Genomic DNA, 60,948 nt, shown 5'->3' with positions numbered 1-60,948 from the left:
TGTCTAAAACCAGATTACTTGAGAAGGCACTGGTAGGGCTAGTTTCTCGTTAGTATTCATGAATTGACTTACAAGTTTTGCATTGCAGACCTGAATTCCCACGTACTGTACTTGTAAGGTATCACAGAGAGCTTTGTTCAGTGGTGCCTTACAAAAATAAGATGTGATTTGACATTAAAGATTAGCTGCGGAAATGCACTGCAGCAGGTGCATTTAAAGGCCTGTAGCCAACACGTTTTCCAGCCATGAATCAATTGCAAGGAGTCCATTCATAGCTTCAATGTATGGAGCACTACATATTCAATATTAACTAATTTTTTGTCAGTGCAAGTATTTTTCTAGTATTGAAGCATTGTGTCAAGTCTTCAAAATGAACTGCTTCCAGTTATTGGAAACAGATTTAAAATATCTGATAATTCTAATCTGCCTGAATTACTTTAAATAAATGAAGGAGAAAGAGGCCAGGTCACCATCAGTAATTTGCTCCCAAATTATTTGAGCATATCAATGCATCAGTAAGCAGACCTAAAATTTCAACTTCTCCTTTGTTCTTTTCCTCTTATTATTAGGATAAGCAATATATTTAATTTAGTGAAGACCATTAAAGCATGCTTAGAACAGAGCACCAAAAAGTGTAAGTTGTTAAATGTTTTATTATTCATATTTACAAAAAACTGAAGCAGTCATTTGCTCCAATACAAAGCTCACCACAATTACATCTTTAGAAAAATCTTTATACACAGCAACACAGTACAGTACTACAAGAATCTTCCATGCTACACTCAAGTATTTATCTGCAGGAAGGAGGAGTTTGTTATCCCTCAATTTGTGTCTTAGTCATATCCTTAAAATAATACCTCCCCCCCACAGACCAGATCTACTGGTCTGCAAGAGGGCCATCCAACTGAAGTATGCAAGTTTACTCTGCAGGTTGCATTTTGCTGCTGCTTTCCAAAAATATTTAAGAGTGGCTTGTAATGAGTTTAGTACCAATTTCTACACTAGTGATTTGTAGGCCTCCAAATCGGTCCTCTTTTTACCCTGCCTGAACCTACACTGAATATGCCTCAGTAGTTCACCCAAAAGCCACAGATTCACATTTTAGGGTAGCAATATATAACTTTTCATCTAGGTCTTTTCTTTTTTTTAATTCATCCACCTCCACGTACAGAAATCACTGCTTCATCTCAGACTCTACAGACAAAAGGGCTAATATTCTCTTAACACAGCATTGTATCTTTCTATTGGCCATGGAATGTAATAAAAATCACAGTGCACATGCACCCTGTCCCAGATACTAAGTCACCTCTGGACACACCCAGGCAAGCAGCAGGTTAGACACAGAGCTGGCTTCAGTTCATGACTGTACAATATTGCTTCCAGGCAATATTGCTTACCAAAGAAACAAACAAAAAACAGTTCTTAAAAGTTAATTCCCTCCCCCCCCCCCCAAATCATCAGTGTACATTCAGGAATACTGTATTTATATTCAATGGTTTCAGTCTGAAGATTACTCCAATGAGATAAAGTGAAAGTAAAGGCATTGTTCTAACTCCAGTGGGTTAAAGGGAAAGAAAAGACATTATTCTAACTAGAATTAAGCAATTATATTTCAGTACTTTCGTTATCAAACATGAAAGATGACTTTTCTACTTCTACTTTACTCATTTTAAAAACAAAGTTCAAAGAAGCTTGGCTGACTTATGAGACATTTACAACAATAAGGCTGCCACATGCTTACAGTTTCAGCAATATAACATATGCTATACCATGAAAAAAGTTAGCTGTGTATCATCCTTGTACACAAAAGCCTTATCTTAACCTTTAATGCCAGCTTCGCTTCACATTTTGTAACCTCCATTAAATCCTCACTGGAACAGAATCTTTGGGGAGGAAAAATATAGCACCAAATAATAATTTAGTATAAAGGAGAATTTATGGAAATGATAATACAAAAGGCAGAATTTTGCCCAGAAATCAGACCGCATTGTTTTCTATTAACAATGGCAATATTCAGTCACTCACATTACACACACAAAAGAGAAGTGAGTTGGTCTTCTGGTATATGCCCCCCAAAGTCTGGTTCTCTTATACTTTTACTAATACATACCTCTGCGTTTGGGTGAGGAACAAGGTGGTGTGAATTGGGCATTCAATGCAACCTTCTAGTGTTCATTCCTCATCTTTAGGAACTGCAGATGTGACTTCTGCAGCTCCCATTGAAAGGCCATTTCCACATACACCCTGCCCATATTCAGAGATCAGCGTGTTGAACAAATCTTTGTCAAAGCTGAACGAATAGCTCAGTTGTACTGATAAAAGCAAACTAAAACCCTAGACAGCACTGCGAGAACATACAAGGTACAGTAACTCGCCACACTGTAAGAATCCTAATGGCTATTCATATACTACAAAGCATCAGATTTCTCAGATGTACACTGTATAACTTATCTTCATCTAAATCTTGTACTACAACCTCACACACAATGCATGTGTCTCGTATACTCCTCCCTCATGTTCAGCTGCCCCCACTTTCCCAAGTTTAGTTAGTGTAAACCCAGAGAACAGTTATTCAGTACAGATTTTCCTGACTACTCAGTGTTGCTACCAGGATTTTGCTTACAGGAAGTCTTCATGTCTACAGACCAGCAGATCATGGATATATAGCAATAATCACCTGCTCTTGGGGGAAAAAAAACCCCGATAAAAGTAGTACCTTCTACTATCCTGCACTACAATCAACATGTACTGACAAACCATCACGCTACTTGTCTTTTCTTTAGCCTTGTCATGAGAACACCCAAAACAATGTTACATCTCTTGTCAAGCTCAGTAATGCAGCAACAAACCATAAGGGAAAGAGACTGCAGAGATGATTTTCAGGCAAAAAGGCAGTATATTTCTGCCATTATTTAATAATATCTTACTTCAGCATTTTGCCAATCTCAATTAGTAGGTTCAGCACAAAGGACACATTGTCTCCTTGAGCAAAAAGCTCTTTTCTTGTAGACAAATTGCTTACACTGCTTTTTCATGTTGCATGGACCAATACATCTTGTAAAACCTAATAATTATATTTCTTCTGTAAAGAAATTAGATTGAAAGCTTGCCTTCCTCTGGTATCCTAATGCTTTAGCATATAATTCTTAGCTGTAACCGCCTTATATGCACCTTTTGTAGTCATTTAACCAGTTCTACTAGTGATCCTCTAGCGATAGCAGTCCAAAAATTTCCACTTCTAAAGGCACCGATGTCATTGCACCTGTGCTTTGTATTCGAAACACCTCAACTCCCAACACCAAGAAGTTGAGTGTATCTGTAAGAAAAGGGATGTTTTTATTTGTGATGACATAGGGGAAAAAAGTCAATTCCTATTACACCGCATTCACCACGCTTTGGGAGTATTTATTTTAAGTAATGTAACAATTCCTCCAGTTGTCTTCCAGCCAGTGTGTTGCATCTTAATATTTGTAGCATGGAAAATTCTTTCATATTAGCAACTAACGATTGTCAACTGACATTCATTTTAAACCAAATGTCTACTTATCTGTATAGATGAGTATCTCCTTTAAATGTCTGTATCAGCAACTAGTGAACAACTGCCCAACTCCTATGACAATATTTCATTTACCAAGTCACAGCTCAAACTTATTTTGAGATGAGTGTAGTAAAATTGCTTTAGTTTAACCTTTATACCATGTTCTTGCAAACTGGTGTTACGTAGCTCCTATGTGATAAGTGGAATATGAAATTCGTTATCAAAAATAAGGGGCCTCCTAGGAGGGGTTGACTCCTTGTCTGCTTTGTGCAGCAGTTTGAAGAGTCCTGTTCCAATGTTCATTGGAATTCCCATGATGATACACTCAGAAACACCTAGGAGAGAAAAAAAACACAGGGTTAAGTGACTAAAAGTTTCCAAAATTACTTGCTTTGCTGATTCCCCTCTGTAGATATCCTCACGGCAAAACTTTGTTAGAACCTTACATATAAAGCCAAACATGTCAAAAGCTCTCTCCTCCAGACACGGTTAAGCAAGATGCTCATCACAACCAATAAACGTTTTTTCTCATTTGCCAACTATCAGCAGTGAAGGAGCTTCAGTTATTACAATGGATTTATAGCTTTGTTTGACACTGGAATTTACAGTGGACAAGGCACTGCCTATTGTTAGGTATGAACCAAACTCTGCTGGGAATTTATCCTGCATGTTGACCTGTCTACTGTTTGTCACAGCGGCAAGGCTTTTGTGCAGTCTGGTAAAGTTCTCTTAGGCGGACATTTTCAAGTGAAATGAAGTCTGGAGTTTCTCACCACTTCAGCTGTTCTGATTAATTTTTTTTGCATTTTGATGACTTAGAAGTGCAGGTGTTGAAAGTTATCAATCTTGCCATGGATTTAGCCTTCAAGTGAGCCCTAGTGCCTTTGATGTGTCAGTTAATATATGGTTTGGAAGTGAAGTCATGAATGCATGCCATACATGGGTACATGCAAAAGGTTATTTCCTAACTTTTCAGCAATGTGCCGCATTACTGTGTTTTAGATATGTACTCCTAGAACACTGCTCTTCAATTACGATATATTCAAAGATTTCAACTTTTACACATGAAAATAAAAAGCAGTGTTTTGTCTCTACTTGGATTGTTGGCTCTTTGGAGCAGGGACTGTATTTTTGTTCCGAGTTTCTACAGCCTAGCACTACGGGATCCTGGCTTATGACTGGGGACCCAACACACTACAATAATTCAAGTAAGTAATAATGAACAGCAATAACGTGTGCCCTTCAAACCAAAATGATATACCTATATTTGCTACTCGTATGAACATGTGATTGTACACGGCTTGCCTGTAAGAAAAACTGCCAATACTACCTCTTTACATTTGGAAATAAGAAAATTGTGTTTTGTCCATCCCATTTCCTTATTTGAACTAAACTGTTACAGGAAGAGGGCAGCATGAAAAGCTCCTTAGTAAAATCTTGATTGAGGAAGAGGGAAACTCAGTCAGAGGGGACTTTAAGCAGACATTTTCTTTTCCATACCATTCAGGATGGAGCAAGTTCACCACAGGACCCTCACTTTAACCACAATCACAGCAAAGAAAACAAACATTAATAAAAGTCAATCACAAGGGAGGCACAGATGGCTAGGAGACACAGCTCTTAAAATATGGACTAGCCATGCCAAGCTTTCCAAACTATCTCCATCTCTTCACAAGCATTTCTAGCCACAAAGTAGTCAGTGGATTCAGCTCTATATTTTCAACATGTCCCAAACGAAGCCTCTGTTATATTAGTATTTTTATATTTCAGTAGCACCCAGAAGCCCTAATGAGGGATAACGGCACCACTATGCTAGACTCTGAACTAACATGTTGTCATTACAGAGTTGTAATGAAATCTGCTTGCCTCCCCAACTCCTTAGCTTAATTGAGTAGATAACCGTCTAAACTGAACTTAAATTGGATGGGGAAACAGATTTCTAATCATGTACAGAGTATGCGTGAAAACTTAAAATTAAGGGATTGAAAGGATATACAATCAAATGACAAAACTCATATATTTAACTATCAAAGTTGATCTAGAAAACTACATCAGCTTTTTTACATTTTAAATTTTAGTCAGTTTGTGCCTTTCATCCGTTCAGTGGAATAAGAGAAAGCTGCAACTGACATTAGTTCATTAATTTATAAGCCTAGAAATATGCATGTACATTTTGAAGGTGAACTAAAAAGCTTTTATCTGTTTGAACAAGAGTTCTCGCTAGGATTTTATACCTTGTTTATCCCCATGGCCTCTGAGTGCCTAAGAGTTCAAGCCCCTTGGCCATCTGGGTTTTCTTGTTGCAGTTGATGAAACCCATCATAAATATTCAATATTCAAAGTATCACAGATATGTACAGCACTTTAAAGTACAAACAAAAAGGGAGCCTAAAAACAAAACAGAACTATTTTCCTTAATTCACTTTAGGTCTTAGTAATGGTCAACAAAACTTGTAGAGTGAACACAAGAACACTGATCTTGCTAGGTAATTAAGAAGAGGGACTAATTTCCAGCTATTTTATTTAGTTAAGGGGGAAAAAATCCCAAGCAATAAATTTAATCCCCAGCAGCACAGGCAGGGCTCGAACTGACTTTAACATCGTTGGATGAGAACAGGATGTGGCCCTAGGGTAGTGTCTGTCAGACTTCTGGGGTCAACATGTTTTATCCAGCCCCATTTCTGAAGCTTCTAGAATGTGATCTAGATTCATTTTAGTGTTTTGGGAGGCACATAGAAAGCTTTGGCAGGTGGGCAGCACACACACACACACGCTTTAAGAGTGTTTTGCAGGTGAGTGAATACTGCATGCTACAGTCCAACCTACAATACCTACCACAAACACAATCCTTCTGCCCAAAGTAGGCAGCATCAAACAGATGGTCTGCAGTCTTTTCAAAAGAAGCCAGCATTAACACACTTTCCTTCATTTTTGCCAGCCCAAACCTAGTAATGCCCAGGACTTCACCCTAGACCAATGCAGAAACAAAAAAAGACAGTCATGGTTCCAAGGGTTTGGTTAAAGTTATTGAAGAATCAAAGTAAGTGGATATGACAAAATATATAGTTTATTTTAACAGTACTGAACAAAAGTCTGCAGTCTGAAGTGTAGCCTCTGTTCTGCTGCTTCATGCTTAAGTCTTTTGAAGGCTAAGGCTTTGGTAGTAAAGCAAGTTTAAATAAAACCAAAACATTTATTCATAGGCTGTAGGATCAACTATAAATTGCTTGCAACTTTATGATGTCAAGGAAATTGGAAAAGGTTCGAATCAAAAAAGGCATATGGATGACAGAAAAATGTTAAACTATTAATCAACCACTTCAAAACAAAACAAACCCCATCTTTGTGGAGGCTGCTAGAAGGCTGCTATAAAGAACTTAGCGGAGACTGTCAATTATTGTTGGCCAATAAATCTGACTCCAAGTGTAAAATGACTGGATAATGCAAATCCTTCATTTTAGTCACCTTAGAAAATCCACTTGAATTTAAACATATTAGATCTAATCCTGTTTCTAACTATGTTGCTACAGAGCACCTTGATCATAATGGAGCTAGTACAGTTCTGATACATGGGACAGAAGCGTAAGGGAAAAGTGGATTCTGGAAACCCGACAAGCTTACCAACACTGTGCTCTGTGCCCCTTCTCCAATGAAATGGAAAGTGGGGCTGGGGGCTTGCTGCAGACAAAATTTTGGAAAGGCGCCACAACCAATACAGAAGCTATTGCAGTCCCAAAAGGTGCAACAGTAACTGCCCTGCAGCTTCGGGAAACAAGGAAAAGCTACAGTTCCTTAGACACTTTCCCTGAGGGAAAAATTCCCCTACGTTAATCTCCTGTACTATAGCTGAACACATGGGAAAGGATTCGCTCCATTATGTACATTACCACAAACACAGCTCGGTTATAGTCAACATACATTATCATGGATGTGAATAGCTATTTTCCTTTCCTGAGGAATACTGACATTGCATCAAAATGGCCAGTGCTATAACCCCAGTCCATACTCCATTATGTAATCTGCTTCCATTTACAAGGACTCTACCCTGCCCTCTGCTATGAAGCGCAACTGTTGTACATGCTTGAGTGCCCACACCAACCCTATGCTCTTTATTGTAATGTGCCAATGAGTTGACCTCCAGGGTGAAATAAGGACACCCACAACCTCTAAATGAAGCTCTTCAAACAGACTGCTGTTCTCAAATTATGGATTAAGTCACCATTTAAGTTTGAGATATCAACTCAGTCACAGGGATTAATTAGTGTGATTGGCAGTTACTTCAGTATATAGCCTATTAATACTCCTCAGCTGAAAGCTCTTCTACTGACTCTCTAAAGATAGTTTGGATAAAGAGACCAAAAAGAACAGCACAAACCTTGTATGTCATCAGATCTGATAGCAGCATAACATGCCTCCTGTCAATGCTCATACCATGGTTTACCATAGTGTACTGAATCTCATTGATAATGGTTGTTCGAGCAGCTTCAATGCCTAGTGTTTTCTCTACCTAGGAGAGAGATCATGTTGAATAAATGAAGACGTGAAGTACTTGGAGAGCTGAAACATTTCTTTGCTTGCACATGGGACTGAAGATTTTCTTAGTGATCTAGCTAGAAAAATCTGAAGTGATTTTCCTGGGATGCACATTCTACCAACCCCACCACTTTTTTTTTTTTTTTTAAAAACACAACCTTAATTAATAAAAACCATTTGCTTATTAAAAGTAATTGAAGTTGGCATCTGAATTAGCCTTTTATGATCATACACACACTGACAGGTTACTTGTGAAAGTAGAAGTGATCAGTTGTAAATTGCATTAACTGTCTATAAATGAGCATAAATAGGAATCAAGATACAGACAGAAGTAGTGATAAGAGACACTTGAGCACTACCTCGTAAGTGTTGTTAGAAGTAGTCTTAGTTCCTTTGACTCCATGGGTGGCCATGACAGCTCGTAGGTTATCACCTTCCACCAGAAGTTTGTATTTCTCCTTGCCACTCTGCTCATCAATGTGAATGACAGCTCGAGACACCTCTGGGATACCTTGCACTACAATCTTTTCAAAATAAGAACTTTTTGAAACAACTTGTCCTGTCCATGCAGCTTTAAATAGTCAATGCGAGAACACTGACCATCTAAGGCTTCAAATCAGTCCTCAAAGCTATCTAAAAACTCCACATTAAATTAAATATTAGTGTAATTTCTATTGTGTTGAATGCTCCAGAGAGACATGTAAGAGGGGCATTCACCACATTACTGTTTTATAACTAGTCTTCTCTGCCCCTACATCTAGGGGGTTCAGAAAAATCAGATGTACCACAGATGTACCTCTTCCTCTGTATGGCACTCAGCATGCACCCTGTGAGTTACAGGTTTTGTTTGCAACTATGTTTAGACCTAAACTAGACATGATCCTCACGCAAGTTTAGCAACGCATTTGACAGATTCTATTATAGGCTCCTTTCAAAACCTGCCCTATTTTTAAGTGGTAGAAAATTTGGTACTCAAATAGCACTTTCCATCTTCAAAACGTCTTATGATCAAACATACTTTGTAATATTTTTCTTACAACATTTTTACAATCTCCATTTCATGTAGCGGGAGAGACAAAGGAAACGTTAAGGCTGAAACGAGAGCCAGCAGCATTGCTGGCATTAGAACTGAGGAGTTCTGGACTCAGACAACTAGACCATATTGACACTCAATACAATCTAGAAACACAAGCGTATCCCACATGCAAATTGAAGCAGTTACCAATTGCAAAAGGAAGAGATTCTGCTTACCTTTGGTAGCTCTTCTTTCAGGGATTGCAAGACATAATACATTGAACTCTTACTATTCTCACGAGGGGTCACGCAGACAACTGCCTCTCCATGAACGGCAACATCCCCAGGCTTCACTCTTAGCTTAGATGTGCAGATAGAATATCGCACAGTCTCTGCATTCACCTGTGGCAAAATGAATCCTTGAACATTAAAATGTGTTCTTTAACCATTTTAAATCTTTCAGCCATGCAGAAATCAGATTTCTGCTCCACTAATCAACCAGAATACTATCGCAGCTGGGATAGCTGAGAGTGAAGTGTGCTCCTCTGCAGATGGTCCACACAGGCCCAGATGCCACTTCAGTCTCACTATAGTGTTGTTTAAGGGTGAACTTTTATTGAATATGACACAGAACTAAACTGTTTGCCGTGTTATTGCAGTTGTGTCAGTCCCAGGATATTAGACACACAAGGTGGGTGAATAATAAAGAGATATTCCTGTGATGCCAGTGAACCAAGTGCCAGAGCTGGCATTAGCCAAAAACTGACAAACTCATAGTTGGAAACCAAACCAGCTCACCTGTATGTTAAGTTTTGCTCAAAACAGGTATTAGTCTTACCAGAATATATTTAGTGTTTAGATTCGATGAAATGCTTGCAAGTCGCTGCATGCATTAGTATCACTTGTAATGCCTGTACCCACCATGCTATAAGGAAATATGCAAGTACACCTCTACCTTGAGATAACGCAGGTTTGCATACAACACAGTAAAGCTATGACACGCTGCTCTGAGCGGCGTGCTAAGGGTGCCGGGCCAGGCAGGGGTTGAGGGTTTTGATAAGGGGCAGAGGGTCACTGGGGCGGTCAGGCCCCCACCCCCGCCCCCGCCCAGGGTCTGGGGGGCAGGAGCTGTGGGAGGGCACTTTTGGGGGCCCCGCAGTCCCAGAGTGGCCTGGGGGATTAGCAGGGGGCCAGGAGCAGCCCGCTCTGCTTCCCTCGCCCCGGCACCAGCCATGTCGCTTGGGGGAGGGGATTTGGGGGGAGGGATCCCCACCCCCACCCCCACACTCACCAGCAGCAGCGGAAGTGGAGCAGTCCAGCCCCAGCCCGTTCCACTCCGCCAGTTCCCAGACACAGCGCTCCGCTTCCCGCCGCCGGTGAGTGCAGGACCTTTCCCCAGCCACGTGGCTGGGGCCGGGGCAAGGAAAGCGGGGCGGGGTGGGGTGGGGTCGTGTCGCTTCGCTTCCCGCCACAGGTGAGTGCGGGGAGAGGAGGGGATCCTTTCCCCAACTTCCCGGCACTCATCAACGGTGGGAAGTGGAATGCCGTGGCTGGGAGGTGGCGGAGTGGAGCAGGCTGGGGCCAGGCTGCTCCACTTCCCGCTGCTGCCAGTGAGTGCCTGTGAGGGCGGGTGGATAGGGGTCGGAGCAGTCAGGGGACAAGGGGGTTGCTGGAGGAGGCGGTCAGGGAACAAGGAACAGGGGGGGGCAAAGTAAGTTTGATGTAACATGGTCTCACCTATAACGCAGTGAGATTTTTTTGGTCTCCCGAGGACCACGTTATATTGGGGTAGAGGTGTATTGCTTTATAACTTTGAAAATGTTTGCTCTGAATTTGTGAGCCCAGTCACAGGAATCACCTCCCACACCCAGTAAGGAGGCCTATCAAGATTAAACAGGCCATTAAGAATCATCATAGTACAAAGGATTGATGAATGGCCCTATCAAGACCTTGGAAATGCTATGTACAAAGGGGTTTGTCTCATGAACTGGAAGGCCAAATGTAAGAGATAAAACAGGGTCCCAGGAAAATGTGTAATCTCTTTGCTGTTTTAACTCACAGGGGCCGAGACATTAAACAGAGGCAGAGATCCCCAGGGGTAACCCCTGGGTCCACCCTGAAAGACATTTTGAATTGACAGATTAACACATCTCTGTCATCTTTAGGAATCATGTTTAGGAACTCATTTGTGTATGTTTGCTTGCTTTAACTTGTAAATAACTTTTATTTCTTTTTCCTAGTTAATAAACCTTTAGATAGTTTGTTACAGGACTGGCTACAGGCGCTGTCTTTTGTGTAAGATCTGGGGTAAGTGACTGGTCTCTTGCTACTGGAAGCAACCCGAACAGTGCAAGATTTTTGGCGTACATGACCATTTATCACTAAGTCCATCTTGTAAAATCTAATTATAGAGCACAGCAGATTGTGTTGTCTGCCCTGTTTTTGATGCTCAGACGTGAGCTACTCCAGACAGCATGACAACTACCTCACCCACCTTGTCTCACAGAATTCAATTTGCCACATAGCACAAGAGCCAGTCACCTCAGAAGATCTGTTCCTAGCAAAAGGCTCAAGAGAAAATAATTTCAGCAATGGTCTACTTACAAGATGACCATAATTCTGTGCAACTTAGTTGTTCTATTGAATAAATCTTGAAGTTAAATACGTCAGGAAACCTGAACACTGCCTGCCTGTGCTATTCCCAGCTCTAGGCAATGCTATGAAATGTCAACTTTGAGTACTAAACGGAATTGTAAACCTTATATGGACATCCCGTGGATGGCACTTTCCATTTGCTCGTTAACTAGCTTGTTTCATTGACATCTCTGAAAAGGGCATCAACTGGTGTGGAGGAAGGTACCACTGCTTGTTCTGGTTTTCCAAGTAATACAGTCAACAAGATCTGGAAAACTCACCTCCAGTCTCAGCAGTCTAATCCGCTCCAGAGAGAGCTTGACCAGTATAAAGCAATCGTCAGGAAGAAACACTTCTTCAATGTACTCTGAAATCTGAGATCCAGATGGAATAGTTAGAATCTCTCCAAGAATAGTTACTGTCCACTGCAAAGAGTCTGCAACAATACAGACTAGAGTTTTTAAATTTAATGTAGTACCAACAATGAAGATTTTCCTACCTCTCCTAATAGGGTTTTCTCAATTCTTCCCTTAACCAGACGGGCAAAATCAGAATCATCATCCTTGTCCAAGTGTGCTGTGATAATAGGTGTGCTACACAGAATAAGACAGCATTAAAATTTACTAGCTAGATTATAGAACAGCAGCTTTCTGTTACATCCTAACTTCTGTGGTCTGTCTCAACTACCATCCACTATAGGGACAAATAGGACAGTCTATAAAAGAGACCGCTGCTTGCTAGGAAATAATAGTACCCAAAATTGACACAATGTCTAAGAAAACTATTCTTTAAATATCTCAAGCTTGAAGGAATAAGACAGTTATTGGAATTCAAACTCCAATGTATACATACTCCAAGAGGTTATAGTAAGTTTTTATGGCTTAGTCTACTGTAGCAGTGCTTAAATATGGCTCCAGGTGCACATCAGAAATATACAAGTGTTTTAACTACTGCTCTAGCTAGACCCATCTGATGTAGACTAATTTCTTGACAGTCTGTAGTCTTTAAGTGAGTGTTTCAAAGGAAATGAACACCTAACTTTGTGTTTTGGCCACTAGAAAAATCATTATTTGGATGGACTGAAATATGAGATTTTCTGCCAATTAAGATACAAATTTGATGAGTAACCTAGTTCATCTTGTTTAGATATTTGACTGTGTAAGCCTCACATATTCTTGCAAGACAGATCCTACTTTGGGCTGCAGGTTAATCACTTTTCACTAAAGCAGAGGAATTAAAAAAAGGTTTCAGTACCTGATTGCTTTGGAGGCATTAATAATTTCTTTGATTCTAGGAACACCCAGAGTGATGTTCATTGAGGCAACACCAGCAAAGTGGAAAGTTTTCAGAGTCATCTGTGTGCCAGGCTCACCAATACTCTGAGCACACAGAGCTCCTACTGCTGAGCCAGGCTCCATCTGTGCCCTGGGAAGAAAGTCAGGGCTTAAAAAACAAACAAACCAACCTCAAATCAAAGACACAGGATAAAACAAATTGCTCATTAAGATACTAAATCTAGGCTGAGCAAAGTTAAGCATTATTCCAGGAGTGCTAATAAGAGTTTTTAAACTATATTTTCTTCACCAGCGCTGGGGCTGGCAGGAAAAGAGACAAACACCAATTTCATGCCATGTGAATGACTGCCAGGGGCATAGAGAAATTCCACTGCCCCAGTGAGAAAACATTCCACAACTGGTCAGGTCAACTAAAAGAAGTTCATCTTCTTCTGAAGTATTAGGTACTGGTCTTTGCTAGATACAGAATTCATCATCAGATGGACCAATACACTGGCAATTCCCATATTCCAAATACAAATTCTCCATTATCGAATTGTTCTTGATGGGTTGACAAAGTTAGAAGATTGGATTTCAATACATTATAGTGGCTTTATTTTGGCTTTTCAAGAGGAAAAAGTTCTGGATCATGGGTCACCTTAGAGAAATCTAATTTTGGAGAGGGAGAGCCTCTAATGAGAATAAAATCAGATCATGTTATTGCTTTATTATAGCATCAATGCATCTGCTATTCAAACATAACAGCAACAGCACGGGAAGTTAAGTATGCCACCATATGCAACATGAAGCTACAAAGGAGAAGAGAGGTTTTGATGAGAAGTTAGATTTTAAACTGTAGTTTTGTCAGGACATTGGAATTAACATTTCTATTTTTGCAAAGAGTGACATGGGATCAGCACTCCAGGAGCACATTTTCCCCCCCAACACCAAAGTAAAGCGAGAATGCCACCTGCTAAATCAGCAGTGCAACCTTCAGCGTCACCCTGGGTTTTCCTTGGAGAATACTCTTCCCAATACAAACCAGGCCTTACAGTGGTTAGCCTGTGAGATTTGATGCAATCAACAAAGAGATTGTATGGCAGCAAACAATAGTTATTTAAATTAGGACTGGTCTACACTCAAAACTTACATCGGTATAGCTATGTCTCTGACAGAGAGAGTACCCTCAGTCCTGGTAGGAGTTCTCTCCTGTTCAACTACAATGTAACTAAGCAAAGAAATGTTTCACAGCAACTAAGTCCCTTCCAAAATTATACCACTGTGATAAATCACAAGGAGAAGATTACTACATCAAAACCTTAATTAAAACCAGAATTTACTAGTGTACCTCGAACACCACCCAAGGCTATACAAACAGGTTAACACCAAAAAGGGAGCTGTGGAACAGGTAACATATGCTTTGCACCGAAGAACATTACCCACGTGAGTATAAGCTAAGTAATCACAGCAAAGAAAACCAACATGTCAGTTAATAACAAGTCTGCTGTAAATTATCTTCTACATAAACCTAGTGCTTCTAGAACAGTGGTTTTCAACCTAGGGGACCGCAGACTACATCTAAGATTTCCAAAGAGGTCTGCACCTCCATTTGAAATTTTTTAGGGGTCAGCAAATGAATTTTTTTTTGAAAACCACTGTTCTAGAAGCATTAAGCCACAGCAGAAATAAGCTTAGCAAATAACCAATGCAGTGAGTGCATGTAGGAGACCAGAGGATAGCTGTGACCCTCATTTATATCCCAATGAACCAATCCCAAGGCATTATGAACCTTCTCTGTACATATGAATCAACTCACGATGAACAACAGAGAGAAGAGCCTCCAGACTATCAGTGTTTTCTTACAGTACAGAAGCTGTCTCCCAGAAATGAGTGTCTAAAGATAATGATTGTCTATAGTCTGTTTATAGATCAAGATTAACAGTCAAGGATGTAATGGCCTTCAAAATGACATAACTTGAACACTATCCTAACACTAAGGCCATATCTATACTACCTCTTTTTGTCGGTATAACTTATGTTGCTCAGGGGTCTGGAAAAAAACCTTACACCTCTAAGCAACATAAATTACACCAACAGAAGCAACAGAAGGCACTATTGTAGCAACAATTACAGTCTCAGATTTAAGTCAATCAGTTACAAGCCCTACCCCTAATTTATATAAAGTAGTGGTGAACAATGAATTGATATAAGCCAATTAGAAGAAAACAAGTCCTGAAACTTGTACCTCATGTATTTGTCCCTACAGGTCTCTAGAAACTTCTCTAGCTGCGTTGGGGTAATTCGATCCAATTGGTACAAGACACGTGGCTGAAGAGACAATGAGACACAAATGTTAGAAATCCGATGGATTATGGAGCTTTACTGTAAGTGCATTTGTTGTTACCCTCTGAAGGCAGTTACCTCTGTTGTGCCATTGTCATTAATACCATATTTGTCCCTGGTTTTCTTTATCTTTTCAGAAACGCTTTTGATGAATTTTTTAATCTCCTGAAATTAAAAAAACAAGTAAGAATTATGCAATAGATGAGTCTCATACTCCAGCCCTACTGTGGTAAATGCTATTTGGGTACAGATCTGAAAGAACTTTTTTACAATACTAAATCAGAAATGCACACTATGAGAGGGAAGACAGCAAAACCTAGGCACACAGTGTGTGGGTACCACAAACCAAATTCACCTTTGACGTAAGTGAAAAAAAAAAAAGCAACTGCAGCACATCAGGAATTTATACCAATACATATAAAGTATTCCTCCTCAGCATTCTCCTAGAAAATGACAAAAATAGTTTTGACTTTGCTGACCTAAGATTTTCCACTTTGGAGGATCTCTCTGCTTCCCACTTACCCCTCTTTTTCCTGCTCCCCAACTGTTGCGTTTTAGTTATGCAATGCCAATATTAGTGTCAGGCTCGCCCAACAATATTTTAAAAGTTAATGATTCCTGCAGAGTTAAGTTCTCTATTTGCATGCAAACAGGATCAGTATAAGCAGTAACAAAGCAACCTTCTCCAAACTCTGCTACCGTGTCAATGTACTTCAATAATGACTTGGAAGAACTATTTCTACAGCAGAGGACAATTCAGTTTTCAGAGTCTATTCAAATCCGTGGCCCCTCTGGTGAGGCAGCCAACTTTGCTGACTGTGTGATGTGGGTGCTTATCCACTAGGTCAGAGGTACGCAACCTATGGCATGTGTGCCAAAGGTGGCACGCAAGCTTATTTTCAGTGTCACTCATACTGCCTGGGTACTGGCCACCGGTCTGGGGGGCTCTGCATTTTAATTGAATTGTAAATGAAGCTTCTTAAACATTTTAAAAACCATATTTACTTTACATACAATAGTTTAGATATATATTATAGACATAGAAAGAGACCTTCTAAAAACGTTAAAATGTATTACTGGCATGCGAAACCTTAAATTAGAGTGAATAAATGAAGACCTGGAACACCACTTCTGAAAGGTTGCCGACCCCTGCACTAAGTACTGCACTAATCCCACCAACTCTGAGGTGTCCAAATAATCTGCAGATCCATCCAGTATCCTCAGTAATTGGGCATTTTAAAAAGTTATTCCATCCACTAAATAAATATCAGGAATAACCTTTCTAGCTATTTCCCAACCACAGCACGCACCATTAATAAAACTGCCAGAGTATATCTGTCACAGCAGACTCTGCAGGTTAACTCCAAGATGTGGCTGTTTTGCTCAACATTCAAGGCATTTTTAGTTTAACAACAGTCCACTACTGTAAATCAGAATTTGCAGACTAGGTCAAAATGGAAGAATTAGATAATAAAAGTATGCCCCAGGAATTGGTGCTTCATTTTATCCCCATTTAGAAGATTACAAATATAAGTTATTTCTGCTGATTTTCACCTTGCAGTACACTTTTCTCCCTTTAATCATGTTCACTGAAAAGTATACTTTTCACTTTTACAGATCCTTCCACCAGACCATCTCAAACCTCAAGCTTTTATTCCCCCTTAACAGCTAAGTATTAAATAACCACATGGTAAGTAAGCATCATCTCCCTACTACAGATGAGCAAATGGAAAGGGAGGTTAAATGATATGGTAAGGTTACACAGGAAGCAGTACCTCCAACTCTAAGATACCAAAAATCATGAGGTGGTTAAAAGCCGTACAACTTTGTGAACTTCTTGAGCCACATTTCAAAGGCTACTCTAACCAGGAGGGCTAGAAATTTATTTTTTTTAAAATGTAAGCCTAGATTTTTACCTAATCACATGCCTTCCAGAGCTGGGCTTTTTGAAAATAAATGAAACATTCTAAGACTTGCAATGAAATGGCAAGAGTTAGCAACAGTGAGAATCTTTGACAGAGATAGGATAGGACCCAGACAAGCAAACTCATTTACTGACAGACAATGTGTTTGCTTTAACTGTTCCTGAATACCTAAACAGCTTTCAAAACAAGCAATCGGAATGCTTCTGTATACAGGCTTCTGAGCTGCAAACCCTAGGTGATCAAACTGGAGAATTGGTCTGAACTCAACAAGATGAAATTCAGTATGAGAAGTGCAAAGTACTTCATTCAGGAAGGGGAAAAAAAATCAAATGGGGAATAACTGATTTGGAGATACTACTACTGTAAAGCATCTGGCTGCTACAGTGGATCACAAATTGAATATAAACCAACAATGTGATGCAGTTGTGAAAAATGCCAATATCATTCTGGGGTGTATTAACAGGAGCATCGTATGTCAGACATGGGAGGTAACTGTTCTACTCTGTTCATCACTGGGGAAGCCTCAGTTGGATACTATGCCCAGTTTTAGGTGCCACACTTTAGGACAGATGTGGACAAACTGGAGAGAGTCTAAAGGAGAGCAAAAAAAATGGTAAAAGGCTTAGAAAACCTGCCCTATGAGGAAAGGTGAAAAGAACTAGGCATATGTAGTTTTGAGAAAAGAAGATGGGGGGGGGGGGGAGAACCTGATGGTCCTTAACATTTTTGAAGACTATTATAAAGAGGACTGTGATGAACTGTCCACTGAAGGTAGGAGAAGGACACCTCTACCCCAATATAACGTGACCCGATATAACACTAATCGGATATAACGCGGTAAAGCATTGGTCTTGGGGGGAGGGGGCTGTGCACGCCAGCAGATCAAAACAAGTTTGATATAACACAGTTTCACCTATAATGCGGTAAGATTTTCTAGCTCCCAAGGACAGCGTTATATTGGGGTAGAGGTGTAGTAATGGGCATAATCAGCAGCAGGAACAATTAGAAAGATTTTCCAAATATCCTAACCTAACTATAAGGGTAATCATGCACTAGAATAGGCTTCCAAGGGAGATTGTAAAAACCCCATCATTGGATGTTTTTAACATGTTGGACAAATCTGTCAGGAATGGTCTAGGTTTACTTGGTCCGGCCTCAGTGCAGGAAGCTGGACTTGATAACCTCTTGGGGTCCCTTCCAGCCCTACATTTCTATGAGTCTCAATTAAATGCTAGTTTTAGCCATCATAACAAAGTAATGATGGTACAGAATGCAAAGTGAAGCACTGGAGAGAGATTTACTATTTTCAAGGGTCTTCCACATGCATGAGAAGCAGGGAAAACCACCAAAGTTCCAAAGACCTTTCCAAGTGTCAACGGGAAATGATGCTAAGTTACCTCCAATTGCCATATATTTCTGAAACAAGCTGGAGTTTCAGCTATTAGACTGAGTTAATAACCTTAGGTGATTAAGATGACTGATATGAGAGAGAAGAGAAAAAAGTGGTGTGCCGAAGTAAAACCTTAAGTGACTAATTCTTGGAATTTAGCTAGCAGCGACCTTCTCATCACATCTGAGCTTTGTTTTCATCCAAAAATTAAAAAAGATGTAGTGGATTAATGCAGGAGAAATCTTAATTATAATTTGCCAGACAGTAACATATACAGTCCCAATAGTTACTACAAGATCTTGCACAAATATCTTAAGTTAAATAGCACTAACAGTGCTCATACAGTGCACACGCATGCTACAATTACCTCATTATATTTTTCATAACCTGTCTCAGTTAATGCCTTCAAGAATGAATGGGGGGGGGGGGGGGAAGAAAAAGGTAAAAGAAGAGAAGAAAAAGTAACAATGTCTGCAATTTACTGGTCAGAAATAAATCATTCAAAAAAGTTAATGCTAAGTGATGTAACTATATCTGTGCATCCTAGTTTGACTTCTGAAAGGAGCATTAAAATCTAGCGCAGTTCTAAAATAAAGAGAATTAACTTTGAACCTTGTAATGCTATCAGATCAGAATTTATTTCTGGGAGCGGTGAAGAAATTGTTTACCAGCCCATGAAGTTGAGATTTGTATACACTTCTATTTGTATCCACAGTAGTCTACTGACTCAGCCCTGGCATTTGGATAGCAAGTCATGTATATAAAGAGCTGTTTACAAATCTTGTCACCTTCTGCTCTGGATCACAGTGATCCATCATAAATAGCAAACAGCCACTAGAGCCAGTCACTGCAATTCATAGTCTCATCACCGATATCCCAGAGGCCATTTCAAGCTGCATCAGTCCAGGTTAATTCTTCATTTTCTTAGGGCTCATCTATATTGCCCCGCAGTTCAGTCTATGGGGGTGTTAACAGCAGTGCGCACCAAAGTGCTGTGCTGTCACTCCCCTTTGTGAATGTCGCAGGCGTGAAATAAAAGGTCCCTCTTCAGGATTATATAAATGTGAACTAAGAACCTTTTATAGTTTATGCCTGCAGCATCCACATGGGGGGAGTGACAACACAGCACTTCGGTGTGCACTGCTATATACACCCGAATAGTCCAAACTGCGGGGCAGTGCAGACATTAGCATTTGTCACCGAAGGAGAAAACTCAAATTAGGATATCTACTCATCTCTCTAAATATTTAAGTTACCTAGTACTTTTGTAAAACTTGAAATCCTATTGCAAGCAACCATTTTTAAAAAAAATTTTTTTTTTAGGAGTGTGGATAAGACTCAGAAAACAGGCCCCAGTACAGAAAGCATTTATTTAAAGTCCTTTGTTGGATTGGGAACCGTAAGAAAATGAGTGTTTACTAAAGGGAGCAGGGAAAATGACAAAAGATAGTTACACAAAAGATGGATAAAAGGAAAGAGCTCTTGATATTAGTACTTTCACAGTTATACGTCAAATATCACATTATTCCTTAATGCTCCTCTGAGATAGCTAATTACTAGAACTATTTTACAGATGGTAAAAATGAGGTACAGAGCAATCAAGAGATTTGATTAAGGTGTTTCAGCAGGTCAATGACTGGCGCTTACTCAAACAACTAGACTTTCCTTCCTTTATAAAGCTATTGTAGCAAATACAGATTTACCCAAGACGACAAAGAAAGAAAATTAATTATCCATACTGAAGTGCTCGTCCCGGGGTAGGCAACCTATGGCACGCATGCCGAAGGCGCCACACGAGCTCATTTTCAGTGGCACTCACACTGCCTGAGTCCTGGCCACTGGTCCGGGGGGCTCTGCATTTTAAATTTAATTTTAAATGAAGCTTCTTAAACATTTTAAAAACCTTATTTACTTTACATACAACAGTTTAGTTATATATTATAGACTTATAGAAAGAGACCTTCTGAAAATGTTAAAATGTATTACTGGCAGGCAAAACCTTAGAGTGAATAAATGAAGACTTGGCACACCACTTCTGAAAGGTTGCTGACCCCGTGCTAGTCTTACACCATCGTGAATGCAGTAATCAGAAATATCTTAAAGACAGATTAGTACAGTAGGTGTTGCTGCTAGTCGTGGATAAAACTTTTCTTTTGAAAAGCTCTTCATCAGTCTTTAAATAAAAGCTCTCTCAATTGTTTAAAATCCTTGATTTATGAGGGAAGTGATATTTCTTTTTATTTCATGATTTTAAGATTAAAAAGTTACCTGTAGGAAACTGTCTTGGCAGCAAAGGAATTCAACTTTCTTCATGATGGACTCAGCAGTTAACACCAATTCATTTTTACTAAGAGCTGGTTCATTTTGACATGGATATACCGCCTTAAGCAACAACATAAAGAGAGTTATACTTCTACATATATAGAGACCACAGGGACATTACATTAAAAATTTTAGAGAGATTAGTTCTGTGTTCCACATGGACAATAGCATCGCTTAACACCTCACGGCACAGTGTCCCAAATATATGCACTTGGAAAATCCATCCATATGTTTCTGATTACACAAATCAAATTATCACAGCCAGTCACTTAAGTCCAAATTGCCACTTCCACAGAAAACCTTTAGTCTTAGGCAAAATAAAATACGAACATTCTGAAAAGACATGTTCAGCATGTTTAGCATTCAAGTGTTTCACAATACCATGCTAGGCTTAGAGACAGCAAACAAGGCTCTTTTCCTGTGAGCTGAGAAATCCAACAACCCAACACGGAAGAATAATTTTCAGAACATTAGTGTGTGCAATAAGGAACCAGTCAATCACCCAATTAAATCAACAGTAGTCCAGCCACTGACTTCAATGGGCTTTGGGTCAGGCACTAACACAGGGGTAGGCAACCTGCAGCACACTAACTTATTTTCAGTGGCACTCACACTGCCTGGGTCCTGGACACCGGTCTGGGGGGGCTCTGCATTTTAATTTAATTTTAAATGAAGCTTCTTAAACATTTTAAAAACCTTATTTACTTTACATACAATAGTTTAGTTATATATTATAGACTTATAGAAAGAGACCTTCTGAAAATGTTAAAATGTATTACTGGCAGGCAAAACCTTAGAGTGAATAAATGAAGACTTGGCACACCACTTCTGAAAGGTTGCCGACCCCTGCACTAACATCTTTAAAAACCCCCAGTGATAATCTAGTCACTCAATTTCAAAGAAAGCTATAGAATTCTTTACTTAACATAGATCTGCAAGAAATTAAGTTTAAAAGAAATCCTTACATTAGAATGATTCTCCATGTTGTATCATGACACTTTTCTTCTTTATGTCCCAAATAGTATTACATGCCTCTGACAACTAGAGAGCCTAAATGTATTTCAAACAAATGATTTCAGGAAAATCTTACTCTGATGTTGTCCAGGACTCGCTTGAATTCCAAAGGTTCGTCTTTCCCTTCCATAGCAGCAGGATCTAAGCCATCTCCCCCATAAATGAACTGTATAATGTCACCAGTAGAACTTCTGACAGTGAGATCATATTGAGAGCAAAGATCTTCCAGAGATTTCACCAGCCGTCTCTGGAGGGGAGGGGGGGGAGTAAAGACAGCTGTTTTTTAGGAATACCCATGCATTGGAGTTACAAAAACCTATGGAATGTGGACTGAGAAAATAAAACTTTTTTAATTCATACACCATTCATAAGATTTAATTTTATATTCCCCTGAGAGCAAAAAAAACTCAGTAGCAATAAAATATTCAAAGCATTCTGAAGGCCTGCAAGCTTTCCTTCCTGCTCCTCCTATCATGTAATTTTGGTGCACACACACTCAAATTTACCACCATCAGAACCTGATACTGCCCAATTTATCTGGAATTTAAAAATACAAACATGTTTTCAAGGAAATACCTTTTCAATCATGTGGTTTCTCTAACCAGCTTTGCTTCCTGGATTTTTTTTTTTAAAAATGCAAGAACATAGGTGACACATTACCATGTATATGGTCTTGTAGGGAGACGAAAAGAGCAGAGACAGTTAAAAATATCACCACTGAACATCTGCCTCTGAAGCTGACCTTTTTAAAAAAAAAATAGAGTTTTCTAATTTATGAGTTAGGCTTCAAGGTGTTTGTGGCACATGGTCAACCCACACAGCTGCAATTGGGCAGGACTGGACAAACAGGTCTTAAGGAATGTGTGTTTACTTCAATTTACATAGAAATAGTTACAAGGTCCTTGAAAAAGCAAGAGGGAGACAAGGCAAATTTGCATTTTAAGCAAACGGCAGCATGAAATCTCTTTTACAACGAGACCCCATGTCTCCATCCTCATAGCTGGAAGGAATTTTATCTAGGGCAGCGGTTCTCAAACTTCATAGCACCCTGCCCCCCCCCCCCCTTCTGACAACAAAAATTACTACATGACCCCAGGAGGGGGGACCCAAGCCTGAACCCACCCCAGCCCTGCCGCCCCGGACGGGAGCCAAAGCTGAAGCCCAAGGGCTCCCGCCCTGGGCAGGGGGCATGTAACCTTAGCCACCCTTCCCCGGGCTTTGGCTTCAGCCCCAGGCAGTGGGGGTCGAGCTTCAGTTTCAGCCCCAGCCCTAGGCCCCAGCAAGTCTAACTGCAGCCTTGGCAACTCCATTAAAATGGGGTCCTGACCCACTGTCTGAGAACCCCTGATCAAGGGGTAACCCTTAGGAAAATACATTTCAAAGGGTGACTAAACTATAAAAGTAATGGATAAAAACACCACATGTTGTCTCTCCCTATCCATTTCCCTCTCGCTCATCTAAGACGACAAAAGAAACAGCCTATGGACTTAGAGAGCAGATCCTGACCTGAAACTTGGGCAGCCATGTTACTGGAAACTTGTGGTCAGAATTTCACCTTGAACCAAGACTAGTTTGTTAAAGATAAAACTTTCTAAACTTATTTCTCTTGTAACCATTTCTAACTTTAATGCCTTATATTTGTACTGACTTAAAAACCTCTCTGTAGTTTTACAATCCAGTGTTGTCTTGAAACTGAACTGTGTGAGTAACTCCATTTATGGTAGCAAACTGTTGTATATTGAGCTCCTGGAGGGGCAATGGACCTAATATAGCTTGACTGTCCAGGAGAGGGCTGGACAAGTGCAGAACACACTTTTCTGGGGAAAATCTGGGACTGGAAGTGTGTGGGGTGGGGGGTGGGGGGTGTCACACCGCAAGTAGTAAGCAAGGCTGCTGGAAGCCAGAGTGTGGCAGGTTTGCTGCCAGACTGCTGGGGTCACTGTTTCTGGACTTGGGCTGTGGCTACACACAGACACTCAGGGGTGACCTGCACGCTCTCTGTGAGTGGCCTAAGTGGGAGCTACAGCAGCAAAGCATTAAGGCCCCAAGATTAGAGGGCCAGTGGTGAGACAGCCCCTCACTGGTCTGGATTGCACCCCAGAATGTTAAACCCTCTGAATGGGGTCAGAGATTGCACAGAAATATATTGAATAATGCCTCTACATAAGAGCATTGACATGATCTTAAGTATTTAGGTATGTGAATTTCAAGAGCACTCGCATTGATTTTAATCAGAGGGAAGGCCCAATGGGAGAATTCCGATTTACCTACACAGAAGCAAAAGGTTAGGCCAGCCTTGAGCTACTTTTGAACAAGATCACACCACCTTAAAGTAAGTTTTCATTCTTGAAGAAGGGGCCAAATTCTGCTTGCCTTACTTGAGTAATCCCACTGAAGACCCTGAGATTACTCACAAAAATAGGGCAAGCAGGTTTGCCCCAGGACAGTCCATGCTTACATTTGGGTAATGGAGACAACTTCCCTTTTGTTTTGATGGGTCAAAACAAAAAAGAGTTTGAAGTTTCACTGGTATCATCTTTGTTTTTTACTGGAATGAAGGCTAAGTGACCAAAGCATCATCACAGGCGCCAGATCCACTCAGATGCTCCATGCCCTCAGACCTTCATTAACTTCAAGAGAAACTGAAGGCACTTACCACTTTGCAAGAGGTGCTTAGCAAATCAGGACACTTATGAACAAGGATTGGCCACTGTACTCAGAAGATACACCAACAGTTCCGCTCCCATGTCACTTAATGAAAGCCCACTTTAAAAGATGAATGATTATACTTTCCAACATCCAGCACTAGATCGATGAGGTCTAACAGCATCTCACATTAACGATATGACTGACAACCATAACCCTCTTGCAACAGCAAAACTGTTATATATCTTTATACCCCTGTCGAGCATTACCTGCATATATCCAGTTTCGGCTGTTTTTACAGCTGTATCAACTAGACCTTCCCGACCAGCCATCGTATGGAAGAAGAACTCAGTCGGAGTCAAGCCAGAATAGAAGCTATTAGCAACAAAACCTTTTGCAGCTGGAAGCTAGAGGGGAGGGGAAAAAAGTTCTAAAAAGACATACTACACATTCTAGAAGTCTGCAATAGAAAAACATTTAGTCTAATAGGACTATGCACACGCTCCTGAGTTGCAATCTGGTTGGAGGACAATGTGAGCACTCATTTTTGAGTGGAGAAGAGGAAGAATGACAGAGACATTACTTCTACCGGAATCTTCCTAACCTGAGCTTATGGAACAGAGTATGTTACATGGTTCATAGAGTTGGAGCTTCTAAATTCTTTTGAATAGCTTGTTTTGGCCATTGATGAGGGTCTAGTCAATAGACTTTACGCGAACTGCTCAAAGCCAATTTACAAGTTTATTAAGCAAACTGAGTAATTAGAGGATTGACTGGAACCTTCTCTATACTATTCCTAATCCCATCACTAGCATCTGACCCAAAAGTCATTCCCATATTCTGTGAAGCAGAACAGTGGATGGAGAGGGTAATGCTCCAGGTAACTGAAGCACCAACCCTTAAAGCAGGCTACTTTGTACCATCTTTTAATTAGTAACAGATAAGATGGACAAGGTTGGGAAATTAAAGTTGATGGAATTTATATCATGTGTGTTTCTACCATAAACAAAAGTTACCTGGAGCATTTTCTTAATAAAAAGGGAACTGCAGGTTCAGGTTACTGGACTGCAGTAAGCAACTTTCTCTGTTAGTTAAAGAAATTGCAACTGAGTCCTGGCAGGTAGTGATTTAGAGTTACCACTTGACAGGTAATTCAGTAACCTGAATGACATGAACTGGTGAGCTTACGGGGGTGTTCGAGGGTTGCTATATTGACACTTCTTTACTAGGAAATGAATTGATACCATTATTTTAACTGGCAGTCTCAGATAGGACTGTATTAACGTGGAGACAGTTCTAGACTCTTGACCTTGGAAACTGGTCCCTTCACAACAGGATTGAGAAACACTGATATAAAGTTGCAATACTATTTGTACTTGCTGTATCTGGTCTATTTGTACTTGCTGTATCTGTTCTATAGAGAAATTCAGACTCCAGAGTGACCCAGTGGATATATTTCACATGCACTAAAATTCTTGAAATCTATCATAAGAAACAAAACCAGCAGCACAGCACCCATGAGACACCTTAGTGCAATGAATCAGTATTCAAAAGAAAGGAAAAAAGGCAAAGATTACGAGAATCTTGTTTGTAAGCAATGTAAGAATCATGAATATATCCTCAGTGTTATGTTAAAGTTATTTCAACAAATATTAATTTAAGATAATAGAGTATTGTTTAAATATTTCAAGGAAGGGACTATTTGGCAGAAAAGGGCAACCAGAAGTTAAAAGTTCAGCTGTTAAGGTTCAGGCTAATGAAGATTCCTGAAAATAAATGAAGGCAAAGAGCATCAGCTCTTTGTCCCTACTTCTCCATTCAAAATATTGTACTTGAACTTTATGGTGTTACCCTTGGAGGTAGTCCTTCACTAATGAAAGGACCAAGTAATGACTCATCTGAACTTATTCCCAGTTCACAGATGGATTTCATTGAATCTTATTTAGTGCAAGGCTACTGACCTTACAGTGCTTCTCAAAGTGAGGCAGAGACCTATTTTCAAATCCATCAGGCACGCGTGACCCACTGATAGCCTGTTGTCCTACACAGGCTATCATCTGGGATATATTAATAAAGGAACCTGGAGAAACAGGAGACATCAAAATTAGTAATCCTTTGTAAAGGATGCTTGTTCAAACGAGATGAATGGTGCACCACTTACTAGGTCATTAAAAAAAAAAGTTTTAAATTTGGATCAGTCAATTAATTCAACTCTTCAGTTACTTCTCCTATTCAGTCAAATTTATATTCACAGGCTGGAGATACCAATCAAAATTAATTAAGTCATCCCTACAAGGAACTCCCCCTCTGTCAATCAATGAATCTAGTTTTCTGTGGATCATGGATCTTTATGACATTCTTATTTGATTATAGACCTTAGGTTAACTTGTTCGGTATTTTTATTATACTATCAACAGCATATAATCCATGTCCGTTAATGCCATTTCTTATTATTTGTCAACATCTCTTTTGCTGTTGACAGATGCAATATCAACTGCTTAAAAAACCCATCTTGAATTCAGAGTCTTTATTTTCTCTACAGACATAGTATCATTTGATTAACTCCTTCTGAAAATAAGCAGAACACCACAAAACTTGCTATAGCTTTCACTTCAAGATCCCAAAGTGATTTAAATATTAATAAAACAACTTCACCCCTGTGAAGTATTACACCTATCCAATACAGATGGGGAAATGGAAGCAGAGAGTGCAATTGACTTGCCCAAGGTCTCACAGGAAATTAATGGCAAAGATCACACAACATCCAAACAAAAAAGAAAAAAATATTCAATTGATCTTGTAGAAGCAGAGATCAGAAAAACAGATCACAACATGGAATGACTTGATAATAGTTGTGGAAAGTCTTCCCGATGATTACTTTTTCTGACACACATATTTTTGCTGGGTTATTTAACCTTGGGGGTAATTAACGTGTCTTTATTTGTGTTTTTCCACAAGATTCCCAAGGGCACCTAGAGTGCTGGATGGATGCTCTTATTGTAGAGTAATAAACCTCTAAATAAAACGATGTGTGATTATTTACAAGTTAATTTAAAAAGAAGCTAGCTTTACCCTCTCAAAAGGAATGGAAAGCGATGCTACAAATCTAATGCTTACACAACTGCATGTTTTAGACAAAACAGACTACATAATGATTAACACAAAGGCAGAACAAATAATTAAGGGCAAATTATGTAGGCAGCAACTTCACACAATTCCAAAACTTGACTAATCTTACCTTTAGAACCACAGAGAGCCATGATAAGGGGACTGTTACTTTTATCTAGTTCTCTGAGACAGGCACTGCCAGCATGGTCTCTGATCACAGAGAGTTCTTTAAGGATTAAGGCCTAGAATCAGAGAGTTTAGATATTTAGTATTAGTAACAAATATGCACATAGCAGTATACTAAGACTAGCCACCAAAAAACCTTCAGTAGTATTCAGTATGAAGTCTAAAACAGCATCAAAAAGGCAAACAAGAGCATTAAGAGAAAAAAACCCTGCTTTTTGAAATGCACGAGAATCTTAGTAAAATGAACTACAGAACTGGAGACCCACTATAGACTGGCAAATTGTCAGTAAGACAGTAAGCAAATGTATATAAAAGATATTGCAACACAATGTACTTTGTTCATTTGTCAAGTCTATTTATATGTTCTATAAACGTTACTAAATGTAATGCTTGCACCAAATACAAGAGGCCTTACTACAACTCTCTACTTTGAGAAGTATGGTAAACTACTGCATTTTGTGACCAGCATCAGACTTGATGACTAGCAAAGTGAGATCCTATTTTAGTTTTATAAATCTTAAGAAAAACAGTGATTGAGCATTTCTAGAAATATACTAGATAAGAGGATCAAGGCTTGAAACTGTTAAAGAGATGACCTCTACATGACTACCCAGGTGTTTCATGTTAGGCACATATTTAAGTACAACAATTCATTCCTCCTAGTTTTCAAACAGTCATATTTAAAACCCACTGCATATTTTACAATTAATCAAATCTCACTATCTTTTAATAGGTTTCAGAGTAGCAGCTGTGTTAGTCTGTATCCGCAAAAAGAACAGGAGTAATGTGCCACAAGTACTCCTATCTTGTAATAGGCTGGTATGACGACTTATTTTTAACAGTCCTGTCTGTAAGTAAGGCTGGCTTTGGCCTAGTTTGCAGCTTGCCTGACATAAGCGAAATGTTGCTTTAAATGATCTTGTCATCAAGTAAACTTGTTTGTTTACAACAGTTATATAGGACAGAGGACAACAGGATGTGCTTAAATTGAAGAATAATGTATCTATAAATTGTGTTGTCAAAAGCAGTTAGAAAAATGGACTGGAAGGTCCCAAAAAACCCCTATGCAGAGAAACAGGTCAAAGTGACCTGGCCAAAATATGCACAAGAGTGCACAATCAACCAGAGACCACCACAAAAACAACAACAGAAAGTTACATGCCAATTAAAGTTCGCACATGAGTATTGTATGAGTTACATAAGATACTTATCTTCCAATCACCATTGTGTCATGAATGTTAAGTAATGAATATGTAATATGGATGTGTAATAAAATGGGCAGTCAGAGCTTCGTAGGAAAAATCCATGATGACGCCCTAAGCCCCAGGAGAAGGTAACTAGCCATGGCTTTTTTCTGTATGTTTGCTGTTTCGTACTTTAACAGTATTTGTAAAGCAAGGTATGCTTTTCGTTAAAATAAAGGTTTGATTTAATAAACCGAGTGTCTTGGCCTGAGTGCATGGCACTCGTATTCAACACTATTTTAACAAGTGAATCACCACTCACCTCTAATGTCTCTTCTGCGGTACAGCCAGGCTGCTGCTGCAGCTTACCAGTGCGCAAAGCTTCAATGTATTCATCACATTTCTTATAGCCATCATTCAGAAGTTCATATTTAGCCTTTAGCAGTCCCTGTCCTGGAGTTACATCACCAATCCCAATTGAGAACCCACGGTTAGCTACAGTAAAATATAAAAAAGTTCAGTTCACTGAGTTCTTTGCAGATAACTATCACAGAATTTTTCTCCATTATATGGCATTTGCAAATATGTCACTAGAATTCAAGACAAAGTTGTGAACAGGTGCACTTTTCTCCATTTCCATCAACTTAGTATCTTATTGATTTTTCCTTCTCTAAATAGGCTACATTTTTAATAGAAACCTTCCTGGATTTTTACATTAAAATATTCTACAATGAAAGGCACCTCCCAGGTTACTTACAGAGGTAAACAGGAGCAAGCCTGGCTAGCCGTGACATAGCATCTGCAGCCTCTACCTGCCCCCAGTCTCTCAGCAGAATGTAAAAGATATTGTTCTTGGATCCAGATCCTAAGGTTCCTTTGTCCATACTGCCACTCATCAACTGGCTATTCTGGATTGTAACATCTGGAGGCACAAAGGAAAATACTGAAAGCCTGACACCCGAAGAGACCAAGAGCTTAACTTAGGTTACTAGTAATTTAATAGAGTTTAAATCATAACAGTGTGGGCTGTCAAAACAAAAAAGCCCGCAAACATACACATTATGCCTGTAGAAGCAGAACACTGAATACAGAGGATGCAGTGAAAGTGTCTCCAAAACAATCCTCCCTCTGTAACAACATTTCCCATATATTTTTAAGTCTATTTCCCATCCTTTCCCCAGGTAAATGCTTCAATTGCCAGATTCTCTTTTAAGAAAGAGCAGTAGCCCATAACTTAAAGCAACCTTAACACTGCACATTTTAATTTTTTAACTCCCACAGAAGAATTAAATGTGATAAAAGCAATTTTAAATCTTCTGAGCAGCATCTCAAATTAGTCCGTTTTTGCTCACATAGTTTAAAACACAATAGGCAAATCAGTGCAAGCAGTTTCCCAGCCAAAAGCCACACTTAACTTTGATAAAAATATTAAGTGACTATGGTTAGCAAAGAATCATTGAAGAGAGTTATTTTATTTGGGAACAAGTCAGTAATTGGACACAATGGCACTAGAAAGTAAGCAACTTAATACGTGAGCACTCCAACTCCAATATGCTACATTCAAGGAAGGGCTTGGGTATATAGATGGACTTTAATCATTGCACTGTCCTGACTCAGTAAAGGTACACCATAGTTACATGTACACTAGGAATCGGTAAGCTGGTCTATTAAGTGCTTCTAGTGTGGACACAGCTATACCTGCAAAGGGTAGTAACCTGCTATAGTAACCTCCCCACCCCCCATGTCAAACAAGCTATACCAGTGAAAGCAGTTTTGCTGGTGTAACTGCATCTTTACTAGGACTTATGCTGGCACAGCTATGTGGGTCGGGCATCACACTTCTAATCCCCCAACTGACATAGCTCTACCAGCAGACCCAACTTATTGTTTTATTTATTTTTTGAAAAAGGATGCAACAAAACCTACTTGCTGAACAGTAAATAGCCATTGATATTCATTGATGACTGAGTACACTGCAAAAGCCATGTTGGGATTTCATGAGGTCTTGCAGAAGACCTTTTCCAGACTGGACTGTTGTTGCTTCACAATAGAACAGGTACGCCAAAGACTGCAACACTAGCTTCAAAGAAACTCAGAGGGATTGTTGCGTCCACTGAGGCTGCCGACTCCAAGAAACTAGGGTTTCCACTGCATCTTCTAAGGCCTGTTACATCCCTCTGCAATTTCTTCCTATGGTGGGAGAATTTTCTTGGGTTTACACTGCTCTGCTCCCCTGCAGCTAGTTCATGGTGAAGAAAAAGATGGCAGGGACATGGGATAAAAACCTCACTAAAACAGAGGAAGGATTTTTTCTGGTTACAGAAATGGTTAGCTGTGGACTGCTCATTTAATAATATCAGATGTGTAATATGCTCGCTGTACAGCAACTCTGTTTTGCACCATCTCTACTTTCCTTATCCCCTTCCTTTGCCTAGCTTCAAGTTCTGCATTTGTCAAGTTTAAAATGGTAAGATCTTTGGGGCAGAGACTATGTTGTTGTTTTTTTAAATCTCTGTAAGGTGTCATGACAAGTTAAGTGCTATATACATATTTTATTAATAAAATTCATGATTTGTCTGTAGTGTTATGTCTGAGCAAACACCAACTTTTGAGAAATTGCCTATTTTGTATGTGAATCAAAGAGTCACATTCTTGCATATTTTACTTGTATTTTCATGTTTAACAGCGAAAAATAGCATTTAACAGCATTTTCTTCAGTCACATTTCCCTGCTGTGAACTCAGTTACGGACTAGTAACAGAAAAGGAGTCACTGGCGCAGATGTGTTATGAACTCATAATTGAGGAGCAGTTGAGCAGGCAAGGTCACTCACAAGAATCATTGACACACAGATCCTCCCCTCTGCCAGAGTACTGTTTTCCTTTGGTTCGGAGATTGGCTTTCACAGCACAGTCATCACTAGGTTTGAGAATGAGGCTGAAGACCTGCTTTCCTGTCCACAGGGTTACAGGCTGAAGGCAACAAAGGGAAACAATCAGAAACAGCCAGAATGTTTTCGATAGGGTTATAGTGCCGAAACAGCCAACTTCAATATGCTGCTCTAAAACTGTGGTTAATATCTTGGTAGAACAAGCTGCGCCAGTCAGTTTGCTGAGATGGCTGCCATTATTCACTTAAGTGAGAACAGAAACCCCACAACCCCAAGGAACCGGAACTTAAATATTTTTGGATGAAGGACAGAGGGCAGATGTGCAAATGAATGAATACCCCCTCCACGCCGCCACTTCTCTCTGACACTGGTTGGGGGGGGGGGGGGGGGAAAAATTAAAATAAAAAGTTAAAATGTAGATGATTGCCAGCTTCACCTCATTCCCCGCATTTACAGTGCTGTGAATCTAGTTTCTCTTGTTCAGTATACAGTGCTTTCGTCAATAAGTGTGCATTTGGCTTAGAGATCACATTATTGTGTACTTCAGCCAGATGAAATACAGCTAGCCAATATAAGCAGCTGACACAAACATCTAAATCTACAGTCATTTGGCAAAATGTTATCAAAGACTCAGTGTCTTGTTACAAAAGAAAACCTTTACCTCACCTCAAAACGGACTTCCCATCTTTGCTTTAGATGACTATTATCCTTTGATACTCTAATTCCCCTATACTCTGAACACATTAATAATTATACTTTATAGCACATGGATATTTATCAATTTTAAGATCACTCTAGGTATCAGTATACATGTTCATTTGCAAGTCATTTACTTAATATTTGATTAAGCAGATAACCACAATATATACATCAAAATTCCTCTACACCACAATAAAAAGTGCATGACTATTTTCTCCAGACATGTACACTGGTGATGTATAAACACCATGTTCTAAACTTAATTATGTCATCAGAATGAAGATTGTGCCGCTGAATATGAAATATGACCATAGGCAGCTATGGAGCAGACCTCTTCTTAGCTCCACTTCTTCCATCCCAGATCCTGCTCCCCACTACCCCCAATAGTCCCCCATGATCCCTAGGATGTTTTCCACTGCCTTAAATGCTCTAGACTCCCCATGGTGTTGCTGTGTATTGTGGTGTAGGAGCTGAGGACAAGTCAGTAGGAATGTGGGGAGGAGGGCAGGAGATTGAATGGGAAAGATAAGGATCAAGTTCTTTTTCACTAAACCATCTGTGTTGAATCTACAGGACTCCTCAATGCATGGAGGTGGCAGCAGCTAAAGCATCAGTACCAGATGACCCATTCAAGTTCTGATGCACCAATATGCAGCCCCCACTAACTTCTGCGTCAAATCCCATCACGATTGGGGTCAGTGAAATTGCAAAGTACAGGCTCTGAGGGGACAATCACCTGCTGCATTCCAACCCCTCATATCAGTGAAGAACTTCACCTGCATCTATATTCCTGGTTTAAGGAGCTTGCTCAGATATATCAGATTAGGGTTCCCCTCTTTCAAACCACAGTAGGTATGTTGAGGCAGCAGGACCATAAGGAACCCTCATCATGCCACTATGCATAGCTGACTCAGCGTAGTGGAGAGCCAAAGCACTGATGATTTGGGGCAGATGGATTGCACACTGCACCAAGACAGGTAGTCTGCACAGTTCTAGTTACTCTCTCTAGATTCCACAACTTTTCTCTACCCAGGGCCCTGACTTATGATCCTCACAGCATGCTACCAGATCTACTGTGAAGTTAAAGCAGCAGCATCAAGCCCCGCTTCTGTCTCCATCCCCATGCACAATACGTTTACAGCGCAAGTAACCACTCTAAGAACAACTGTCGCTAAAATTCTGTCTTTTGGCAGCTATGAGAATGGGTCAAGTATGCATAACATCCAAGAGAAATCATGGCCAAAAATCTTTGCAACAGTTTAAAAAAAACTAAACAGGACTACACACCTTTAGGATTGCTGGTGGTGGAAGGCGAACTTTAATCTTCTCATCCTTGCCAACCAGGATAGACGCAATAATTTGACAGGCCTTGGCTCGGTCAAAAAAGGTGTCTTTTAGTGTGAGAAGATAGGCACCTAGAATGTGAAAAAAAGGTTAACCTAACAGGCTGAAGTAAAATTTAAAAATGATTGCATGTTAAGCATTACTCTGACCACGTGTTATCCACTTGATATAGATGACAGCAATGCAGATGTAATATTGGCTCTAAATTCTTTCCCTGCACTTATGATTTTTAAATGAATGCCTGTACCAGCAATTTATAAACAGGAGAAAAATTATTTTTCTCCTATTAGATTTAAAGTCTAAAAGACCATCTGAGAATTGCTATCAAACATCCTCTTCCTTATGAACTCTCTGGCCACTGATATACCCTCTGGACGTTTCCTATAACATTAAATAACCTTGCAGACACATAAGTGACACCATCAACTTAAAGATAACATTTTTTTAACCCTACTATTACAAGTAACCCCTTCATGCCAAATCATAACTGAAAAGCACTGTGAAGCATCAGTTTAATTGCTTTATAGTCAGGGAATCCATTTTGATATGTCTTGCAACAGGGCAAAAGAATTTTTTTTTTTTAAAGTTCATTTATAGATTTATATGGGACATTATTGATTTTCAAAAAAAGAAACATTTTTTTAAGTCACACACATCTCTAAAATGATCTTTACACACAGACCTGTAAGAAAATCTTGAATAGCAGCAATCAAAGGCTCTCCATTTCTTGGTGTTACCAAGTTTGCTTTGGTCTGTAGAACACAAGAATGAAAAATGAGTATGCTTGAAATATTCTGTAGAAAAGATTAATCTAACATGTATTACTATTGCAATACAATTGAAAGAACAGACCTTTTAAGGCAGAGCTTGTAACAAACATTAAAGGCCCAATGGTATAGTTTAAGTGTTAGGATTTACTCTACTATGTAGGACAAATCCTGTAAACTGGAGGAAACCCTAGTTCTAGACCCTATCCTATCCCTACAGCTAATACACATACACATCTAAGCTATGGATTAGGTTAGGGAAAGACATAGGGAGATAGGTACTCCCTTGCAACCTGCGTGTTCAGCACCAGCCACCAGATCTGGGGAGCCAGAGGGATGGCATATATACAAACAAGTTTTACTCATAGAAGAAAACCTGGCACATTTTGGAGGTTACTTTCCAATCATGTGTGTGTGGTGGTGGGGGCGTGGGGAAATTGACAGATGCCAGAATGGTAGATTCCCAAACACACAAGTAAAATATGAGAGAGAGAGAGACATTAACAACAAACCTATGTCACATGGCTGTTTAGCAAGAGACTGTTGAGTCTAACTGTAACAGATCTTTGGTCAGAGGGGGAGGAGGAGTTTCTACTGATAGTGGTTGAATTGATAGGTCAAGTTATTAGTCAAATTACAAGTACAAGGGATAGTATTGCTGGTGGTTCTTGTAAAGTTGTGAGTTTGGTGACCGCACCATTGGTCTGACTGTTTCATCAAGTGCCTACATTGGCTACTTTCTCACTTCTTAAATCTGATCTGGGTCCTGTGTGGCTGTAGTCTTGGCAGCCTGGAGATATCGGAGACCTACTATAACTTCAATCCTCTAGCATGAGTAATTGCTAGTCTGAAGGTGAAGTAGCTGCCAGTGGTCTCCCATATATCTGGAGCCAATATCAGGGTACAGTATGAGTCTCCCCGGTAGGGTCTTCTCAGATGCACTTGCCACTGCTTTATATAAAACTCAATTGGCTCCTAAGGGCTGGTTTACACTCAAAATTTGGTCCAGATACCAACAGCCCTTGGGGTGAAAAATCCACACCCAAGCACCACAGCTATGCCAACCTAACCCCAGTGTAGACACAGATAAGTCAACTGAGAATGCTTCCATCAACCTAGCTACTATTGCTCAGGGATATGGAGTTCCTACAGTGACTGAAAACCCTCCCCCACTGTCATAGTCTGCATCTACACTGGGTGTTACAGCAGCATAGCTATGGTGCTGTAGTTATGCTGCTGTAGGCCATGTCTATTCATGCCGTAGGCCATGTCTATGGGCGTGATGTCCCAACTTACTTTTGAAAAGGGAACTCACTGCCCCACTGTTGCCTTACCAGTTGGGAGGGGAGATTATGTGTGGTGGTATAAGGTAAAATACATTCCACAGCAAAAGCCCCTCATTTCTGCAGCATGTCACTACAGGAAGACAGGCATTCAGAACAAACCACATTTTCCGGGAATATAAGTAGGTATCACTGATGCCTCTAATTCTGTTTTAAAAAAACAAACAAAAAAAACCCCTCGTTTTCTGAAGGTGCCTTAACACTAGCATGGAATATTCAGTTGGCTTCAGAATTTAGCACTGGTCTCTTGAAGCAGTCAAGCGGCCTACCTGAAGAATGCAGCTCTCACTGGCAACTGAAAAATACAGGGTGCTGCTCATACAGAAATGCAATATCACATTACCACAAGCCAGACAGTAAGATACTCCATTTACCCCCATGAGAATCAGTGCTTCTGCTTTGGCCTCCTCTGTTTGAGGAAGATGAAGATTCATTTCATCTCCATCAAAATCAGCATTGTATGGTGTACAGACACATTCATTAAACCTGAAGGTCCTGTGGGGCTTTACTCTCGCCTGCAAGAGAGATAAGAAGTGATGCCACAGACACAGTGAATCACATCGAATTTACAAGGTTCCAGCATCTACAAGTTTTGAGAGTGGTTTCCTTGCAAACTGTGCTTTTACATTTTTTTAAAATATAAAAAGACTCTTGAGACAATACATCTAATTACTTGTTTTAATTTACACAGAAAGTGGTGGAGGCTACCAAGTCACTTAACCAAAGTTGAGTGAATTTATTTACTAACCCCTTGACCCTGCAACATTACTTGCAAAGTACAAGATGCAGCATGTTCTTAGATATCAGGGTTCTTACTAACACTGCATTTTTTTTTATTTTTACATCTATCGATATGCATATATACATGCACAAATGTAAAATCAGTGGCATTTGAACAAAAGACTACTCAGTTTCACTTTGACTCCTATGCACAAGCGCAAAACTATTTCGTTTGGATCATTTCCAAGTAGCGTTGTTTTAAGATGCAAAAAAATTACAGTTTGAGTGAGAGATTAATAAACAAAACTAAACCACTAAAGGTTAAAGTTACATGATAGCCAGGCTGTGTGTATACTCACTATGTGAGCCATGATGCTCAGCTTGTGCAGAGAGGGCTGTCGGTTGAACAGAACTATATCCCCATCTATGAGATGCCTCTCTACAATGTCACCATACTTGAGTTCCTGAGCCATCTTCTCACGGTTTCCATATTTCAAAAATCTTGAAATAAAACACGTCAATAGAGTCAAAATCTCATGGAAGCCACCCCCCCCCCCCCAAAGAAATAGACAACTAAAGAGCATCCTCTTATTTGTACTCTGATTTCTTAAAAAGACTCCAGTGACAGCCACTTTGAACCAGACATGCATTCTGCAAGTTTATTAAATATTAACAGAGTGTCTCTGTCACTGAGTGGAACTGAGGGACAATGTTTTTCATCCAAGTTTTAGATAAGGACTGAGGTCAGTTTAATATCAAAGATACAGTCGAGTTATGTTAATTAAAACAGCAAATGGCTACATCATTCTCCATGGCAAACATGGAGCAGTCAGCAAACACAGGATATTCATGAAAAATCAATTTTCTTAAAGAAAAAATTTAATTAGTTTTAAGTTATCAGCAAATAGGGGTATGTCATTCACATGTAGCAATCCAACTGTCGCTTACTAGCAATGACATTGACTCTATGCCTACCAAAATGTTCTAACAGAAGGATTTATCTATGTTTATGTTTACTTGCACAAGCTACCTTTAGGTCATGGAATATTGTTTATATCCTTTATTGAAGATGACATCAAACAAAAAACAAACAAAACCAGAGGAGTCCCAATGATGAATAATCTGCTGATTAACTAAAAACTAAGCAATTAGACCAGGTAGTGGTGGTAGGTGGAAAGTGAACCTGTACAGATAAGTACCTTTTCATTTGTGTGTGCCTCTGTTGAATGAAATTAGCTCCAGGATGAACTTCAGGACCATTCCGTACGAGCTTCCTCATAAAATTTAGGTTAGCTTTGTTCACCTGCAACATGACTGTATCAGTTAGAAACAAGCGAGACATTTTAACACCACTTGCTATTGCTGTTTTGGGATTTTCAGGATCAGTTTAACGGCAGTTGTCCCCTCTTATTTTAAGCTGCTGGAGGAAGGGGAAGAGAAGAAAAATACAAGCCAATCTTGACACTATTGACTGAATTGGAATGAATAGCTTGCTGGCCAAATTCACAAATAGAGGGAAGTTCAAAAGCTCTCTAAAAATGCTGGGATCTATGTTAAAATTAGGGCTGTCAAGCGATTAAAAAAATTAATCGCAATTAATCACGCTGTTAAAAATAATAGAATACCATGTAAATATTTTTGGATGTTTTCTACATTTTCAAATATATTGGATTTCAATTACAACACAGGATACGAAGTGTACAGTGCTCACTATTTTTTTTATTAAAATTATTTGCATGGTGAAAAAAAAGTAATTTTCAATTCACCTAATACAAGTACTGTAGTGCAACCTCTTTATCATGAAAGTTGAGCTTACAAAATGTAGAATTATGTACAAAAATATAACTGCATTCAAAAATAAAACAATGTAAAACTTTACAGCCTACAAGTCCACTCAGTCCTACTTCAGCCAATCACTCAAACAAATTTGTTTATATTTGCTCAAGATAACACTGCCCGCTTCTTGTTTACTATATAACCTGAAAGTGAGAACAGGCATTCAAATGGCACCTTGTACCCAGCATCGCAAGATATTTGTGTGCCAGATGCACTAAAGATTCATATGTCCCTTCATGCTTCAACCACCATTCCAGAGGACAGGCATCCATGCTGATGATGGGTTCTGCTCAATAACGATCCAAAGCACAGTGGACCGACGCATGTTCATTTTCATCATCTGAGTCAGATATCACCAGCAGAAGGCTGGATTTTCTTTTTTGGTGGTTTGGGTTCTGTGGTTTCCGCATCTCTTCTAAGACTTCTGAAAGCATGCTCCACACCTTGTCCCTCTCAGATTTTGGGCAGCACTTCAGATTCTTAAACTTGAGTGCTGTAGCTATTTTTAGAAATGTCACACTGGTACCTTCTTTGTGTTTTGTCAAATCTTTTGTGAAAGTATTCTTAATATGAACATGTGCTGGGTCATCATCCGAGACTGCTATAACATGAAATATATGATAGAATGTGGATGTAAAAGAACAAGAGCCATACAATTCTCCCCCACGGAGTTCAATCATAAATTTAATTAATGCTTTTTTTTTTTTTTAAATGAAGTGTCATCAGCATGGAAGCATGTCCTCTGGAATGGTGGCCGAAGCATGAAGGGGCACATGAATGTTTAGCATATCTGGCATGTAAATACCTTGCAATGCCAGCTACAAAAATGCCATGCGAACACCTATTCTCATTTTCAGGTGACACTGTAAATAAGAAGCAGACAACAGTATCTCCCGTAAATGTGAGCAAACTTGTTTGTCTTAGTATCAGAGGGGTAGCCGTGTTAGTCTGGATCTGTAAAAGCAACAAAGAATCCTGTGGCACCTTATAGACTAACAGACGTTCTGCAGCATGAGCTTTCGTGGGTGAATACCCACTTCTTCAGATGCAAGTGGTGGAAATTTCCAGCAATTTGTTTGTCTTAGCGATTGGCAGAATAAGGAGGAGGACTGAGTGGACTTGTAGGCTCTAAAGTTATACATTGTTTTGTTTTTGAGTGCAGTTATGTAACAAAAAAAATCTACATTTGTAAATTACACTTTCACAATAAAGAGATTGCACTACAGTACTTGTATGAGGTGAATTGAAAATATTTGTTTATCATTTTTACAGTGAAAATATTTGTAATAAAAATATGAAGTGAACACTGTACACTTTGTCTTCTGTGCTGTAATTGAAATCAATATATTTGAAAGTGTAGAAAACATCCAAAAATATTTAAATAAATGGTATTCTATTACTAACAGTGTGATTAATCAAGATTAATTTTTTAAATTGCGATTAGTTCGAGTTAATTGCATGAGTGAACTGTGATTAATCGACAGCCCTAGTTAAAATGCAAAAGTCTATGTTAACACAAAAGTAAAGTAATATTAGAATTTTAAAGAAGAAATGTGAACAGTTTTCTTTAGCAAAGCTGACAACCTTATTACACAGCTGGTCTATTTTGTGGTACACAATTAATCAGAGCAATGAGAAAAGAAAGTACAGACAGTATCACAGAAAGAGTAAGATGTGAAAGGCGTGATTTTTTAGAAATACGTACAAAGCCAGTTTTCACTCTGACACACAGTAACATATATGAAGCCATACAAAAATTTAAAATGGGTTGGACAAAACTAACTTTGCTGTTTTTCAGGATTGTCCCTTCAGGCCTCCCTCCTCACAGTCTGCATCAAGCATTCCCATTGTCTTGCTTCGTGAATCCAGTCAGCTTTACAATGGACAATGAACCTATGCCACTATGACCTTCTGGTGCTGAGGGCACTGAGCACCTGAAGCTGCATGCCTCTGTGTGTGTGTGTGCGCGCGCGCACACACACACTATTGACTCCCTTTTTCTCCAGTGATTTGAACACCACAATGGACAATGCAGAAAAATGCATGAAAAGAATTTGAGTTTTACACTACTTACTTTTTCAGGGAATGTTAATATTTTGGCAACGTGAACAGGCACAGCCACTTCGTCTATTCGTAAGTTGGGGTCAGGTGAAATGACTGTTCTGCCTGAGAAGTCCACTCGCTTTCCGGACAGATTGCCTCTAAACCGACCTAACAAATAAAGCAACTTAAAACTAGTTGGGAAAAAAGGAGTTCCATTATACAAAATGGTAAAGTGTTAATACAGCACAGTAGGCACATCATACAGGGAAAGCCTTGCTAGCTTGATCTACAAACACTGACCTGATCACTATGCAATGGCAAATGTTTTGGCTAAAAAAAACCAAACCAATGGGAAAAAAAACAAACACTTTTGGGAGGTGGGAAAGGAAGAATTTAGACATACCCTGCTTCCCTTTGAGTCTTTGAACAAAACCTCTGGTCCATTTCTTGGGTGCCATGTTAAGAGGAATTCCAGAGAGCTCACTGTTAATGTAGAGGGCACACTGCAGCTGTAGGAAGTCCCAGTCTTCCATTATCATCTGTGTTTTGGCTCCAGATATCCTATGCTAAACAAGACAATTACCCATTTCATAAAACAAATTTAGTGACACACAAAATTGGCACTGAACAAATTTTTCAGAAAGCTTTGCATCACACTAAATCGCAAAGGCAACAAGACATTGGCACCTTCACCATAAGGAACAGTGGGCCACATTCTGTTCATGCGTGAATGCTGCATGGATGTAACTGAGCAGAACCTGGCAAAACACATTTTCCTTCTGGCAAAATCAGCTTCTGATTAATGACAAACTAAAGCATTTGTGCTTGTTTGATTAACTGACCATTTTAATACCTGAATGTATAATACAAAGATCATGCTGTGGAGACATAATTCATTAAACAATTAACTTATCAGAGTGGTGACAAACAAAATTCCATTGTGTTTAGCCCTCTTCCGAGCAAAGACCATCACTCAAGGTTTCACTCCTGCATCTCTGTGGCAGCAACTATGATGGAACAACAGGTTAAGCCAATCTGAAGATATCGTTCTACTGCGCAACATCTTTCAAACAAACAGGTTATAACTCAGTGCTAGTTTCTCTTCTTCCCAGGAGACAGCACACACAACGTAGAGCAGCATTTCCCAATGCGGAGAAAAATCAGAGATACAAAAGGACTAGCTTTTGGGGGTTGGTGAACAAGCTTCTCAATTGTTCTCCAGTTTCAGATTTTTAAAAAAAGTTTCTAGCTGTTACTAGAACAGGAGTACTTGTGGCACCTTAGAGACTAACAAATTTATTTGAGCATAAGCTTTCGTGGGCTACAGCCCACTTCTTCGGATGCATGGAATGGAACATATATTGAGGAGATATAAAGTTTATTAGAGAATATTTAAAAATAAATGATACAAAGTGTTTGAAGCGTCAGTTATTGTGTCATTGGGGATAACATAAAGGTTGTAGGGGGATGTTAGCGTTTTGGTATTGGACGGCATATACATATACACAGTCTGTCATGTCCCCAATGCGGGGTATACAGTGGGTGAGTTCAGGGTACAGCCAGCAAGCAGTGAGGGTACATCACTCATACAAACAGGTTATGGATAGTCGTGGGCATGAATAAATGAGCGGACTGGGTAATGATGATAGGATGACCCTTATAGGGCAGAGTTCAGTTTGGTTGGTTCAGGGCTCAGGGGATAAAGTCCAACAGGGGAAGTTTACAGGTCTCTTCCTATTACTGTTGAAATACAACCTTGAAAGCATGACCTGAATGCAACTAATGTCTGCCTGAGTTCGCACACAGCTGAAATAGCTCTGAGCTGGGAAGTGCCCCATTGATTTAAATGAGTGCTAACTCCCTTTATCTATGCACATTTCTTCACAGTTTTAGTTGCATTGTGTTAAATCACTTATTTCTATTTAACTTTAAATTGATTAGGAACAAGTTTAACTAAACCCAAGTAAATCTGGTTTAACCCAAAAAAGAATGCGCGCACACAATCTTTTGCAGTGGTTTAAAAAAAAATTAAAATTGGTAAAACTCCACATGCAGACAAGCCCAATAAGCTACTCATTTTGGGTAGGCTTTTAAGACTACATGGAAGAGTAGAAAGAGGTGAGAGGGAAAGATGAGCTTTCAGAAGTTTGGGAAATACTGGCCTGGGGCAAAAAGAAAGCTGCCGAGCTGCACAACAGCCCTTCCAACTAGGTGACAGACTTGACTAGCTCTAGCATCCCTTTTGGTCCTTACCTAAGGAAGAATGGTAACTGTGACTTGAATTCTTAAGAGTGATGGGGTAGAGAAAGAGGAAAAAGACAGGCTCCCATACACATCAAAAGGGAAGTTGGAAGGGCCTCCTGGCAGAGAGAGACAGAGGTATAAAATAAGAAACCAGATGGGTAAAGAGGGGTGTGAGAATTTCTGGGCCTATGAACTATTATTTCCTTATGCTTCCATCAAGTGCAACAGTCATCCCAAAACATGCTAAATGTGGCATAATGAGAATACTTCAGGAAAAGCAATTAGTCCAGTCCACGTTTAGCAGGTCCCTAACACACTGGTGTAACACCAAGAGCCAAATAGAAAGCTCAGTCTGAGTCCACCATTCCTGCCATTTCACATAGGGCCAAATACTGCAGCTGTTTCTTACGCTGAAGTCAGAATGAATGCAACGTCAGACCTCACAGCGACAAGTAAAACCAGTTACCCCCAAGTCTAATCCAGCCTTTTATTTATTTATTTTTAAAAAGAGCAGCAGTTTCAGGCAGGCGGGCTCACCTTTTTGATTACATCATTGAGGAAAATTATCTCTGTAAGCTTCATCGTCAAGTCATCTTCGTTGGTGCCAGACTTCAAGTCGCTCACAACAGAGGGTCTGATGCACAATGGAGGTACCAGGAGTCGTGTCAGGATCAAGTCTGAAGGCTTTCCTGCTTCTGGATTCATCAGAAGCAGAGGTATATCTTCTGCTGGGATTCTTTTAAAGAGGTTCAACACCATTAAAGGAGTCAAGTTCTCCTACAAAATTAAAAAGAAGAAAGTCATACTGCAACCTTCAAGGGCATAACAGCTCATTTTTGGCTACATCTTAATACAGTTTACTTCATTTGCCACCCTTCTCTGCCAGTTGTTCAAATAAAAAGTTGATTTAAAAAACAAAACAAAACCATATGTAGAGGAAGTTATTCTTAAGGCAAACAAAACCAAATGTGTCTTTTGGTTTGTTTATTTAGAATTGCAGTCCCAGTAAACTCTGGCTCATTGATTCTTTCCCTCAAGCTTCTCCTCTTACCCATATTGCTATAGAAAACAGACTACTGTAACAACTAATCTAGAGAGAGAAATCTAAACTGGAAATGGTCTATTTCATCATTACTTGCCAAGCAACGTAATCATCTTATAACATGCTTACAGTAGGGTATAATTACCACCAATTTCAATTACTAGAGGTCACAGATTACAGCATTATTTTAAAATTTAATGAAATTATGTAGGATATAACTTGCTAAACCTAACCTTTTTTCCTGACTGAAGAATAATACATTGCTGACATTTCACAATTCATCAATAAACACAAAGCTGGCAAGAAATGCCTGTCTTTATAAAGCTGCCCTATTGCAATTGGAGAGAGACACAAACTCTGTATCACAATGTTTTCTATTTGCATTTTCCAAACATCCATACCAAGAACTGAGTGACCTGTTAAAATCCAAGGGAAAACCCCCATACAATGCAAAACCATGAAAACTATATATATTCTTGTACTATACTTTGGTCACTCCTTCCTGTTCAGTTCTCAGCTCTTTCAATCATAGGTAGGATTTATGGAGTATTACAAATATTCAAGACAGTGATTGAAGGTAACTGTCCCCAGAGATAGTCTGCAGTAGCCTAAATTTCTTCTCTGCTTCCCGTCACCATGATTTCACCACTAAGCTTTGTTCACTGACTGCCACTGATCCTATAGCAGGAGCATCCCTATCTTTTGCATGCAGGAAACTGTGTACCACAATTACTTGACTGGTTAAAGATGCTGCTCCTTGCAGAAACCATTAACATCTCCCTCAGCCAGGTAGTATGATAATTGTTCTTCAAATTCTCCTCTCCACATATTCAAAGGCTGGACCAGCACTAGTCCTTTACCCCTATACTAAATACTTCAGCTCATCATTCAGGAATTTATGCATCAAAATTAGCAGAAAATTCAAGCACTGTCAAAACAGGCACTGGTAGACACACTAATTCACCTGAGCTCTCCCCAGCAAGGATTCTACTTCTTTGTTATGTTCTATGGCAGTTTCAAAGGACTGAAGGAAACTGGATACTATTGGATCCACCACTTTCTTATTGGTCTTGTACTTCTCATGGATTATCTTCAATAAGCCACACTTCTTTACAGTACCTACAAGAAGACAATTTTGTTAAAAAAAAACACACAACCTCAACTCTTGAGCTATTCTTCTAAAAAAATTTTAAAAATATTTTTTTTAGTGAACATAGCATTAGGGGAAGGTGCTGGCTCTGGTCACCTTTAGATACCAGATGCCTCTGTTCACAGAACAGGAGGAGCAACAGCCACAGCAATGAAAGTTTCCCCACGTTGCCTGTTCAGTGCATCTCAGCTGTGACCTGGACTACTTCTAAGGATGAGAGAGTGGCTCACTCTACATGTCCATTCAACCTCTCCTCAACAGTGGTATGGGGTTTTTGCAATGTAGATGGTCTTGCACTAGGAACTGGACCAGAGTGCACCAACTCATTTCACTCATAAGTCATTCAGATAGTAACTTTTGATCATTACTAATCCAGAGTGGATTTTAGCCAGTGACTTAACGGCGCAGGACATTATAACCATTATCTGTCCTTGAACCAGCTAGTCCTCTCAAATTGTGTTCTCCTGTGCTCATTGAAAATGAGCATAAACTGATTTGGGAAATAAAACACAAAAGCACCAGCAATAACTGCCAAATCGGTTAGATGCTGCATTAGCTGGAATAAGTTCAAAGAACAAGAAATCCCCCAAAAAGCAAATTTCTACTTCTGACTCATGTGAGCATCTGACCCGAGAAGGAAAAGGACACTATATCAGGGGTTCTAAACTGGGGGGGTCAGGACCTCTCAGGGGGTCATGAGGTTATTACAAGCGGGGTCACAAGCTGTCAACCTCCACCCCAAACCCTGCTTTGCCTCCAGCGTTTATAATGGTGTTAAATGTACTTAAAAGTGTGTTTAATTTATTAGGAGGGGTCACACTGAGAAGCTTGCTGTTTGAAAGCAGTCGCCGGTAAAAAAAAGTTTGAGAACCACTGAACTATATTAACCTATTTCCCCACCACTTCAATTAACCTCTCCAAACCTTCACAATGCAGATGAGGTTTTTCTTTTTAAAATGTTTTTGCATGTCCAGCAGACTGAGATGCTCATTTGATGAGTATTTCATCTTTTCAGAACCTGTTCCTGTGTATGTGTTAAAGGAAATAGATGGTTCTGCAAGATGAGTAGCAATATATTGTGTCTCTGGATGACGGAATACAACACAAAGGAATTTAAAAGATTATCAAGTTTTTGCAGTGTTTTTTAGGGCCATATCTAGCTTCAAAAACTGTTATGAACTCCACATATTGACTTATATAGGAAACCCCACATATACACAGCTGACACCAAAATAAAGCCTCATGTTTTTGAACTGTTGTAAAAGCATTCATTACAACACTCTCAAGGCAAATATTACCTTCTTTTTAGGGGTGGGAAAACAGGCTCTAAAGTATAATTTCAGTGACTGATTTTTACTTGCATAAGGTGTGGGACTTAAATACTGCTAAAATGAGGAACAAGTGATAATATTAAATCTGACACAGCAGTTTATGCAATGGCTAAAATTCAATGCTTTATACTGCTGGAAAGCAAATATTTTTTGTTTTTCCAATAGCACAGGGTATTCATTTCTACCCTAGGAAGCTGAGACACACTAGACCTTAAAGAAATAAAATCACATTTTGATTACTACCTTGCTCCCTCCCTTCCCAAGTTATTTCCAAAACAACTTTTAAAAGCCTTGGTTTTAGCAGGTCTTCAGAGAGTTTTGTATCATCTGAAAGCTTGGCTTAGAGATGTAGATTTTAATTCATGTAAAGAATTCCTCTCTAATTTTAGACAGTCATGAAATAAAACCATACTGGAACGGAAGTGACATTTAAAAAAAAAAAAAAAAAGATGGTCACAAAAACATGATTTTAATGTTACCAGTAGTGGCAGCTACAAGACATGTTTACAAACATCATGAATGCATTCATGACAAAAAAGATACAGATTTAAATGCATGGACTGGAACACACTTATTAAATCTCTGCCTTCCTATGCATTTGTACAATACTAGTACTATCAAGCCCCAGTCCTCTTAAGTGAGGCCTTCAGTTATTACCGCAATACAAATAGTGAGGGTTGCTGGACACATTACATTAAAGAGAATTCATATGCTGACTATTCTAATCAGATTGTCACTATAAAATTGCAAAGCTGTAATACTATAGCAATATTAACAATACTTAACTGCAATGTTACTCATTTTGTATTAAGGGTAGTCACAAGAGACCTTTTGATTTTTTTTTTAAAAGAAAAAAAATGTATCACATAAGGTTTTCTACCCAGTAACTGACCATTGAATCAAATATCAGTATGATCTGCCATTATTACAACTCCATCTGGAACACTTCTATGCTAAGTATTACTGACTTGTCAAACTCATTACTGCAACGGTCAACAGCATATTAGGCTTCACAAAGATGACTAAGCACAATTATGAGTAACAGGCTCTTTAGTTAGGTCAAAATTAGGACTATCAATCCTCATATTTGCAGGAATAGGATAGTCATCAGGTAGATTCATGCCACTTCTTGTAGCACAGCTTTGAACAATTGTCTAGTACACTCAAGAAGGTTTTTGGGTTTTAGCCTATGTTTAAGTGTCAGCTATAGGTTAAGATCTAGAAAAAAACATCGATGATTGTTGAATGATGAAAAGACAACACAACATTGTGATGCTCTTCACAGGCTGGGCACTAGTGGGGAAAAAAAAAAGAAGTCATGCTAAATACCAACCACCACCTGCTAGTTTCCACACTCACCATTGAAAGCACCACAATAAGGGCAAGTGCTTTTCTTTCTGCACTTTTCAGAGACTTTCTTTTTCAAACCCCGTTTCTGCAGGTAGGTAAGACCAGGCCTCTTCAGATAATCCAAAAACTGTTTTCTCTCCTCTGAGGACAACAGGATACGGCAACAGGTCTTGCAGATCATCTAAAACAAACAATTGATTAACCCTTGTTCTTTTGTTATTGAGAAATAAATATGTGATTAGGGACAAATTATGATGAGGGATACCACTCTTCACACAGTTATACGTGCAGTTTCATGGGTGAAATGTCACTGCCTTAGTGGGGGAACCCAAGTACAGCACACTGCCCAACAGATGGGAGCAAGTTAGGAAACTCTGGCCAACAGAACAAATCTTTGCTCTCCTTAAGACAAGTTCTGCAGGAAATTAAATGTCCATGCAAAGAGACAACTTAAGTTTATTGGCATCACTTAAGAGACAAACTTTGAATAAAAACTGTACCACAGAATCTCTATGGATAATAATTCCATGCTCTAAGAAGAAGAATATTTGGATATGTTACCAACGACCTGACCAGGATAGTGACAGTGACTTTGAAATGATTAGGGAGGCTATAAAAATAAAAAAAAACCCTCAATAATAATAGGGGATTTCAATTAGCCCCATATTGACTGGGTACAATGTCATGTCAGGACAGGATGCTGAGATAAAGTTTCTTGACACCTTAAATAACTGCTTCTTGGAGCAGCTAGTCCTGGAACCCATAAGAGGAGAGGCAATTCTTGATTTAATCCTAAATGGAGCATAGGATCTGGTCCAAGAGGTGAACATAGCTGGACCGCTTGGTAGTAGTGATCATAATATAATAAAATTTAACATCTCTGTGGCAGAGAAAACACCACAGCAGCTGTAGCATTTAATTTCAGAAAGGGGGACTATACAAAAATGAAGTTAGTTAAACAAAAATTAAAAGGTACAGTGCCAAAAGTGAAATCCCTTCAAGCTGCATGGAAACTTTTTCAAGACACCATAATAGAGGCTCAACTTAAATGTATACCCCAAATTAAAAAACAGCATAAGAGAACGGAAAAAAAAATGTGGCAGTGGATAAACAAAGTAAATGAAGCAGTGAGAGGCAAAAAGGCATCCTTTAAAAAGTGGAAGTTAAATCCTAATAAGGAAAATAGAAAGGAGCATAAAGTCTGGCAAATGAAACGTAAAAATATAATTAGGAAGGCCCAAAAAGAATTGGAAGAACAGCTAGCCAAATTTTAAATAGCAAAAATTTTTTAAAGTACATCAGAAGCAGAAAGCCTGCTAAACAACCACGAGGGCCATTAGACTATTCAGATCGTAAAGGAGCACTCAAGGACGACAAGGCCACTGCAGAGAAACTAAATGAATTCTTTGCATTGGTCTTCATGGCTGAGGATGTGAGGGAGATTACCAAACCTGAGCCATTCTTTTTAGGTGTCAAATCTGAGGAACTGTCCCAGATTGAGGTGTCATTAGAGGAGGTTTTGGAACAAATGGATACACTAAACAGTAATAAATCCCCAGACCAGATGGTATTCACTCAAGAGTTCTGAAGGAACTCAAATGTGAAATTGCAGAACTATTAACTATAGTCTGTAACCTATCATTTACATCAGCTTCTGTACCAAATGACTGTACAAAGTGTTCTACATAAAATACTACCATCTCTTTCATGGCTCCCAGAGGGATAATCCAAATGAAGTGAAGCCTCAGCTTTTCTGACCTCTCCCCCTCCTTAGGCTGGGTATAAGAATTTCTGTCCCTTCCAATTAAGGAAAATTATTTTACCTGTAAGATGCCTATGACAGCTTTAAAGTACCCAACATGGAAACATGGCAGCTCCAAGTCAATGTAGCCATAATGCCCTAAACAGTCAGCTAGATTCTTCCCACATGTTTCACATGGACGGTCCTTTTCACTGGTACCCTTTGAAAAAAAAGACAAAGCCATTATAGCTGCAATTATCAAACTGAGGGAACAAACGAAGCTACCACAGCTGCTCTTAAATTAGTCAACATGCCCGTGGACAGTTCTCTGTACACTCGCATGAAAGACTTCTGGATTATTTCAACTCTGAACTCTTGCTCTCAGTCAGCAAGAGCTGGTAATACGCTGAAAGCATCATACGCAACATTCAATCTCCACAGAAACAGAGCATCTTGCACTGCTCCTGCTCATTCAGCCTTATTCATCTGGAAAGACTATTACAGTGACATGGTACTAACTGTATGTCCACACTACAGCTGATGTGATTTGCAGTTTGTGCAGCTATACCAACACTAGCTTTAATGTGGCTAGGCTGCTAACAGCAGCAGCGAGGACACACCAGCGTGGATTTCAGTGGAGGTTGCACAACCCCATCTGATCCCCCTGAGTACATACTTGCACTGACAGCACATGCTGAAACCCGTGCTGCTGTCTACACAACCAGTAAATCACACCCTGAGGTACAGGGCAGACATACCCAGAGAGTGTGGCTATTTTGTGGTCATGTGAAAAGCATGAGGAGGAATGTGTGTCCAGCCTCAAAAGTGAGTCTGCCTGATCTGTCCAACAGTGTGAAATATTTGATGGCACAAGTCACATTCCAAGTGAAAAGGTGCTTGTATCACAAGACATCATTGCAACCGGCAATTTCAGCAGAAGAGCCAAGGAGACATAACCACCTTATTTCTCTTCAGCTCATGAAGTTTAAGTGGAACCTTGCACAGGCACACCGGTTCTGTGGCTGTATAGTAGAATTCAGTTTTCATTTCAGCATTGTTCATAAGCGTTTAAAATATTTCCACACAAAACAAAACAAAAAATCCCACCAAGAAATACCAATGATCCTTACCATACGATGGTCCAGTACTCCATACTGCAGTGGAGAGTGGTGGTTGTCCTGGCTGTACAAGTTCTTACTAACCACCTGAATGTGAGCCTGTTGGCGCATCTCTTCTGGAGATTTCATGCCAAAGCAGATGTGGCTTCTAGAACAGGAAAAATTACAAAACTTGATTTTAAAAAGATATACAAGAAGCTAATTTGAGTTAAAATAAAGCCAAAGCAAAACTGTACTTCCATCTCTGGGAAAAAAGCATGTATCTGTGTATTAGATTTTTGCTTTACAGCTAATAGTTATTTAAGGATCATCAACAGACTATAGAGCAGTGGTCCCTAAACTCTGAGTCACCCATAAGATCATTCAGGGGGTCATGACAGAGCCCGGGACCAGCCCTCACAGGGGGCAGGGAAGGAGCGCCACCCAACCCCACTCTGCTCTGCTCCCATGTTAATCAACCAGTGTTTGGTTTCTTTTCTAACTAAACAAGCCCACCTATACAGAATCATAGAATATCAGGGTTGGAAGGGACCTCTGGAGATCATCTAGTCCAGGGGTCGGCAACCTTTCAGAAGTGGTGTGCTGAGCCTTCATTTATTCACTCTAATTTAAGGTTTCGCGTGCCAGTAATACATTTAAATGTTTTTAGAAAGTCTCTTTCTATAAGTCTATAATATATAACTGAATTATTGTTGTATATAAAATAAACAAGGTTTAAAAAATGTTTAAGAAGCTTCATTTAAATTAAATTAAAATGCAGAGCCCCCCCCAGACCCGTAGCCAGGACCAGGACAGTGAGAGTGCCACTGAAAATCAGCTCGCATGCTGCCTTTGGCACACGTGCCACAGGTTGCCTACCCCTGATCTAATCCAACCTCCTGCTCAAAGCAGGACCAATCCCCAGACAGATTTTTGCCCAGGATCCCTAAATGGCCCCCTCAAGGATTGAACTCACAACCCTGGGTTTAGCAGGCCAATGCTCAAACCACCAGAATAAGGGCAGATACATTATATAAAATAATTTAGAAACCATGGTGGCCAACAAGAACTGAAGGGTAAGGAGAGCGGATTCTGACTTTCATTAAGCAAATCCCAATGTCAGACTAGAAACATGTACTAATGCACCAACACTTCTACGTACCTGATATGATCAGCTTTTTTTTGTTTTGTTTAAATACCGATTTAAAACACAAAAGTTAACCAGATAAACCAGCCCCCACCACGGAGCCCTGGCTAGTTACGATTATGCATTAATGTTGCTGTAGTTCTTAAGCACTGTCATATGCACCTGGAGCACAAAGACAGGTGCTCTTTAGCGAGGGCACAGACACAAATCAGTATTTGCAGGTGGTCCGACTCCCCTCTGTCACCCAGACACTCCCTCCATCCCGGGGCACAGGGCCCCCTCCGACCCGGCTCTGACCCCGCCCCCCCCCAGCGGCACAGCCCCCCCAGCCCCCGCCTCTCACATTTTCTTGGCCACGTCGGTCTCCCTGAACTGCTCCTTCACCATGATGGCGGCGGCGGCACGCGGGGCGCTGCCCGCACGGACCGGGGGGAGGGGGGGAAGAGAAGGGAGCCGGGGCCACGCGCCCCCACCGCACTGCAGAGCTCGCGGCACCGGCCGCTCGGCGTCCTCCTCCTCTTCGCCCCGCCCACCGCCAACAAGGAGAGGCACCGCCGGAGCCGCGCGGGGAGCTGAGGAACGGCACACAGCGAGTCGCAGCGCTGCGGCCACTACCTGCAGCGACACCTGCTGGCTACAAGGGGCAGGCCCGCCCAGGCTGCTCGGGGCTGGCTCCGATGGGGTCAACTATTGTAGACCCCGAAACAGTGATTTCCCTACCCCCTCCCCCGGAATTTCCCCAGCACCCCTCCCCCCTCAGTTTTGTGACCTAGTTACATGCCAATTTAGTGACTGTTTGGAAATTGAATTGAAATTGAAACATTAATACACACTTTAAAAGCACATACAGTGTATGATAAAATACATGTATCTGAAAAAGTAAATAGATTTGAAAAGTATGAACATAGACTAGCTTCCTTATACAGCTGTTGCTTTTTATGACAGTGTCAGTGCATTCATTTCAGTGATGTTGTCCAACCTAATAATTTCAAATGATGAGTTGTAAGCAAAGTCTAAATGAGCTCTCCCTGACTGCTAGTGATGAGCTGGGGCTGGGGGGAAAGGTTTCAGGATCAGATTGCATTTACAGTCACACCTAATCTACCTAGGTATCCAGCAAACAGAGCTGTGTTGCCCAAGTGATAGATTTTGGCTGGGGTTGGGTTACAAATCACTTGAATGCGGGGGTGGAGGCAGTGGTGAGCTGCAGCCGGTTCGCACCGGATCGCGCGAACCGGTTGTTAAATTTAGAAGCCCAGTTTAGAACCGGTTGTTCCTGGAGGAACAACTAGTTCCAAAAGGGCTTTTAAATTTAATAAACGCTCTAGCAGCTCCCGGCCCTTCCCCCGGCCCCAGCTCGCCTCACTCCGCCTCGTCTTCTAAACACTCCTCCGGCTTCTCCTCCCCCTCCCCAGCTTCCTGCGAATCAGCTGTTTGCGCGGGAAGCCTGGGAGGGCTGAGAAGAAAGCAGAGGCTTCCACCAGGTGAGTTTGCGCTGGGGGCGGGAGCGCCAGCGGGTGGAGGGCTCCAGACGCTGGGCTGCCAGGCGAGGTCGGGGCCGGACCTTGGTCCCTGGGGCCAGGCGGCACGGCGCAGCTCCTGGCCCCCGGGGTCCAGCTGCGACCTCACCAGGCAGGGCAGCGCGGCGTGGCTCCTGTTCGGCCCCCAGGGTCCGGGCCGGGCGGCGCGGTTGCTGCCCCGGCGTCCGGTCCCCGGGGTCCGGGCCGGGCGGCGCGGGTCCGGCCTGGCGGCGTGGCTCCTGTTCGGCCCCTGGGGTCCGGCCCGGCAGCGCGGCTCCTGTTCGCCCTGGGTCGGCCCGGGGGTGCGGTTCCTGGTCCGGCCCCGACGTGGGCTGGGTGCCTCTGATCCCAGCCTCAGCCCAGCTGGGCCCCCAGCTCCAGGTAGCAGGGTAAGGGAGCAGGGAGCCGGTGTGGGAAGAGGGCAGGGGAGTTGGGGGGGGTGATTAGTGTCAGAGGGCAGGGAACAGGGGGATTGAACGGGGGCAAGGGTCCCGGGGGGCAATCAGGAAGGAGCAAGGGTTGGATGGGGCGGGGGGGCAGTTAGGGGTAGGGATTCCAGGGACAGTCAGGGGACAGAGAGAAGGGGTGGTTGGATGGGGTAGTGGTCCCTGGGTGCCATCAGGAATGAGAGAAGGGGTTGGATGGGGCGGCAGGGGGCAGACAGGGGACAGGGAAGGGGGGTGGATAGGGCATAGGTCGGGGGGGGGCCTGTCAAGGAACATGGGAGGGTTGGATGGGACAGGAGTCCCCCGGGGGGGGGCATGACCCCTCCTGGGGTGAGGAGGAGGAGGGAACCGGTTGTTAGTATTTTGGCAGCTCATCACTGGGTGGAGGGGAATGAAATGTTGCTTTTATTGTATGAGTAAAGGGCAGTAGAACTTTACTTAGCCTGTGCTGATTGAGGGCATCGGGAGAAAGGGTGGGGACCTGTCCCTCTCCACTGTTTAAAGACAGAGCTGATTAGGCTCCATAGATAGTCTTTTGTTCTGTTAAGTGACCGCGGCAGCCGAAGGGGGCAGTGAGGTTCACCCACTGAGAGCTCAGCTGAAATCACTGAGAGCTGGGTGGAACCTCAGGAGACCAACTCGCAGAGGTCACAATGGCAGGTGGCAGCAGAAGGTGACTGTGCAGGGCCGTTGGCAATAGAGTGGTGAAGTGAATGGTGACACAAAAAACAGCAGTAGCCAGAGTGAACAGTGAGCAGCTGGAGGAATGAGCAAGGTGCCTTCTTGCCCCCCACCTGGGAGGTGTACTTTCTTGTTGTGAACCCTCTGGTAACACAGATACCCACTGGAGAGGCTTTGGCTGCACTTCCGAACAGGGCAGTGGAGTCGCTGAATTGGAAAACTTGAGTGAACCAAAGGAAAAAACAGACACCCCCAAAAAGGTAGCTAGTGAACCTTGGAACCCTTCCTGTTTACTTCTAACTGTCTCAAGTCAAGAACCTTTGGGGCAGAAAATCACCAGCACGGCGAGTTGAACTGTTTAGTATTGTCAGAAAGACCAAGGGGTTTACGTGATAAATTGGAACTATGTACGTACTAGAAATCATTTAGACAAATTCTTGTTTTTAAGATCAGTTCCTTGTCTCTGACTGAGCCCTGAATACTAACTTTAACGCAGAAACAAGCAACTCACCAAAATCCTGCTCAGCAGAGGGTGGAAATCTCCTTACAGCGACAGGAAGGCAGAGCACTGAGAATCGACCTATGAATCTCGAATGTCTGAGACTCAGCATACCGGCCAACGACCTTTATGACTCACCTGTCAGTCCCTGAGGACTCTCCGGTTGGCCAGGGCTCCCAGAGAATTCCCTGAGCTCTGTGAAGAGCAGAAAATAGACCCTGAAAAAATTCATCCCAAGAGCCTCCCCAGGGAGTGAGGAAATGATTTTCAGATAACAGGAGTTCAGATTTTCAAGGCAAACTGAATCTCATACACTGTTCAGCCTAGCAATTGACGATGGCTTTGTTTTCTGTGTGTAGCCTCTGAAAAGTCACTGCCATACTGTGACATATGTTCTTGAATTGATGCAAGCCAAGGGCCTGGAAAAGGCTTTCTTCTCCCAGGATTCTACTCAAAAGGTATTTGCCAGTATCCGTTTGTGAGATCTAAAATTGAATATACATCTGTCAGCTCCCAGTGTTCATCTACTCTTTGCTACTGTGTTGATCTTTCTGAAATCCATGAAGAAATGGGTTGTGCTAACCTCTGTCAGAACTAATACAATGGGACTTCTCTGCTTACTCTGATTCCTTCACCACTCCAAAGTCCAGAAACACCTGGAATTCATTGAGATTCCCAAATCTGTTGCCCAGGGGCCATTTTTATTTTATTTTAGGTAGGTGTGCACTGCTGGGGTGAGAACACAATGGTAAAGGAATGAAACAACTGCTATGTCTGAATCTTTTCTTCGGACTACAGTCCCTCCCCCATGCTTGCATCACAGACGCCCGTGGGGCTAATTTGCACTCCAGAGAGTATGAGTGTTAGGGGATGTGACTTCTGGGGAGCAATCTGGGAGCTTTGCCAATAGCTGTGCCCCTCTAACCACGCAAGTGGGCTGGCCCTTGTGTGATGGAGCAGGAAGCAGGGCAGATTTGACCTGGGAATGTTGCACGGAAGTTACATTGGGGATGAGAGTAAATCTACTGAGCTGTAACCTGAGCCAGAAGTGGGGTTGGGAGAAATCACACCTTCTGCCTGGGAGACTGAACAATGGGAGGAGGAGCAGAGGGGAGGCGGAAGAGAGCTGCTGGAGGGATTTTTAGTTTCAGTTTGGGCTGGGTGGTGCAATGCAGGGAACCCCAAGCTGGGGTCTAAGCTCCCTGAACCCCCAGAAGGACTTGATTGAGGGGTCCTGGCTGTGCCCAGAAGCTCTGCTGTAGACTGAGTTCCTATTGTCCAATAAACCTTCCATCTTACTTGCTGGCTGAGAGTCACTGTGAATCCCAGGAAGAGGGGTGCAGGGCCCTGACTCCCCCACACTCTGAGACACCTTGTTCACACTGCTTTGCTGGTGATTCAGCCTCTCCAGGCCCTGTTATCACCCACCATGACAGCAGAGGGTGACAACTCACCCAAACTGAGCTACCCAAGGGCTTACCTGAACCACCCAAGAGCAAACCGTGGACATCAGCCAATTTCCCAGCTCCTGAGGCTCACAACCTGCACTGGAGTATAAACCCACCTTTATACTGTCTGGCTCTGCACGGGGATCTGTACAATGTGAGCTCACTAATAGAGCTCCCCTCCCCTTGATGTGGGAAGGACATCTGTGTTAATCGAGCCGAGATTTTCTCCAGACACGCAAAGGTGCACTGATTTTGATAAACGGAAAAATAAGTGTAACTACAAAAAGATAGATTTTAAACAATTAAAAGTGATTGTAAACAGGTCAAAGCAGATTACCTAGCAAATAACAAAACCCGCAAACTAAGCCTAAAATACTAGATAGATTGGATATGAAGTAGCAGTTTTTCATCATGGATGGTGTTACAAGCAGTCTACCAAGTTTCCATACCACCTTGTAGCAAGGAGGCCACCCGGGCTGCTGACTGCCAGGAAGTCGCCGATCAGCAGGGGGCAGGGCCTGTCCTGGGGTGCACAGAGGCGTGTATCCCAAAGGTGGATGTTGGGGTCCTGGTGACCCCTGCGGTGGAAACAGACCCCAAGATCTCTGTAGCCTGGAAGCAAACCCAGCCTGAGTAAAAAGAGGGGAGGATTTTGCTGGCCAGTGAAGAGTCTGCCATAGCTGGTAGCTGTGAATGCACAGATGGACCAGGGTCACCTTCCCTTTCGGGGGACACAGGAGTGTCTGACCCAGAGGGGAGCCCAGAGAGGGAAGCCCAGATGGAAGGTGAGCGGGGAGGGCAGAGAGTCTGCCCACCTTTTGTAGGGTGGGACTTTCCCAGGAGGAGGGTGAACAGTCTTCATTTAAAATGCCAGACCCCCTCCTGTGGATCAGGTTTTAAGGGAAACCTGGGGGTCAGGTCTCCTGGGGGGGGGGTCCATCCGGCTGACCTGTTGGGAACAGAAAGTGCGATGTCCAAAGGGGTCCAGAGCATCCCATTGAAAGATGTTCCTGCAACGCTTATAAGAGATAAAACTGCCTCTTCAAGGCAGCAGGAAGAAAAACTTTGCCCTATTGCACAAGTGTGTGGGATCCAGCCCAGAGAAATTCCAGAGGGAGGGGCCAAGGGCAGGCCTGGCTGCAGTGCACCCCTTCCTGGCCAAAGACCCATCCACGGAGTTCAGACAATGTTTATGATTAGTAGGTGGCCACCCTTGTTTATTGGTGGGAAAATGAGAAAAGTTTGCCTAGAGACAGGTTTAGTTTGAAGTTTGTACGTGCGCAGGGGGTTGTTTGCCTCAGAGCGTAGAGGGTAGGACAGAGAGAAGAGTTGGTTTCTTCCTCAGCTACGGAAGGACAGCAAGCAATGGACCCCAGCCTTGTGATCTGGAGGGCCTCCGGTAGCAAGAACAGAGCTAGGATTAAGGTAAACCATATAGAGCAGGTTTTTACTGTTGTGTATATATGCTACAGTATCACTCAGTAAACAATGTGTGTTTCACGGAGCAGGTCTCCTAGTCTCTTAACCAAAGCCCCTCAGGGCAGAACCCCACCCTTACTAACAAGGTAACACCATGAAGTTATGAGACTTCAGACTCTCCCTGGCACTGGCCGAAAGAGCCATCAATCGATGTAGAAGGATGATACTGCACAAGGAGATTCCCTGCAACTATAGGGGGTCTGTTTCTGTTCCTTAGCTGACTTACACGCCTGGGCAACGTTCCTCTGGGCAGCATCCCTGGACTCTGTTTCTGGTGCAGCTGGCACGATCCAGGAACGGCCCCATCTTGCTCCTGAGTTTAAACCTCTCACTCACACTCCTGTTCCCATTTTCCCTGTTTTGCCCCAAACAGTAGATTCCCAGTCCCAGGCCGTTAGCACCCGGAGGGCTTTGCCCACCGTTCTGGGATTTGAAATGGCCCAGACAATCCCCGCACCAGAAATTTTGGGCTGCACAGATTCCCATATTGACACTGCTCAACTTGATACAAAAAGCCTCCGAAAATGTGAAGCCAAAGCAGACAGTAGCAACATTTCCAGGCCATGTCACACAACAAAGTCTTCACAGCAGGTACATTTGAAGACTTCAGGGATTTGTATCAGAGAGCGATCCACACACAGCGTTCCGCAATCAAACACAGGCCCAAGCCATATTACCAAGGGCTGCTAAACAGGATCATGGCCACCACCATGGGGTCAATGCTCCCTCGAAGCTGCCACCTACACAACAGTCCATCAAGTGCCACACACCTGATTATTACAGCCGCGCACATCCTCAGCCATGGCGACTTGTCAAAGAAACTTTTGTCAGAATGTCAGGGCTTCATTGTGTTTGTGACAGGAAAAAAAAAATTAATCATTTGAATTTCACTCCGTAGTCACTGGACTGGTGCTGACATCTAACTTCATGCTGGGACACCGGAACAGAGAAGCACACGTGGCCGTGGGGCAGTTGCGAAGTGGCATGCGGTTGATAAGCTCTTGATTTTCACCCAATTTTCAGTAAGATTGATAAAATTTATACTTGTAATATATGTGTGTCACGAAGTCCCCGGGCGATGCTCTGGAACTGCTCCCCACAAAGCCAGTCAGGACTTTGGGGAGTCTCCTCTCCCTTGGAGCTGACTATCTTTAGGGCAGGAAGCTCACACGTAGCATTCAGCATGTGCCCCTCCATGTGCTTCCCACAGCGAGTCCGCCCAGGCGGGGTCCTGGAGAAGCCAGAGGGTCCTGCACCCCCACTTCGCAGTCAGACGTGACTCTCAGCCAGCCAGTAAAACAGAGGTTTATTTAGATGACAGGAACACAGTCCAAAACAGGTCTTGCCAGTACAGACAGCAAGACCCCCCCCTTAGTTAGGTCCATCTGGGGCCCCAGGGAGGCCACCGCCCCGCTGGGAGGCCCGAGCCTCCTCGGGGCTCCCCTCCATCTTCCAGCCAGCTTCCAAATAACTACAAAACCCCCCTCCAGCCCCTCCTCTCTGGCCTTTGTCTTCCCCCCCCCCCCCCGGGCCAGGAGGTCACCTGATCTCTTTGTTCTCCCACACCTTTAGCATCCCCTTGCAGGGGGAAGGGCCTGGCCATTAGTTGCCAGGCAACAGAGGGTTGGCCAGAGCTGAGGCCCCCCCCAGTATTCAGAGGGAACATTAAAACCAGTCCCACTTCGTCACAATATGTATTTTGCTGATAAAAGTACATATATGCAATAACCTTATAGGGTTTTTGGTTCAATGTAATGATGGTGTGGCTCAATTTAACGATTAAAGTTCTGAGTTGCTTCTCTCACATCAAACGTATAAACAAACAATATTGGAAAAGTCTTGACTACAGTAATTGTGTATAATATCAGAACTGAATGTAGAATTTTAAAAATTATTATTGATTTTAATTATGCTTTTGTGGAGATTCTATTTATTAACAAAAACATACGCTTTTAACAGCCATGTGTAAATGAAGGCAAATAGCACCAACCAACAAAGGGGAAAATCCTAAGAAGAAATGCTGCCTCACGTTCAAAGGAGTGTGGCTGGATGAAATAGTCAAAATGAAATCTCAGCAGTCTAGATGGAAGATTTTTTTACAGCCATAGGGGAAGGATAGCTCAGTGGTTTGAGCATTGGCCTGCTAAACCCAGGGTTGTGAGTTCAATCCTTGAGGGGGCCACTTAGGGATGTGGGGCAAAAATTGGTCCTGCTAGTGAAGGCAGGGAGCTGGACTTGATGACCTTTTAAGCTCCCTTCTAGTTCTAGGAGATTGATATATCTCCAATTATTACCTTTTATTCCAGTACAGTGCAGATGTGGGCTTGATCTGCAAAATTTGTGTTCAAGCGGGACCATTCAGTGACTTCGCTAAATGCAAGAAATGCAAAGATGGATGGAAGATGGACTACATGAAGAGCATTTATCAAGCAAAGTCATGAATCTGCTGTACATATTCTTAGAAGCATAAATTCTCACTCACTGGGATTTGATTTAGGAAGTATTCTATTAGAAACCACTAATGACAGACAGAAGAGACTGGAACTGATAGGAAGACAACGTTCAAAGCCAGAAGAAATAAAAGTTCTCATAGACAATGTTCTGCTTGCAGTACAAATTAAAATCTCCATGAATCCCGTGCAAAATATAAATAATCACATGGCAAAAGTAGCTGTATGTACCAGTCAGGGGGCATAGCAAAAACTATGCTTTAACGCAAAAGTATTAGGAAGACAGGCAAATCTCTGACGTGATTTCTGCAATCATACACTTAGTACTGATGAAAACAGATATTTCTGTAACAAGATGCTTATAATTTATTTTAAATTCAGAGATGCAGTATCTGCAGTGCATAAGGGTGTTTGGTGGAATTATTAAATTATCTGCTTGTAATGCACAAGCTATAGAGCTGCTATCAAAGATTTCTACATTCTGAATAATCTGGACATAATAAAAATGCTGATGTTCACTTCAGATGGTGTTTCTGTCATGCTAGGGGAAAAACAATGTTCTTGCCACACA

At 41.3% G+C, this 60,948-nt stretch overlaps 1 protein-coding gene across 1 annotated transcript; it reads right to left on the bottom strand.

The window, feature by feature from the left end:
* Window positions 1–635: 635 nt before the first annotated feature.
* On the bottom strand, window positions 636–52,322 carry POLR3A (RNA polymerase III subunit A). The gene is made up of 31 exons (XM_039480910.1): window positions 52,198–52,322; window positions 50,741–50,876; window positions 49,693–49,830; window positions 47,879–48,050; window positions 45,003–45,157; window positions 43,534–43,773; window positions 41,156–41,318; window positions 40,784–40,920; window positions 38,073–38,176; window positions 37,233–37,374; window positions 36,528–36,668; window positions 34,726–34,795; window positions 33,987–34,114; window positions 31,944–32,082; window positions 29,869–30,033; window positions 29,434–29,606; window positions 27,872–27,983; window positions 26,595–26,713; window positions 24,903–25,040; window positions 22,064–22,234; window positions 20,920–21,033; window positions 15,415–15,501; window positions 15,239–15,321; window positions 12,974–13,144; window positions 12,219–12,312; window positions 12,001–12,093; window positions 9,323–9,487; window positions 8,431–8,595; window positions 7,914–8,045; window positions 6,374–6,506; window positions 636–3,873 (listed from the first exon to the last, which is right to left on the bottom strand). The coding sequence occupies exons 1-31, from the start codon at window positions 52,239–52,241 to the stop codon at window positions 3,728–3,730; spliced, it is 4,170 nt and encodes a 1,389-aa protein (XP_039336844.1). The 5' UTR covers window positions 52,242–52,322; the 3' UTR covers window positions 636–3,727.
* Between the last annotated feature and the right edge of the window lie 8,626 nt (window positions 52,323–60,948).

The sequence above is a fragment of the Mauremys reevesii genome, linkage group 7 (assembly GCF_016161935.1).
Source record: "Mauremys reevesii isolate NIE-2019 linkage group 7, ASM1616193v1, whole genome shotgun sequence".
Lineage (NCBI taxonomy): Eukaryota > Metazoa > Chordata > Testudines > Geoemydidae > Mauremys > Mauremys reevesii.
This window is presented reverse-complemented; position numbering and strand designations above follow the sequence as displayed.

What these genes read in the sequence shown, in the direction of transcription:
- POLR3A (XM_039480910.1), bottom strand. Translation starts at nt 52,241, where the DNA reads ATGGTGAAGGAGCAGTTCAGGGAGACCGACGTGGCCAAGAAAAT. An exon ending in GGCTCTCTGTGGTTCTAAAG is followed by an intron (nt 26,714 to 27,871) that starts GTAAGATTAGTC and finishes CTGTTTCTCCAG; the next exon opens with GTTCCTTTATTAATATATCC. An exon ending in CTTCTAACAACACTTACGAG is followed by an intron (nt 8,046 to 8,430) that starts GTAGTGCTCAAG and finishes TCTCTCTCCTAG; the next exon opens with GTAGAGAAAACACTAGGCAT.